Raw genomic sequence first — 72,089 nt, forward strand, 5'->3', positions numbered from 1 at the left:
GTAGAGGTGGAGCAGTCAGTTGTACAGCCTAATTTGCTATAGAAAAGAAAAATTTAGAGTTATATATAATTAATTATATATATTATATAATTATATATATTTAGAATGCTATAATTCTATATAGATAATACATCAATATATAGAACTATAGCATTGTTGATGTTGTAAAAGACCTCTCAGACCATCAAGTCCAACCATTCCTCCAGCACTGACAAGCCCAGCACTAACCCACATCCCCAGGTGCCACTTCCACATGGATTTTAAATGCCTCCAGGGATGGGGACTCCACCACAGCCACGGGCAGCGTTTGCCAGGGCTTGACCACCCTTTTCAGTGAAGAAATGTTGTCTCATATCCAGTCTAAGCTTTTTGTCAGGAATTAGCTGGTGCCCCACACTGAACCAGGGGTAAGGAGAGGCAGGACCTCTGCAGCAGTGCCCCTGAAGTTATGGAAGACTTCTGCTGATGTCTGGGAGCCACACAAAACGTGGCATTTGGGTGTGGAGGGAAAAAAGGGGAAAAAAACAGGAAAAAATCAATATATAGAAATTAATGTGCCTTTTTGAAGACTCAAAACAGATGGGGAAAAGGTCAAGGATTCTTTGTTGCTAAGTGCGTTTCTATGACAACTGCAATGTGTATGTTATGAGTGAGCAGTCATTTGTTCCAGCTGCTGGATCATTAAAGGGGCTGCATTTCCCTCAGAACTGGGAACGTTAGTCATGGATTATTTACTTTTTGCCTGCCCCTCTGCAGACAAAGTTTCTGTGAGTGAAAGCTTCAGCCAATTGCAGCTGCACAGCTGCACCACAGGCCTGGGTGGGTCTGGGTGGCAAAGTGCCTGCCTTGCAGGATGCTGGGGGAGCTTTGTAAGAAATCCTGGAAGATTAATTAAGATCCAATCCCGAAATTAAGATCCAATCCCGAAATTCAGACTGTACCCTCATGATGAGACTCCATGATGCTGTGTGGTGTTGGATGTGTTTCCGTAGGATTTAAGGCATGACTTGAGAGACACATATGACTTGTGCCACAGCATGTACTAAGGCTTACAAAGTGTTTGGTAATTGCTTTAGAAAACGTTAATTAGTTAAGAATGATGATAGAAAATGACTTATTTCTTCATACATTAAAATAAAGTAAAAAGCTGTAATCATGGCTCTGCCCATTGCTTCAACAGCATGGCAGTGTGGTCCAAAAGCACAGATTTTATTGTTCATAGTGTGTTCATATTGTTCACAGACGGCTGGGTCATCAAAGCCACCCTCTCACTCCCCTTTGCATGTGGACAGGGGAGTGAAAGTGTAACAAAAGGTTCATGAATTGAGATAAGGACCAGGAGAGATGACAAACCAATTATTGTCACAATCAAAACAGACTCAGCTTGGCGATATTGGCTGTTCTTTATCAATGAAAATCAGAAGAGGAAAATGCAAAGGAAAAAAAGCCATAAGAACATCTTCTCCCATCTTTCCCTCCTTCCTGGGCTCCAGGTGTTCCCCCTCAGCAGTGCAGGGTGGTGGGAATGAGGGTTATGGTTGGCTCATCGCACGTTCCTGCTGCTGCTCAGAGAGGGGAATCCTTTCCCTGCTCCACTGTGGGGTCCCTGCCACAGCGGGCAGGTCTCCATGAACTTCATGGGCAGCAGTTATCCCACAAGCTGCTCCAGCTTGGGTCACTTTTCCATGGGGCCTGATCCTTCATGCACAGCTTCCACCAGCAGGGATGTTATGACCTTATTTTTAGAGAGATGGCTCTGCCTGCACTGAGGTGCAAACAACACCTTATCCCAAAAACAACAGTATAGAATTTATTTAACAGTAAATATGACTTAGAGAGAGAGAAAGAAAGAGAAAGGAAGAGAGAAAGAGAGAAAGAGAGAAAGAGAGAGAGAGAAAGAGAGAAAGAGAGAGAGAAGAGAGAGAGAGAGAGAGAGAAGAGAGAGAGAGAGAGAGAGAAAGGAAAGAAAGAAAGAAAGAAAGAAAGAAAGAAAGAAAGAAAGAAAGAAAGAAAGAAAGAAAGAAAGAAAGAAAGAAAGAAAGAAAGAAAGAAAGAAAGAAAGAAAGAAAGAAAGAAAGAAAGAAAGAAAGAAAGAAAGAAAGAAAGAAAGAAAGAAAGAAAGAAAAGAAAGAGGAAAGGAAAGGAAAGGAAAGGGGAAAGGAAAGGAAAGGAAAGGAAAGGAAAGGAAAGGAAAGGAAAGGAAAGGAAAGGAAAGGAAAGGAAAGGAAAGGAAAGGAAAGGAAAGGAAAGGAAAGGAAAGGAAAGGAAAGGAAAGGAAAGGAAAGGAAAGGAAAGGAAAGGAAAGGAAAGGAAAGGAAAGAAAAGAAGGGCGGGTCAGGATGGGAGAGGAAGGTGGGGTAGGAGAGTGAGAGAGAGACAGATTAAATAGAAATAAGAGATATCACCACCCATGGATCCAGCAGTGTACTATTGGTCCTTCTTCACCCTAGGCTTCTTAGTGGTGGAGGTCCAAAGCTTGTTCAAAGCTTTTCACTATTTATACATTTTAGCAAACAAAGGAATGAATACTTATTGGCTTAACTTTCAGTCTAGGTTCCAGGAATCCATACTGCAGGCACATTGGGGGTGAGAGGCTGTGCTTCAGTGTTTGCTGGTGATTGCAGATGACATCTGTCCTATAGCTCAGGGTAAGACAACAACACTGCCTGGCCAATTTTATGTGTACAACACATTGCCTCTCCACACAGTTTGCCACCATGGGGACCCTTCTCTGGGTATATTACCCAGGATGTGGCAGCCAGGCCTCACCAGGCCTGCAGGCATCACCATTCCACTGCTCCTACCCATGCTTTTCTTGTGGAAAAATCCTTCTGTGGTCTTAATAGTGTTTGAAACAGGAAACAATGGTTTTTAAGCTTCTACAGTGGTTCCCTCACAGAGTCACAGCTCCTGCCAGGATCCTGCTCCAGCACAGCTTCCCACGGGGTCAGAGCCTCCTTTGGGCATCCCCTGCTCCAGCCTGGGCTCCTCTCTCATGGAGTCACAGCTCCTGCCAGGATCCTGCTCCAGCACAGCTTCCCAGGGGTCCCAGCCTCCTTTGGGCATCCCCTGCTCCAGGCTGGGCTCCCCCAGGGCTGAGTTGGATCTCTGCTCCCCCGTGCCCTCCCTGGGCTGCAGGGGCACAGCTGCCTCAGCCTGGGCTGCTCCAGGGGCTGCAGGGCAATCTGAGCTCCCGAGCCTGGAGCAGCTCCTGCCCCTCCTGCTGCGCTGCCCTGCCGGCCTGCAGGGATGCTCCGCTCGCACATGGTCTCACTCCACTCTTCTCTGTCTGCAATTAAATCTGTGCAATGACTTTTTTCTCTGCTCAAATACATTGTCTCAGAGGCTTTACTACAATTGGATTTTCTTGGCTTCAGAAATAGTGGAAGGTTTGGCCAGCTTCTAAAAGAAGCCACCCTTGTAGTGCCAGCCCCCCCCCCCCCCGCCCCCCAAATCAAGTCACACAGATAGAAATTAAGTATTTGAAGCTTTTCCATTCACTTAATTTTATTAATTTTTACTCCTAATTTTTGCATAAAAAAAAAAAAAAGAAACAAAAATAGCCAATCAAATCCCAACCAAATAACACAGAAACACTGGAACAGGGGTGATACTGAGTCAATATCCATTGCCAGTTACATTGAAAAACCTAATGTAATATTTCTGCTCTGTGACTAGTGAATCTGGGAAAGGTGACAGCTTCAGTGTGTCTGGCACTGAAAACTGGGAAATAAACTCTCCAACCAATTTGCTGTGTTAGAAATCCGACAGTGCTGGATGCACGGGGAATTCTTCTCAAGGCATGGACAGCACTCTAACAGACCAGGTTATACCCATGAAACTAGAACCTGCTCATCGCATTTCTATTACTTTTTCATTACCTTTCCTAGATTCATACCTACATGCTAATTATTTCCATGGACTTATTTTGATATGAGTAAGGGTCTTTTGAGGATCTTTGTTGCTCGTTTGGGAACATCCTATTCCTCAAAATTCCCTTTTATAGCCCTGGATCCTCTGATGAATCTTTTTTTCCTTGAGAGTACTTCTATTATGTGATTATGATGCACTTCTCTTACCACTCTTTACTCCAACACTTTATGTCTGTTCTCTAAGATATCAGTGATTCATGTTAATAACTGATATGAGTAAACAAGGAAAAATTAGCTGGCACAAGACTTATTAGTCACAATGTAGGGAGTTAACACAAGGCCACATTAATCTCTGGCATTTGCACTGAGAACCGCGTGGTACAAAACTAAGCATTACCCACAAATATAGGGATAATACACTAAGTGCTAAAGAATTTTACATCATCTTCCCTAACTGCTGCACAGACTTCTTCCTGAAGAGATACAACCTGCTTGGTAACATCTCTGAGCCTGTCTGACTCTGCCATCTCTGGACTGAATTGCAGTGCTCCGGCTGGCAGCCAGAAAGTGCTGCTCTCTAACTTTCAATACAGCCTCTTTGTTGGCTGCTAGCTGCTTGTACAGTTCTTTATTCTTTTTTTTTTCTTTTTTTTTTCTTTTTTTTTTTTTTTTTTTTTTTGGGTATTTTTTTGCATATATCAATGCAATAAAAAACATCGACTTCTACTCATTGATTAAAAGACAAGGGAAAAGCAAGCAGTCATAACAGTCCCCCATGGGACTGACTCTGCTTCTCTAGACTGAGAGAGAAGACTTTTCTAGACTTCTTTTTGACCTTGTCTAGAAATGGAAATGCTTTTGATAATATATGGCTTTATAAGATATCCTTTGGAAAACTGGCTGTGCAAACCTATTGCCCCTAAGAAATTCAATTAAGGGGGATGGATGTGGGGGAAATAGCTTTATGCAAGAAACATTAAGAATTTCTGAACCTGCATGATGGTAGATAGGACACTTCCGTCAACATTTAAAGGACTCATTACCACATGAGAAAGAGAAATTGTTCCATTGTCATGACTTGCTTCGACTAGGCAGTAGAGTTAGTGTTATTTTGTTGGGAAATTCAGTTTTGGGCCCCTCACTGCAGGAGAGACACCGAGGGGCTGGAGCGTGTCCAGGGCAGGGAACGGAGCTGGGAAGGGGCTGGAGCCCCAGGAGAGGCTGAGGGAGCTGGGAAGGGGCTGAGCCTGGAGCAAAGGAGGCTCAGGGGGGCCCTTGTGGCTCTGCACAGCTCCTGACAGGAGGGGACAGCCGGGGGGGTCGGGCTGCGCTCCAGGGAACAGGGACAGGAGCAGAGGGAATGGCCCCAATTTACACCAGAGAAAGTTTAGTTTGGATATTGGGAACATTTTGTCACTGAGGGAGTGGTTAACTGTTGGAACAGATTGTTCAGGGTGATGGTGGAGACCATCCCTGGAAGAATTTAAACGCCATGTAGATGGGACATTGGGGATGAGATTTAGTGATGGGCTCGGCAGTGCTGAGGGAATGGTTGCACTTGATGCTTTTAGTGGATTTTTTCAGTGTTAATGATTTTATGACCTATGCATTGGAAGCTGTACTAAAACCAGGCCTTCAATATTAGAAAGTCAGGTCATAGTACAGGCTTGACTAACAACTTCTCTTTGTCTTCTGTCAATGATTTTTTCTCTTCTGCACAGATTTTTTCTTCCTCATGCTTTCCTTGTTGCAGCTGGTGGAAGAAGAACAAAGGAAATCATCTGCTCTGTGTTTTGGATTATTTCCATCCTGTCTTGCTTTACCATATGGAGTGACAATGGACTCTGCTATTCAGATCTTGTTTTGTTCTTTGAGAAATATGGGAGGCATTTATTAAATTCAGTCGAGAGTGTCAGGAGCAAGACTAAGCATCCCTCAGTGATTTAGCATCTCTGTGGTTGACAATCTTTCTGGAAGATTGGGCTCAGCTGCACTCTGCAGATCTTTATTCCTCAGTTTAAGCTCCTCACAGCCTGCCATAATGCACATTTCTCCACGTCACTTCATGTAATTTTGCTGATGCAAAAAGAGTTTCATCCCCACTTTGCAGCCACAGCCTGGTGAAATAATTAATACAAGAGTGACCTCAGCTTGGTGCTTGTGCTTGTAGATGCAAAGATCTGAACTCATATCTGCTCCAAAATGAATACAGACAGAGGAACTTAACAGCACAACACTGGACTGAAACATCCCCAGGGTTATTCCTCTATTGGGTCACTTTTCCTTTAGAGAATTGGAATAGGACACAGGGGAGAAGATGAGAGACATCTCTGCTGATAGTGCTTTTAAGAGGAAACTGGGGCTAACTGTATAAAGATACAGAGATGGGATGAAAATTAATATATTTGTATCTCAGTGCATTTCAGATCAGCTTGTCTTAGGTCAGCTACCCAAGAGGAATGGCACAGAATGGATGCCTGGGTGGAATGAAAGTGAAACATCAGATTTGGAAATAAGAAATAAAATGTGGAGCATCCTCCAGATGATGCTGATTTCCAGAGTCTTCAGGGTGAAGTCAGGTTCTGAAGTCTTGTCATCTGTCAGGAAATCTCCTTTCCATGTGAAGATGTCCAAAAATATGAGAACACAGTTTATCTCTTCTTCCAGTTTTCCTCTAGCTAAAGTGCCTCAGGTAACACAGTCCTGAATTTGATGGCTGGGTCCTTTTACAAAGCACTAATCACGGGAAAACCTCGATTAGAGAATATAAGTCTTTTACCCTTGCTATGAAATCAGGCACCTCACAAGTACTCCTTCACCAATTTGTGCTTTATGGTGGAGAAGAGACAGGCAAAAAAAATCATATTTATGTTGATTTCAGTGTGGCTTAGGGACATTTCAGATAGCTGAATATGAGTTGCTTTGAGCCGCATGGAATCTGTGAGTCTCCTGTCACACAGTTCCCCAGGTGCTAAGGCCTAAGCTGCACACACATGTGAGACAGGACAGCAGGGATAACTTTATTTGAAACCGTATTTATTTGCAGTAAAAAGTTAAAGCTTAAGATAATTTCCACTCTGCTACTGACTCTCCAACTACAACCAGTTCTGAAATGAAGAGAGCAGAAAAATAAAACACAAGTTAAAGCAATAATCAGTGTGTCTCAGGATGGAGCTAAGTACTGAATGCATAAATGTGAATATTACCAAGCATTTGCGAGGAAACTCCAATTATTTCACAAGGCATATGCTGTAAAATGAAATTCTTTTCAGTTAAAAGAAACATGTAAAAAAAGAAAGCAAGCCTTCCAGATACAATAATCAAAACATTGCATAATTCTAAATTATTTTTTGATTTATTTATTTTGCTTTTTTTTTTACCCACTGCAAAACGCAGGAGCTCAGGTAGATGGAAAGATCTGATAACATCCAAAGCCAAAAGAGACAAACCGGACCATAAAGGAGCCACAGTCTCCTCTCCCCTCCAAGTCACCCCGTTGGCTCCAGTCAGTTCCAAAACAAAAACCTGCAAAAATTAATTAGCCCCTAGGAGTTACAAGAGCAAGCTGTAGTAGCACTAATTAATCCTCAAATCAGGGCGAAGCAGATCACAATTCTTAGGGCATTTGAGAGCAGCACTGCCATGAGGTGGAGGCTGAAGGCCCCAGATCTGCCCCAGGCATCCCCCGCTCCATCAGGGGTGGCAGCTGCATCCAACAGCACCGGGGACAGCCCTGCCCCTGGAAAAGTGCCCAGCAGTGAGGCCAGAGGCTCTGGGCACGGTGTCAAGCTGCCGCAGTGTTTGGCAGCTCCTTTGGAAACCCCCAGAACAGCCTCCTTGAGGGCTGTGCCAACAGGTTGGGAAGTTGCAAGCTGCCAGCTTGACAGGAAGGTAACCTCAGGCAGCATGCTTTCAATGTCATAAACACCCCTTGCATTATTTGCCCGTAACCAGTCTTGCTTCATTTTTTTTTTCTAAAGGAGAAATTTCAGGACTGAAAAGATTTACAGTATTTATTTTGTTAATTGCTTATTTTTTTTTTATTGATACTCGGCTCCAGGGTCTACCTTTCCTGATTTACTGCATAAAATAAATTGAGAAATATTTCTCTTTTATTAAATAACTTCAAAATACCTCTCTAATGACAGGATGTTTTCATTGCAATCAGTAATAAAATCCTCCTTAATTCAGAGGAATTGCTAAGCAAACACTCTGTGTGTTTCCACCACTTTCCTTCATGAATTTCCTAATTCCAATTCCAAACTTTTCACTTAAAAAAAAAAGGCATCTAAAAAAGCTGTAGGAAGCCCAAGTAAAGTCTCTCTCACTGAAGACTTCTAGCAGAGGATTCAAATAGACCTAAGCACAAAATAGCAGGAAGGAAAGAATCTTTGTGAAATGAGGGATGATATTTCACTCTTCAAAATTAAAACCAGAAGTTGTTTACTTTCATGTAGCTAATAATATTTTCATTAATCCAAACACATATTTTTTCAAGATATTATGAAGTAAATTATGCGCTTCTGAGCTGTAATGTGCTAGAGAAATGCAGACCGTCATTGCAGCTTGTTAACCATTTAGGCAGGATTTTTCAATTATCTGGAGAGGGTAATTACTTATGAAAGCATTGCAATCATAATCCTCACCCACCTCTGCTGACATCAGTATGAATTTCAGCTCTCCAGGAGAGTTTTTATTCTGTGTGTTATTTCCTTTGTCTCATGATTATCAGTTTCTTTTACCTTAAGTTCAATGCATCTGGAAATCACTAGAAAATAGTCATTTTTGCTGTGATGTATCTCACGGATGTTCCTCACAACAGTCAAACTTTCTGAGACAAAAATAAAATAAGCGACTGCCAAGGTGGGTCTCTCATTTGTTTTGTAGGCTGAAGCTCTCAGGGCTGTAAATATGAAAAGAAAAAAAAATTAGCTGCTAGTACTGCTGATTTCAATAATGTGCTTTCAGGAGTGTGTGTATTTGCAGAGCAGAAGTGAATACATTTGCTGCCATTTCAGGGACAAAAGAAAAAGGGAAAATGACCCATAAGAACAAAGTGTCGTTCATACTGAAGCAGTTTAGAGCTAAGTACTCTACTGTAAGAATGTGTCTGTGAAGGTCTGAGGGAAGTAAATAATGAATAGTGAAACACTGTGATTGAATTAGGATACAGCTGACATGGAAGAAAGGCAGGCAAGTCCTAAAACCTCCTGGTGTTCAGTGCTCAAGGCCAGGCTTTGCCAAGTGTTCAAGGCCAGGCTGCTCTGAGCACTAAAAGGCACCAAAGTCAGGGGGGCTGGGGCAAGATGATCTCCAAGGGCCTTTCCAACCCCAGACATTCTGTGGCTTGATGATTAAGAAATGAACCTTACAAAGCTCAACTTCTCCTTCTGTTTCCAGAAATTTTCATGATAGACCTTATCACTTCCATGGTGTGTGTTTTACAGTATTTATTTTAGAGTAGTGAAAAAAATGGCAAAAATATCCTTTCATGTAATTAAAATATTGGATAATCCAGATGCTGATTTAAAAAATTAAGATGAAGAATGTAAAGACTGATCTTAAAAAGTCTCATGAGTAAAACAGATTTTTTTCAAGATAATAAGATGTATTTGATAGCTGTTATTTTTCTGCAGGCAGTATCAGAAGATTGCAATAGATTGGACAATTTCAAAGGTTCAGTTTTGCTGTTAAGAGTCAGTATGTAAACTGGTAGTAATGGCAGTAATGATTTTCTATACTCATTAAGTCAATATAATATAGTTATTCCACTGACAATGTAAAACACATTTTGGAGAGACCATAGTGATATTAAGCCGCATCAGCTCACTATCTGACTATCAGGCTCTCCATTAACTACCTTAAACTAAGGTTTAAATATCTTCAGCATGTTTAAACAGAGAGCTGATTAACCATCCAGCACCCTCTGACTTCCTGTGTAGAACAGGAGCTAATGATTTCTCAAGTGTCAGTGGCTGAAATCTCACAAGTTTAATGGGATGCTATTGCTATTGCTATGCAGTCTTTTTGCAGCCTTGATAAATTCAGGGGAAGTGGCTTTTGGCAGAGGTTTGTGGCTACAGTCCCTGGGGGGAAGCAGGTGGTTGCCAGAAGGCAGGAGAGGGTGTTCTTCCACCCCTAGCAGGACCAGGAATTTTGACAAGACAAAGTTGGAGTTAAATTAAAGAGTGAAGGAATTTCACTGAAAAAGTTCCTTGGAATAAGAGCAGGAGTTGAAGACATACAAATGAAGATGAAACTCTAGGAGAGTGTGGGACAGGATGTTGAGGGCTTTCAGCAGATTAAGGAGCAAAAAGGTCTTTAGGAGTTTTGTACAAAAGGTATTCTTGACTTGGTGTCCCTTCAGTCCCTTGGAAAGTCCAAATCACACCTCATTGCATCTCTGTGTGTTTTCAGGCACATCTTCCACATGCTACACTCTGGCCGTGAGCTTTAGCAACCTTGTCATCTCCTGGGGCATTCTCAGCCTGCAACTGCAGCTAAATGCAGCTTTCAAATAAAGCAAGGATCCTAAGTGAGATCTCAGTACATGAAGGAGAGCAGAAATTACCTGTGAGGGTTTTCCCTGTCTCACAAATCATGATATGTTTTCCATCTCTTTTCTCTCATTCTCTCACAGTGCTCCAGGGTGAAATCCTGCCCTTTCTGGAGCCAGTTGAAGGTTTCCTTTTGAGTCCACCCAGCCATAATTTAACCTTTTTACATTGCCTTTAGTTGTCTTGGTTTCATTTCTCCTACTCCTATCACAGCAAAATAAACCCAGTTAACTTAATTGCAAAAAAAAAAAAAAAAAAAAAAAATCACCCAAAAATACAACCAAACAATCAAAACCCCGAAACATAAAAACACCAGGATAGTTTAGGATAGTTTCACATTTTTGTTTTGATGCCAGAAAGTCCCAGCTGAGGTTTGTTCTCCTTACTGCAGTATAAAATGAAAAGGTAAATGAGGTGAGCACGAGTTTGGTGGTTGAATGTCCAGAAACAGACTCTCATTCTATGCAGGTGTGTCTGCAAGGCAGCAGCTTCAGCCTGAAGCAACATGGATATTTCTCAGCACAGTTTACATCCCCATTTGGTGCAAAGTTACTTTTCATTGTAGTGGATCTATATATGCTTTAAAATATCTTGGAATTTGTTTCTATTTTACATCAACATTGGACAATGTTATGTGGAAGCCCAAGAATTTGTTGGACTTCTGTTCATTTCTCCATTAACTTCTTCCATTTCAATTGCAGCTAAAGAAAAAAAAAAAGTAGAGTAAATATTTCTGTTCTTACTCTCCAAATGAAAGACTTTTCACTTGTGGCCTGGTAACCCTTATACAAGATGACCCACTATATTGACATTGGTAAGGACACCTGCATGAGTAAAATCCCTTCTATACTAGACTGAAGCTCTGAACTGTGATATAGGTAAATAACTTTTTGCCAGCATTCACAGTTTTATCTTGGATATCAGTTCTGTGTTATTTTTAAATCCCCAAGTTTGTGGATAATGACGTGAATTGAAAATTCTATTTTATTTTGAGAATCGAGTGCAAAAAAATCAGAGAGTCAAAATGCAAAAGCAAGAGCCTGACCCTTACATAGGACCTCACAGGACACAAGCTGCAGCTGCAGATTTTACTCAAACCACTGCATGGGTGATTTAAGAAGGATTGGTGTGCCTCAGCAGATTAAAGGTGCCTGTAAGGGTTGTTTTCTGAAGGCTCAGAGTTTTACAATAGAACCAATTTCCCATGTACTTGGTGTCGTAGTAAAGTCCCATTGTACCACAAATACAAAGGACTAAGCTTGTTTTTTATGCCTTAGGCTTTTTCCACTCCTGTGGCCCGTCATGTTGTTCTTTTTGTTATGATCTTGCACTCCTTATTCTGTTCCTTGGGTTTTGATTTTTATTCCCCTGAGGTTTTAGTGGGGAATATCAAAGAGGATATCAGGCAAAAATGCCAGGAGCCCTGTGTGGATGAACAAGGAGTTCATGGGCAAACTCAGACACAAAAAAGGAAGCCTGCAGAGGGTGAAAGCAGGGACAGGTAGCCTGGGAGGAATACAGAGAGACTGTCTGAGGAGACGGGGTCCAGGCTAGGAAGGATAAAGTCCTAGAAGAATTATATCTTGTATGGGGCATCAAGGGCGACTTGAAAAGATTCTGTAAGTGTGATGGTGATTAGAGGGAGATAAGGGAAAGTGTGATTCCTCTCCAGAGGAAGCAGGAGGTCTCATTTCCAGGCCACACTGCACAAGCTGCAGAAGGCAAAGGCAAGAACTGAGAGAAGGAAGAACTTCCCACTGTCAAAGATCAGACTGAGACCATCTGATGAAACTGAAGGCCTGTAGGGTCTGATGAGACACAACGGCAGATCCTGGGGAAAGTGGTGAAATTAATGGCTAAGCCACTGTCCATCTATCTGAGAACTCTTGGCCATGTCCTGCAGTGGGTCAGGGCCATCCCAATCACAAGTAAAGGCTGGGCAGAGAATGGCTTGAGTGCAAACCTGGGGAGAGGGACTTGGGAGTGTTGGTTGTTGAGAAGCTCCACAGAACCCAGCTGTTATGAGTAGAAAAGCATTTTTTTAAAAGGTTGCAGAGTTCACAGGTTCGGCCAGTTGCTGCCAGGGTGGAGTTCTAACTGTTATTGTAATCACCTCTCATTTTTGTTAACTACCTGTTCTTTATGGTTAAGAATTTCCCCTTTTATCAGCGACACCCTGCTGCTTCCTGGAGGATGGCACTTGGACGGTGAAGAGGAGAAGACCTCGAGTTAGCATGCAAATGACTTCAGAACCAGCACGCAATGGGAGGGACCCCTCACCAAACCTAGGCAAAAACCCCTAAAAACAATGAGCCAACACAAAATTGACAAATCAAAGTGATGTCTAGATGTGAGGAACAGAATCAAGTATCTGCTAAGGCCCTTTTTACCCCTCACCCTAACCACACAGATGTCGGCTAGACAGACAAGCTCGAATGTTGAAACAAAAAGCTGGGATTCTCCTAATGTTCTGGGGAGGACAGATAGCCCCTGGGTTCAGGTGGAGAGAGCTGGGAGTGTTCGGCCTGGGGAGGAGTCCAGAGAGATCTTAGAGCCCCTTCCAATGCCTAAATGGGCCTAATAAGAAGGATGGAGAGAAACTTTTTAGCAGGGCCTGTAGCGATAGAAAAATAAGTAATGTGTTTAAAAGAGGGCAATTTAGGTTAGATATAAGAAATAAATCCTTTCTGTGTGTATGGTGAGACCTTGACACTGGTTTCCTACAGAAGCTGCAGCTGCCCCATCCCTAGAGATGTTCCAGGACAGGGCTTGGAGCAGCCTGGGATAGTGGAAGGTGTCCATGTCCATGGCAGGGAGTGGGAACTCAAAGAGCTTTAATGTCCCTTCCAACCCAAACAATTCTGTGTTAACACTTCAATACTTTTAACATTAATCTGGATGAAAAAGAGAATGGGAGCACAGCTTTGGCATTTATTTTTCCCCCCAATACTGGATACCATTACTATATATCAAGAAGCGTGCAGGCAAATTGATGTGTCCAGTTATTTCATTTATGTTGTGTACATAAGCTACTAAGAGCAGAAATGCTGTTCTGGCTCCTTTTGTTTAGGGAGGAAAGACAGTCAGCTTCCATTAGCCTATTAAATTGCTGATAGCTCTTTCTGATGTCTGCAGAACTGTTCAAAGAAGAACTTCCAGTTCATTGATGTGCTAATACTAGCTAATAGATAACACCTTCTGTGATTTTAGATACAGCTGGAAGGCACGATTAACCAGCTGTGTCCTCTTTAAGTGTCTGGTGCCCCAACACTGACTGGGAGATACATTTTAGGACCTGATAATGCACTCAATAGAATCCAGTAACTGAGGCATTTCCAGCTATCTGACATCCAGACAATACTATGCCATCATACTACTCCTTCCTAATTTTAAGAAATATGGTTTAGAACTCTTGTTGTATAACAAGACCAAAATTTAAATAACTTTTCACTTCTCTTCCCATGTCTGTATTCTGTTACTTATTTGTTGCATTACAGCAATGCAGAGGTCAGCTGCTCTTTCTCTAGACACACATGAAAATACAAAGCATTTTGATATATGCTTGTACTTCATTCTGTTGCATGTGGTAGAGACACAGACCTTTGAATAAACTGGCACACAAAGACATCTGCCCTTTGAAATGAAATGTTACAGTCAGCTCCAGGTGGTCAGCTGGCAAAAGTGAATTAGAAGATGCAGTGAGGAAAAAGATGTGTTTGAAGGGAAAGTGATATGGAAATAAGGGAGTTCCAGTTGTTTGGACACATCTGCTGCGTCTGGCTGTTTGCCCCTTGGCCTGAGAAGAGGCAGCAGTCACCATGGAAGAATCAGCTAAGACCTAAACCAGGGGGGAAAATATGGGATTTGATGATACTGCTCAAAGCACAAAGACCAGCTCACTATGGAGACAGGAGAATTTATGTGCTTGACTCATCTGTGGAATGGGGAGGAAGGTTTACAAAAGTGCTTGGGGCTCTTCTCACTTAATGTTACACAGAAACATAATGCATAACTGACACAGACTCAGAGGGATTATTGTTGAAAGTAAAAACCTCAGAATCTCTTCTTTGTGGATGAGGAACTGAAAAACAGAGGCGACACCAAACTCCTCTGTTTTCCTGGCTTGGTCCTGATTTCACCAGATAGTCTGAGCTACCTAAACTTTATTCATGCCCTGCACTTAGAGAGGGCAAGTAGAAAGGCAGAAGAAAAAAGGTGACAGTCAACTCCTGCTCTTGCTCTGCCTCTGCACACAATATAAGTGCAAGAAACTTGAACCAGCCAACTGAGATATTTGATCCAATCTCCCTGTACTTCAGCTGCGCACTCTTGCAAGAATACAGCCATAGAAACCTAAATCACTGGGAATTTTATATCTCAGAAGACATCCTCTTCTCTTGGAAACTAAAGACACTTTTACCTGTGATATCAACTATTGTCTTAACTCATAGAATCAAGAATCATAGAATGATTTGGTTTGGAAGGGACCTTTAAGTCCATTTAATTCCAATTCCCCTGCCAGGGAAAATGACACTTTGACTAGACCAGGCTGCTCAAAGCTCTATCCAACCTGGCCTGGAGATGGGGCAGACACAGTTTCTCTGGGCAGCCTGTTGCAGTGCTTCCCCACCTTCTCATCTATTCCAGATGTCTAATCTAACCCTTCCCTCTTACATTCTTACAGGCTTGAGCCAAACAGCATGAGAGTCAGCCCTAGATTAAAACAGCCAGTGCACATGGGGGTGTCCAGATGCACGTCCTGCCGTGAGCAGGGTGGTTTGGAGCTCAGCTGTTCACACACAGATACCCAGAACTATCTGAGGCATCCTCAGGTGTTGTCCAAGTGACTTTCAGAAATGGTCCCATGCAGCAGATGCCACCCTCCACAAAGGTTTTGTGTCCCCTGAGACGTGCACAGAGATAACAAAACCTGACACCATCACTAGTTTGGTGAATGGCTCAATCTGCACTGAATATACAAAGCAGATCGCCATTTATCTGTGAACATCTTCATATAGGGGGTCTTAATCTTGAAAAAAATCTCAAGCAGATTAGACTCGGTTTTAAAAAACAATAGGTAGACTGTGAACTCATTGTCTTCTGAGTGTTGAATCCAAAAGATTTTGAAATACAAAACATGTTTTTTACTGTTTCATAAAACAAGCTGTACTTAATTACTCACTTGGAGCTCAGCCTCTAAGAATCATTTCTATAGTTATTCTGACAGTAATTCTCCTCCATAGGGAACTGCTTTTGTTGTCTTAATAATTTTATAGAATAAGATTACACCCACACAGTTTCAAAAGCAGCCCTAAGGCCTAATTTGCCAGCTGTCCTCAAGGTCTACTGTCACATGGGGCCAGTAGTTAAGTTTCAGATGACCACCTGGTGCAAGAAGAGGGAAAACCTTTAATTTGCCAGCTAAGTTGAACTGCTCTCTGGTGCCACATAAATGGGCTTCAGAAACTAAGATATAGGTTGTCAAAACCTGCTACTTCTCTAAATGCCCACAGCTGAGGATTTATTCCCACACCAGCTGACTAGCTGATGGAGGGAAAGGACATAATTCCTGATCTCAGGCTGCTTCTTATTCCTTTTTAACCCTGAACAGATCTGTAAGTGAACTGTGAGGTGAAGAGCTGACCTTACTATGCACATTTTCTTTTTGTAGGCTGTTCACCATCACTGCTAGACACAAATGAGTGGTTTGTGCTTACAGGAGACGACACAAAAGTGTAAAGAATTCTCTGTTTAACAATAATTCTGATCAAAATGTCAAAAGCTTATTCACTGCTCCGTGTCAAACCTTGGAAATAATTGGCTTTTGTGAAGAGAAGGCCATGATGCATTGGTGGTTGCCTGGGCAATTTCAGTGTCAAGTATGAACACCTCTGTGCAGTTTAAATGCCTTTTCTTTAAAGGCAGGTGAATATTTGCCATTTTAGTCCACTGCTCCAATAAGCTCCATCTTTGTTCAGGCTGATTTGTTGCCAAGGCACTCCCCGATGAGCAGACACTCCTGCTTTGCAGTGCTGCAGGGCTGGCACGGTGACAGCTGTGTCCTCAGGGAGCTGTCACAGGCATCACAAAGAGAGGAGGAATGTGCAGTGCATCCCAAACTCCTGAATGCTTAGGGAGAAGAGAGAACAGTAAGGTTAACCCTAACCCTGGCCCCATCCCCATATTCTTGCAGGAATTACTTCCAGTCATGCAGTCTCCAATCTAATTGGAAAGGTGTGAGCCTGAGGTCCTCATCTCTTCTCAGGGGGCAGCTGCTGCACAGGCCAAGCTGTTAGAACACTGAGTGAAGATATAATTTCAGTTTGGAACCACGGGAAAAGAGGAAGAAAAGAAAAAAATTCCATGGTGTTTTGCTTTTTCAGGGTAATCAACTGTCTTGGCAATATTTGTTAGCGGTTTGAAAAAAGTCGAAGTTTTGGGTATCTTCAAAGAATTGTAGAATCTTCAAGGTCAGAAAGGCCTTCGAGGATCATCAAGTCTAATTATTAGCCCAGTGCAGTCTCGTCCCGCGGCCACTGGAGCTGACGGGCCGGCTAGCTGCTCCCAGAGTGACCCCTGGAGACCACGAATCCCACCACTCCCAGGTTCTCTATGAGAACTCCTGAGCAGTGGCTCCGTCTGCGGCATGGTGACACAGGTGAGAGCAGGACTGCAAAGCACTGAGACGAAGGAATGAAGGCGTGGACACACGTGTGGATGCCAAGGTGCTTTATTGGCCCAGGCAGGGCCAGTAATGATGTCAGGGAAAAGCTGTTAGGGAGCCACTGATAAAGGTGAAAGGTGTAACGGAATGAGACACGAGGGACCAATGAACAAAGCCCAGGGGAGGAGCGAGGGACACAATCGAACCAATAGGAATGGCCTAGGGGAGGGAAAAGGCTCAGGGGACAAATCATATGTTAGGTAAGGGAAGATTGACATAGAAATTTCTAGAAAGGAAAGGAGGTTGGTTACAATGATGGACGGGTAACTGGTGGAAAGAACGAACCATTATGAGGGGGAACATGGCGGGGAACTGAGGGTCAAACCAAATTCTTAACTTTTAAAAAATAACCAACTTTACAGCAAAACCTATATAAAACACACAATGCTACAGCCCAGCACTGCCATATTCACCACTAAGCTGGGTCCCCAAGTGCCACAGACGCACACATTGCACCACTTCCCTGGACAGCCTGTTCCAGTGCCTGACCACCCCTTCAGTGAAGAAATTTTGCTAATGTCCAACCTGGCCCTCCCCTGCCACAACCTGAGGCCATTTCCTCTTGTTGTGCCCGTTATTACCCAGAAGAGATGGACAAAAAGGTGTCTGCAACCTCCTCTGGTGACTCCTCATCAACAATTAATTTACAAATACTTCCACTCTTTCTGGTTCTGAGCTTGATGCAGATGGTATGGAAATATGAAGAATACTAAAATGATGGTAAGAGTTTGGGTTAACAGGAACATGGAAAGATAAAATTCAGAGTTTTGTTGGACCATCAGGAGAGAGAAAAGGATGAGAAAAAACTTTGTACAGATTGATTAAAAGAAAAACTACTATACAACTCCAAAGAGAAAGAAAGAAAAAACAAACAACCTGAAAACCAAACAACAACCCTGAATGAATAACAAGCTGCAGAGCTGCAAAAAAAGGGGTGGAAGAGGGAGAAGTGTTACTAATATTTCTTCATGCAGTGGTCATTAAAACAGCAGTATAGAAAGATTTAGTGCAGAAGAAAAAGCAGCAGCAATAGGATCCAAAGATCTCCTTGATGCAGAGAACATCAGTGTTCATAGATAGTGGTTTTTATCAGCTTAAAGGGGATAAAAGCAGGTAGATAGCTAGAAAAGGATAATGATTCATTAGTTTTCCCATGAGACTTCAAAGAATTACTAAATATACCTGTATTTTCTATGAAAAAATCTATGATGGGTTTGCCCTGACTAGATGCCAGGTTCTTATAAAACTGCTCCAACACTCCTCTCCTCAGCCGGACAGAGAGGAAGAAAATAGGATGAAAAAAAACTTCATGGTTTTAGGAATTTTAATAAAGCAAAAGCAAAAACATCACACTGAAGTGCGGGAAAGCAGAAGATTTGTCTTTACTTCCATCAGCAAGATGACATCCAGAGACAGAATCAGAGAAGCCCTGAAAAGTTTGGGTTGTGAGGGACATTTAAAGGTGGTCTTGTCCCATCCCCTGCATTGACCAGGGACCTTTTTAGCTCGATCAGCTTGCTCAGAGCCCTGTCCAACCTGTCCTGCTTGGGAAGTCAGGCTTCAATACAGACAAGGGTTGCTTCAGAAGACAAATGCTGTAATAATGTAATAATGAAAGACCTCCTCATCCTCCTTTCCTCTTGGCTTTTTGTTTTGTTTTGTTTTGGTTTTTTGGAGTATTTGGGGGGGGGTTTTTTAAGTATTTGGGGGGTTTTGTGGGTTTTTGGGATTTTTTGTTGTTGGTTTTCTTGTGAGTTTTTTGTTTTGTTTTGTTTGTGATTTTTTTGTACTTGTTTTGTTTTGTTTGTGGTTTTTTGTTTTTGTTTTTGTTTTTTGTGGGTTTTTTATTTTGTTTTGTTTTGTTTTTTTTTCCCTGAACAGATGAACAGATACCATACGGTATGGAATATCCCTTGGGACAGTTTGGGTCAGCATTCCTGGCTGTGTCCCCCCCCAATATCTTGCTCATGTCCAGGAGAGTCATTCAGGGGGATGTTGGGATGTTGGAGAGATGCCACAGGGGCTGTGCCAGCACTGCCCAAAGCACTGGTGTGCCACCAATACCTTTCTGTGCACAGCACAGCACTGGGAGTGCTGCTGTGGGGAAAATTAATTTCATCCCACCCTGACAAAAATCAACAGGTGAAACAGAAAATTGCAGAGAAAGGTTGCCCCTTAAATTCATAAAACTACAGGAACTGAGCTTGATGAAGCCAGAGAAAAGCAAGAAGCAGTGGTGATAGTAAAAAAGTAGGAATGGAAGGACTTGTGTGCTTGAAATCACAGGTACAAAGCACCTTCCTTTCCTCTTTTTTATGGTCACCATCACAGGTAAATACCTGTAATCACAGGTACATAGACAAAAAGCCTCCTAAGTGCACTTGTTAGTACCAAAAAAAACCAAAAAAACAACCCTATAGAATGTGTCAGGTTAAATTTTAGCAAAAAAAAAAAACCAAAACAAAACTAAAAGCTAACATTTCAGAACTCAAGAGATGTAAAAACTTGGGCAGACTATCCCTGAAACAATTTCTTTCACTGGATGTCTTTAAGAACAGGTTACATGAGGTGAGAATTCAGTTGTGCTCTTTCAAAGGGACCTGTGCTGTGCCCAGAGGACTGTGCATGAGCTCTCTCATGATCATCCTGAGCCTCAGGCTGCAATGGGGATGTGCCCACCTCAGTGACCGGCCAGCTTTGGCTGGCATGACTGCTGCTGCTTACATAGCATGTGCAGTGCCCAGAGCTCATTGCAAGGTCTTGAGAAAAAAAGAAAGCCTTCAAGATGACAGACATGATGCTTGGGTTTTAAATTATGTGTTGGGTGAAGATGGGAATTAATTTTTAGGAATATTTAGGAGTGCCTTATTGCAGCGCTGCGTGACATGAGCAATCACAAAGCCTTTTCTTCACAAAGAAAATTACTGCAGAAGGGATCAGCCCTAATGGAGTAATTGACACATTTGCTAAAATTGAAGAAAAACAAGCCATTGATCCTCATCCTGCTTACATCCACAAAGCAGCAAAAAAGTCAAGCTGCAGATTGCTGTATTAGCTGGAGAAGAGCTTGATTTGCCTTTGTATCCATTTTGGAATAACTGTTCTTATTGGAATTCTGTCTGACTGTGCAAGGTGAGATGGTTCAATTATTTAATCATGCCATCACTCTCAATTTGAAAGGCCAGTGCTAGAGCAAATGTGCTTTCTGTTTAATTTATGCCAATACTTAACCTGCTTGGTCTTTTCCCTGTTTGCGTGTCTTCAGTAATGTATCAGAATATAATGGTTATTTCCTCCATTTTTATATCTGTCAAATTTTATGAGTCTCATATTCCATGGGTGACTCTGAATATGAAAGCTTTGTTCACCTCTCTGTGCTTTTCTGCAGACACAAAGATTCTGGAGGAGTGATGGGAAACACATTGCTTTAAGTCTGTCCCCTTTCATATTGAGAGGCAAAGATTTACACTTTCATTATACATCTGGAAGTAATTTATAAATGCTTATAACTGGCTGATTATTTCCATAGTAATTTGTTTCATTTTGCAAGCGTGCTACCTTTCTGTCAGTATTCTAGTGACCGAAAGCCTTTCAAATAAATGATTTCTCAGCCTGTGTTAGACAGCCTAACAAGACTTTCAGTTTCTGATATAGACCTTCTGAGAATTCTTTTCCATGGTGACTTAAAGTTTGAATCTTCTTATAGAAAGAAAAATGTTACCAGCAGAAATCAGTTAGAGTAGTTAGTTAGTTAGTTAGTTAGTTAGTTAGTTAGTTAGTTAGTTAGTTAGTTAGTTAGTTAGTTAGTTAGTTAGTTTTGATAGAGAATATCCTTTACACAAAGTCTACTTAATCAAATGTTGCATACATAAAAACTGAAAAAGGTAAAATTGAGATGTGTTTGGAGAAATCTCGCAAGTGAGATTAAGAAAGAATTTGTAGGGCTCCTCTATGTAGCTATGAGGATCCAAGAATTATTTACAGACCCACAGAATGGATCCCCACAGAAGGGAACAGAGTGGACTCACCTGGTGCCACATCCCTGCTCCAGCAGGGCCATCCCAGAGCACAGGGCTCAGGGATTGTGTCCAGAGAGGTCTGGAATATCCCCAGTGAGGGATTCTCCATCCCCTCTCTGCACAATCTGTTGAGGGCTTGGTCACTGCCCAGGGCAGAAATTCTTCTTCATGTTCGGAGAGAACTTCCTGAGATCAATCCTGCCCAAGGAAAAAAAACAAGACACGTCAATGAAATTAAAAATAAATTTAATAGGTCATAAAATATATGCGTTTACCTTATTTGGTGGTTTTATACTCTCTTGGTGTTTCACAGAATTAGCTTTGCACAGGAGCTGGAATATCTTTTATCAATCATCCTCCAAAGATTATTCATTTGACTGGAATAGTAAAACTTCAAGAAAAATTGTTCCTAGAAAATCATGAACAAAAAAATTCAGTCCCACTGTAATCAAAATATTTATTTACATTAGTACAACAGTCTTTCAGAGAAACTTCAAGGAAGGAAAAGTTGGGTGAAGGGATGAAGCTTTGACAATATTTTGGCATCCTCTTTGAACACTTTGGAGTAAAATGCTTTGTACATGTTTTTTAGGAAACTGTTCAAAAGCATGATTCTTCCCCTATATGATAATTTTTAAACAAAGGCTGAAATCCAAACATTTTAAAACATTAAAAAATTGATTTTGAGGAGATAATCCTAATGCTTCAGACTTGTTATAATTTTAAGAAAACAGACTGAAATCCTGAGAGCAGTGTGGTGCTGCTTCTCCATAGTGTCACTTCCCAGCTGATTTGTGGCTGTGATTGATCTCCAAACCCCAAAATGCTCAAACAACCACTCCCCAAATAGCAGCAATCTTTCTTCCCATCCTCTTCTTTATGGAAATGGAAATGGATGGATTTATATCTCTTCAGTTTCATTAATTTACCTACAACTGCACCTTTTCTGACTCCATGCCCATTGTGTTCCATGTCTGTTTTCTATGGCTTCATCAAGCAAAATTGAGGAAAAAAATCAGGGAATAGATTAGAGATTGTTAACTAAGGGAGGGCGAGTGAAGTGGTGATCAAAATGTCTATATAAATATATAATTTATTTCTGAAATAAATACAATTTAAAAAAAAAAAACAAAACAAAAAGCAACAACAACAACAACAACAAAAAACTGATTAAAGCTGTGATTGGAAGAAGAATTATCAACTACAGTATTCTCCAGTGGGGTGACAGCTGTCTAATTTTAGTGGTTGCTGTCTTTCAGGTTGAAATAAAACATAAACTTTAATTTCTAGCTGTTAGGAGAAGAATATTGAGGCAGCACGTTTTCCCATCTGGTGACAGCAGTCTAGCTGTCTTGCATGGTGGGCCACCAGTGCTGTGGAGAAGATGGGAGGAGAACCACTGTGTCACTCTTTGACATGGCAAGGAAGACACAGGGGAGGGCTTATTTCAGTAAAATCAGTGTGTTGACCTGTGTTTGGACCACCTGTGTGATCCCAGACCAGGGTCAAAAATGGAAAACCTTTTGAGAGTGCAGCAGTCACACTTGCACAATGAGAGTTCAAAGGAAGTTTGAAATAATATTTGCTAAGGGATGGGGAGCAGAAGCTGCAGCTGTTTGCCCAATAAAACAAATTCAATATCCGAATGAAATTGGAACATATAATCAATATTGGCCTAGCGAGAAAAGAAACAATAATCTTATAGCTCTTTGGAAAAGGCATGGCTTTGTTCACCTTCTGGTCACGCCACAAAGCCATCTGTTTTTCTTCTGTTATATTTTGTTAAAGATTTTGAGGAGGGCATAGATTGAGCTTGCTATGCTGCAGTGACAACCTATTATTGTTTGTCTCTGCACTGATGCTATTATTTCAAAGTAATGAAATTATTTCATAGGAATAAGTATGCAGGAAGGACTGCAGAGGAACAAGGAGTACAGAGCACTGGTTCTGCAGAAATAAATGAGCTGGTATAAAAGGACCATATCGTTAAAAATGCAGGCCAGTGGAAATTACAGCCTCAAGATCAAATGTTCCTGAGAGCTGCTCACAGACTTGCCATGGATTTTATGTATATGGAAACATTCATACAAAAAAAGCAGACCTAGATTCAGTATGATTTTAACTTCTTATCTTTTTATGAAATCTGACATAATTAATGATATTTATGAACTTTTATTTTTGTTTTCAGTCCTTTTGTCTACCCTTAAATGAATTTAATTTTCCTTAGATATTTTAAGACCTAAGAACCTAGTTTAACAGTACATTTCATCCTTAAATTCTGAGTCAAACAGGAATTAAAAGCTATTGTTGGAAGTTTTTCAACCCCTGGGAGCTCTTACTTTGAAGAATACAAGAGCTCTAGAAGGGCATGAATTACACAATGCAGGTAGACCAGAAAATGGAAATCTAAGAAGAAGAATGTTGTTGTCTTCTTCAACAATGATAAGTAAAACTGCTCATGGGGGGCTTGACAGGAAAGGAGGGACAGAAAGAATGGAAAAATGGAGAGCTCAGGACACAAAAGACCACTGAGAGGATGTGGGGGAAAAAAAAGGAAAAAATATCAGTCTGGAGTAGAGAAGATGAAGCAAAGGACGAATGCCAGAGAAGGGCTTAACACTCTGTTCAAGAAAGAGAATAAAATGAGGATAGATTGCAGTTTTAATTGAATATCTTGTCAGTCTCAAGCACGAGTTCCACTAAATGAACTAAGAAAGTAGAGACTTTTTTAGATATAGGAGTAAAACTTGATATCCACTGCTCTTGGAACAAAATGACAAAATGTCACATATGTAACCTTATCTCTGCAGAGCCTAGATTGCAAGCTTTTATTTGGGCATATGAGGCATTTCTCATGTTCTCTGAGTGACAAGGATATTGCCTATCTATTTATGTCTTTCTGTACAGTATCTGTCACTTACTCTACTTTTAACCACCATGGCTTTCAAAAAATGGCAAAGTCTAAATGGCAAGGTACAAAGTTTTGAGCTTTTTTCCTGGTGCATTTTGCATGCTAGTAGTGGAACATAGTAGGCATAATGCATTCCAATTCTGAATAAAGGCTGCAAAAGAGGTCAAAAGCGCAAAAAAATGCAAAATAATCAGACTGAAGTAATATTTTCTGAATTATGACTGCAAAAGGACAGGTATAAGAGCAGAAAATATTCAGTGACAAAAAATCTTTCCGGCGCCAAATGAACACAGCAAGTACAGACATTATATTCTGATTATTTTCTTGTAAATAGTTGTTTGGTTTTTTTTTTATTTTTAAACCAGGCCCATTAATTTACTTGTATACATGGAAAATAACTGTTTTTAAAAGATGATCTTAACCAGAAGGCTTGCAAATAATTTCAGATATTCTTTCCATTCTCAGCACAGATCTAGGATGCAGTAGATGCAGTAGGGAATGATGAAGCCATCGATAATCGCAGATATCCCCTCCGTGTTTTCTGCCCTGCCCGGATTCCAAGCAGTTAAAAACTCTCTGAAAGTGCACCATGCTTCCAAATGAGAGCCTCACAGAAATCCAAATGTGCCATTTAGCATAATTCCTCGCTCGCTGCTGAGCCATCGGCGGCGGGCGCGGTAACGGCCTCCCCGCCACAGAATGCTAATGCAACGTGCAGCGCTGCCATTTGGAAATTTAACTGGGACTCAACTCCCAATAAGTCATTTCTCCTTTCTGATAGGAAGGTTTTCTTTCAAAATGGACCTATTTGTGCAAATTGCAGGCAGGCCTGGCTATTTTGCACAGTTGAGGGAAAGCAGGGTTGTGCTTTTTATGGAGTGAGCTATTGGGTAGATTCACATTTGACACAGAGTGCGCTGAGTTATCAACTTTCTCCAAGGGCAATCATATATCTTGTGCATCCAGAGCCAAATTAAATCTGACATTTCATTTAAAGCCTGAGACATCCTGATGCTAAAGCAGAGCATGAGTGGTAAAGAGTAGGAGGGCATTCGGTTTTTCTGGATGGATGTTTCTGTTCCTGCCCTGCTTGTCTGAGTTGTAGATAAGGTCTAATTGCCCACCATCATCCTATATTTTAGCCAGATGGAAATCTCAGATTTAATTCTTTTCCAATGACATTCCTGCCTGTAGTAGTTGTTGCCAGGCGCTGTTAAAGAGGACTACTCTGAGCTGGCTTCAGATGGCATCGTAACCATCATTATTTATGTAGCATTTTGTGAAGATTTCTTTGGTTATCCCCACAGCCCTCACATCAAGCCTGATAGTTTGCGGACAAAAATGCAGTCCCTGAATTTCCCAATCTCATTCAGTGCAAAACCTTTATATCTCATTCTAGGTGTTCATTGCAGACAATCTTTTCCTGCTCTCAACCTCAAATTAAAAAACAGACTCTTTTGTTGAGGTGGTGGATGGGTAAAGGTCACCAGGAGGGGTAAGGCAAAGGTAGTATAAAAAGCTTTTGTCCTTCATTACAGCCATGGAAATATTCAGTTTCTGGACTGGTTTCTGATATTTATTGAAATGGACTCATAAATTCTCAAAATTTACACACTATCACCCAGGAGTCCTAGGATAGTATCTATATCTATGGAACCAGGCTGAAATTCTGTGTTCATTCCACTTTTATTATGTTATTTTCCAGTGAAAACTGGATCAACAGTGATGACCCAGTCCCAATAGAAACATCCAGCAGGATGTAATTTCCTAGGTATTTCATAGCAGAATTACTTCTGTATTTTTATACCTCCTCAGCCATGCCATCCTGGGTCTGTTGTGAATATCACTGTATGCAGCATGATTGTTATGAAGGAGCATTTCTTCTGATTAAGAATATTGTTCATGGCAGCAAATGCTATTGCTAAGGGTGAGAAGGCCCTTTTTACATGCTTCTATTGTTTCCTTCATTATGCTTTATTTCACATGTCACAGGCATGCACACCTCATACATCTTAATTATTTGATTATCGTCCAAGATAGAGATATCTTTCCTGCCTCTAGGGCGGGAGAAGATGCAAGGAGTGGGAATATAAACAGAAGTAAAGGAATTCACACCTTATAAATATTTTTTTTTTCATATTTCCTTCCCTATTGATTTTTCAAAAGATAATTTTTGTGGGTGTAGTGTGAGCTGCTCTAATTAGGAGCCCATTGATTGTGAACCATTATTATTTCTTCAAATCTTGGAAATGGGAGGGAAAATATAGATGGGAAAAAAGAGGGTCAATATCATTGCTTTAATGTTTGTTAATTGCACACTTTGGACACTCCTTTTGACATTCTTTTTCTGATAAAAACCCTGATATTTTTTTCCCCCACAATGGCCTCTTTGCTTTTATTAAGGTCAAAGAGGGAATGTTTATTCCTTCATGAAGAGCAACCTTGGATTGATTGAAAGGAATAATAGGCCATTCAGCCCTTTTATTGAAAAGTGGCTGGTGCTTCAATTGCATCATCATTAAGCCTTGTTGGAAAAAGCAGAAGCATTATTGTTCATTTTGCAACATCACCCACCTCTGTATATGCTGTTGGAGAGTGCCCATTAGTTGTATAGTTATCACTTTACATGATTTCCTGGAAGGATTTCCAGGAAAGGGGAAACCTACAAAATGCTGCCAAAATTACAAGTTCTTGCTTTTCCTATGCTGACAAAATTCTCCTGAAACTTATTTTTCTAAGGAATTCGGCATTGACTCACACAAAAGCCTTTTGGCCTATGCTGAAGGATTCCTCAGTTTTCACACCCTTGTCTGCCTTGCTGTCACTGCAAAGAACTTGTAGTTGTTAACATACTATTACTACAAACTCTGGAGGTTAAAAAAAAGAAAAAAAGATTCCCAAATCCCATGTGGAAACCAAGAGAAAACCCTGGACAAAGCCCACAAGGACCCCTAGACCTTGTGTGCCCAGCTCCATGGCAGAGTTCCCTGTTCCTGTGGAGGTGGTGGGAAGGGTTAGGTACCAACAGCTGGGTTTCCAGGCAGTCAGAGCAAATGCTAAGACAAAATAACACCTCAACCATCACAGAAATATATTTGTGATCTTCTCCCACTGCTGGGTTTGGGTGACAAAGCCTGGACAGCTGAATAACGTCAAGAGAGGCTTTCCTAACTCCATATTCCACACTGTATCCCAGCTCCAATTCCATCCCTGACTGAGAGCTCATGTTTCTTGGTTTTGTGGGTTTTTTAACAATGCATCCCTACACATATCTATTTCTTTGCTCACTGACACCTGAAATCTTGGCTCCTTTGTTTCATAGTTGTGCAGGAAGAACAGAGGCACACACATCACTTTTTTTCTTAGAATCAGAATCACAGAATGGCTTAGTTTGTAAGGGATCCTAAGGATCCATCCCCCTGCCATGGACAGGGACATCTCCCACTATCCCAGGTTGCTCCAAGCCCTGCCCAGCCTGGCCCTGAGCACTCCCAAGGATAGGGCATCCATTCTTCCTCAGCTTACCAAAGGCCAGGCATTCCCTAGGAAACAGGAGTCGGGGGTTTGGAGCTCTTTCACAAAGAGAGGTGTGGAAGGTGATTTCTGCTCTGAGCTGCAGAGCACAGAGCTGGCTGGGAGCAGGATGTGGTGCTCCCATCGGCCTCATTACTGATGGAAATTGCCGTGGTTGCTCAGCTCGGTGCCTGTTGCATGCTGGAGGTGTGTTCTGAGTACATCTGCAGGGCAAGTTTTCTCAGAAGATTTGAGCATGAAAAGATGAAGGAGTTCTATTTTGAGTCTCCTGCTGACATTTTTCCTACTTTGATTTGTCACAACAGGGAGAAATTAAATGACCTCAGTCCTTGTGTACTCAGGCAATTAAATTCTATGCAAAGCTGAACCCCAGACACCTCTGTGCTTCTGTGCATCAGGTGCTGATAAATACCTTTTCCAAGGCCATAAGCACTGTCTGCAACGGATCAAGAGATTTCATCCAGAATTACTCACTCAGCCCTTGTCCTTTGCCCGACAAAAGCCGCCACTGCCTCTCCACAGCTGCCAGTCCCACTTGCTCCTTGAAGGATGGCCTGGCTTTTAAGGGCATGTCTACATTGTCAGCTGCAGACAGACACACGCTGTGCTCTGAACTGGAGCTGCCTCACCCTGGGAGCGGTGCAGAGATGTAAATGCCAAACTGCTGCCACGCTAATGAGTCCAGCTGAGTGACATCGTGCCCTGCTGGGTTTCAGGCACATGCATTCCTTCCAGGGAGAGCACGGATGTCGTGATCAACATCCGTCTCAAAACAACATCATTTTGTTTGGTGTCAGGGAGAAAAAGTATTAGAGAGACAAATAAGATTTTAAAATAACAAACAGTGGGGATATATATTTAGTCTTATGTTTTCCAATTTGACATGTCACTCTGAGCAAGCTGGATAGGCTTTGCTCCCCCAAAAGGGACTTTTTAATGTTCTAACAATGCACCAGTTTTCTTACAGAATGGAGCTTATGTTAGTGTTATGGTTCCCTTTATTTTTTGCTGATGTGCACAAGCCAACAGTGCAATCTTTAGCTTAATACCAACAGCATAAAACCTGATCTTGTTTCAAAACCAGACTGAGCAATGCTAAATAAATATTCAGAGTGCAGGTCCTGTAAACATGATTCACCATGCTACTATAGGTACAATTTTAGTGCTTAATTTGAGAATTATATGCTTTAAATCAAGCCTGGGACACCCACAGGCCCTGCACTCAGTACCATGTGAATCTGTAGGGATTTGATGGCCTGGAGGAGAGTGGAATAAAGCTGCTGTGCCTCCTTACTTGGAGTGCTACCCCTTCAGTGACTAATAGAAAAAACAGTTTTCAATTTTCACAAGGTAATTCATCTGACTGTTGCCTAAACTGCTCCCTAGAGAGAAACAGTTTGGGTGGAAAAACTGTTTGCGAAATACACATCAATATACTGACAGCCACAAAAAAAAAAAAAAAAAAAAGGACTCAATGCATGTGACACTTGTCACATTAATGAGCACAATTCATATTAAGAGTTTGACACTTCCTAGCTAAAGTATTTGATTGGTCTTTTCTTGTTATTTTCCCCAAACAAAGCTTAGCATACCAAGTGTGCCTGTAGTGATGGGGCATCTGTTTATAAATGTCCCAGTGTGCTTCTGGGATGAGTCAGGTACAAAGCAAAGTGAAGCTCAGCTTGGCAGCAGGATTAAGCCGTTAAACAGCCTGTGAGCATAAAGTTCCCTGTACCTGCTCTCTCCTCTGCACTCCTGCTCAACCAAATACAGCAAATGTGCGCTGTAATTGCCACATCGTGTGCCTACACGCTCCTGCCCTGGGTTAGCATAATAAACACCCTAAATCACATTATGCTGTGTATCAGGGGCTCAGCATGCAAGATCTGTTCCTTGCTAACTGAAAATTATGACTTATCCCTGCCTTTGATTTTCTCTATTGACTGCTGGCTGTTTTCTGTAGGGTTACTGTGGAAACAGGAAGAGGATCCAAGGATAGCAGTTTGTCTGTGGCATGTCTGTGCATCCATATGTCACATCTATATGGCCTAGAGGTGTTGACGTGTAAGAACAAACACTACAAGAGGAGGAAGGGCTTGTGAGTTAGGAGGGTGCAGCAATCACTGCTCTGTCTGCAACAAATACAAGGGCTCTGGGTTGGCAGGAGTCTTAAATGCTAGTTTTCCTGATGGATGTTCCACAACGCCTTATTCTGGACGAGGAGACAATGTTCACATATGCAAAATTCTGCAAAATAAAGCAGACTTTTCTGATTTTTTTTTTTTTTTTTTCACAGCTGAAGGGTTAGAAATCTTGATTCCTCTCTCAGAATAATATCAGCAAATCTCAGTCTGTGTAACCCTATCCCCACCTTAAAAATCAAGCAGAAGAGGCTCTGAATGCAGTGCCCAGGTCTCCCTTGGCTACACTCAGATCCTTGCTCTGACCCCAGTGGGAAACCCTGTCCCACACACAGTCCTGGATGGATCCAGCCTTCAGCATCCATTCCTCCATTTCCCACGAGTCAGGGGAAATAAGGACACTGCCTTAGCCATCAGACTTCTTCAGACTACAATTCTCATAATTTGATTATTATGAGTTGTTTGTTTTTATTTGTTGAAATATCAGATGCTGAGGATGGGCTATTAAAAATTACTCTGAGGAATGAGGTATATGGTAGGCAGCTATTAGTTTGAGATGACTTAGCCCAATTAGTATTCCATATCCTGTGATGAGATGAATTTCCTTCTTAAGATGGATAGCTAAAATTTATCTTGTTCTCTGACGAAGCTTTCCTATGTCTATGCTCTGGGGGCAGATCTTTAGTACTCTGAGCTCCTTTCAACTGCTGATATTTCCTGTATGACTTTTCTGGGAAGGTGACTGTAAATCCTGAAGTCAGGAGCTGGAATTGAATGCACAACATTCCTGTAAGTCTGAAAACACTGGTGTCATTTCCCTGCTGATGTTGTGAAACAAACAGATTTTTCCTGCTAATGCTGTCAGAGGGAACATCTTCCTGCACAGGACAGAGACTATAAAAATACCTTAGGATAATAGAATATCCTGTGTTGGAAGAGACCAACAAGGTTAATCAGCCCAGCTTCAGGCCCTGCACACAACAGTCCCAAGAATCACCCCATGTGGCTGACACTGCTGTTCAAACATTTCTTGAGCTTAGTGCTGTTACCACTTCCCTGGGCAGCCTGTTCCGATGCCAGCCACCTTCTGGGTGAAGAATATTTCACTAACATCCATCCTGAGCCTCCCCTGACAAAACTGCATGCCATTAGCACACAGCTCCATGACAGCACGCCTTGAATTTGTCATGGTTAGAAGGAGATTAGGGCTGTCTTGGCTGCAGCTCTCTGTGGCTTGGCTCCTGCTGGTCTTCTCTGCCATTAGCTGGAGAAGAAGTTGGGTCAGGACTCCTGGCCTGCTCTGCTGCCTCTCTGCCTGCCCTGGTCAGCAAACTTGTGCAGGGACACACAGCACAGCTGACAGGGCAACTGGGAATTTGGAATGGATTTAATTTTCCTGCGCACTATGTGAAAAAACATTTTGTTTTACTTTGCCTGGAAGTGGCCATCTTGGCCACCTTGTTGCTCAATTACCTCATTATTTCAATAGCATCATGGCCCACGAGAGGAGCTGCAGGACACAGAGCTGGCTTATCTAGCAGATAAGTGTTTAGAGAGGCCAGCATGGACTGGCATTTCTTCCTGTAAAGCACTGCTGCAGAGATCCATGCTGCAGGCAGCCTAAATAATTTGTTGGAGCACACAAAGAGTTGGTGGCAGAGCCCACAAAGCAATCTCAGCTCTAAACTATCAGTTATTGTCATTATAGGACACGAAAAAAAACACACACACCACTGTTCTTAAAGTGAAGGGGAAAAAGGGAAGTTTATTTTCTGACTCCAACATTTATAGTTTTCCAAAAGTGACAGCGGACTGGAGGATGACAGTGACACCTCTCCAATGACACTGGTCAAACCAACAGTCTATCAACTCTCTCTTCCTCTATAAAGGAATGCAAAACAATAAGTTTTTTACGGAAAGTGTGTGAGAAATTTCACTACAAGAATGTCATCATCAGAAGGCTTAGAAAATCTTAAAAAACCAAGGTGACAGTTAGAAGCTGAAATCTGTCTTCTGAAAAGATGTATTCCAGTTTCTTACATGGGAAAGCAGAGTCACAGGGCTTTAGTAGCACAGACATCATCCTGCAGTGAAATCAGTGGCAGCTAGAAATCTTGTGGTTCTTGTTTCCTTTTCCACAACCACCCTATTTTTGCATTAGATTTTGGAGTGGGTGCAACTGAAACCACCTCCCATTTTCTGTGGCAGCATTTGCTGAGCAATGTGATTCAGGCTACAGAAGTAATCACCTGAGTGTTAGTGAGATCCAACCTGTGCCACAGCCTCACAGTAAAGAATTTCTTCCCAATGTTCAATCTAAACCCACCCTTTTTCATTATGAAGATGTTGTCCCTTGTTCCCTCACTGCAGGCCCTTGTTGAAAGTTCCTCCCCAGCTCTCTTGTAGCCCCTTTCCATAGTGGAAGGTGCTCTGAGGTCCTCCTGAAGAGCTTTCTATTCTCCAGGCTGAACTCTCCCAGCCCCTAGCAAAGACATTCATTCCCACATGTGCACTGAGCTGGGAAGTCTCAGACCCATTCTCACAAACTCAGGATAAAAGTTAGAGAGAAAAACCAATAAATTAATTTAAAGAATTAAATGTCTCCCTTTGGAAACTCCTTAGGTTAGTGGTAAAGCCCATTAAAAATTTTATAAAAGTCAACCCAGTTGTCATTTTCATGTACTGCTTCAGGCACTATGGTACTATAGATGATTTATAATGACAAATTCTATTAAAAAGTAATAAACCAACTCTCTTTAGAGGCAGGATTTAGAGATGAAATTTTGAATCAACCAGACTATTATAACCAGAATTTTGGTCAGTTAAAAAAACCAAAAAAACCAAAACCAAAACCAACCAACCAACCAACCAAACAAAAAAACCACCAAAACCAAAAACAAAACAAAAAAACAAACCAAACCAAACCCCCAAAAAACAAAAAAAACCCCAAAAACAAAACAAAAAAACCCCAAACATAACAAAACAACACCCAAAAACAACCCCAAAAACAAACAAAAAAACAAACTAAACCAACCAAAAAAGAAAAAAACAAAACCCAAAACTCCACTAAATTGCTTTAATTAAAAATGAATTTTGAAAAAGTTTTAAATATTCTCAGCTGGGTGAGAATACATCTATATTTTGACAAACCAGGATCCATATGTTTTCTGGGGAGTTGTCAAATATTCACTGTCTGTAGGAACTACTCCCTTTATATATTTATAACTATCGATTGCTTTCTTAGTTTCTTGACAGAAGGATGCTCTGTTTCCAAAATCTCACAATGGAAGCTCTGCCTGCATCTTTTCAAATAGCAGTGTCAGGGCTTTGCTGAAGAGTTGTATCCCAGGAAGCTGGGAATTAACTCAATGCCATATTGCTAAATAGGCAAGCACAGTATATAGTGGTGTCCTGGACAAAATATGCTGCTTTCCCAAAATTTCTGCCTCTGTCTAGAGAGGCTCTGCACATCCCTTCTGCCACCACCAGTGAGGGAGGCTGAGTGTGTGAGGCTCACTGCCTTCCTCTCAGCAGTTTCACAGTGGCACTAGAAACTGGAAACTCACATTTTACAGAGGCTGTGAGGCTGTATCACATCTCCTCTGCTGCACCAGAGTGCTGCCAGTCTGTCTGTGTGTTGTTATATGCACCCCAAATTTCCTCCCCAAGCACCCTGAGCAAAGGGGTTCTCCAAGCCTGACTGTGCTGGTCTGAATTCGTGGCACTGAGAGAAGCTTTTTGGGGCAAAACAAAAAGAAAACCCCAGCAAAACAGACCAGTGAGCCTTTCATCCAGCCTGAAATACCAGCTGATGTGAAAGGTGCACGTGGATTTAAAGTGATTGCCCTGAGTTTGACTTTGTAGGGCAAGCAGGCGGCCTGGGAAATAGAGAAGTGGCCCACTCAGAGTAGAGAAAGGTGTCTGTAAGCAGAGAGGTGGTGAGGTTGGTGACACATTGTTTGAAGAACATGTAGGGATAACTTTATGTAATTTAGAAATTTCAAAGTCTTCTCAGTTGAATGTCCAAAAAAATTTAAAAAAATCTAACAGCATCAAGAATCATTCATATTTCTTTCTTTTCTCCTTTTTTCTCTTTCTCTCTTTTCCCCCCCTTTCTTTTCCTAGCAAATTCTTGCTATAAATTCAACACTTGCTTGTCATAAGATGAGTTATTGGTCCAAAGGAAGTTCAGATCTGGGGAGCAACTGTAATGAAAATGCACAGCAGAGCCATACTAATACAACATCAGTGAAGGGAAATTTTATGCCTTACTAAAACTGATGCAGTGAATTACCCAGTTATGTAAAATCAGACAGAATGAGTGCAGAACAATGAATTGTATAACACTAACTGCAGCTCTGGGCCAGGATGCAGTGTCTGTGCACAGTAAATGCACAACACAGAAGAATGACCTCAGTCTCAATATGTTTTCACTGCATTTATAAATACTTTGGTCAAATTTTGAGTAAAAAGAAGGGCATGAATCAGAGTGGATATGCATATGAAATACAGGTATGGTGGACTTGATGGTGATTGCTGGTATGGAAAAGGGATTTCGGGAGGAAAAGAGAGAGACAGGAAGGCTGGGGGACAAGCATTTTATCATGTGAAAATCATCACACACTGTGCAATCCAAACTTGCCAGTGCCCTGCTCTCCCTGTGGTAAAGTGCAAACAGTGACACTGAGCTCTTCTGCCAAGGGTTTTGCTTTGAAGATAGTGTCCTTACTCATAAATTTCCTTGTAATGGGTGTGAGTGCATGGGTTTGGGAAAATACGGTTTAGCCTTTTTTGAACAGATGCAATTACTTTTTGGTTTGGGAGAGGAACATTTAATTGGCTCAAAAGACTTCTAAGGCTGGACTTGGGAGTCATGAACTTTCAGGCTCTGCCTTGGACAAGCAGCAAAACAGTTTCACAGTCTTAGGTGATCCTGAGAGACACAGCTTTTGTTTCCTGTCCCCAGCAGAAAGTCTTTTGTCTGAGCAGCTCCCAGGATCCCTGTGGGATCATCATCCCAGCAGGGAGATGCTCCAGGCCCTTCCTCTGTGAGAGACTGAAATGTTGATAGTTAATGGCTCAAGTAATTAGAGATTTGGAAAAGCAGCATGGGCTTTGCTGACTGTGTCAAGGTAACAGCTCAGGGCTGAGTTTGTCAGCAACAGAGGACAACCACACAAACCAAGCTCTGCTTTGGAGGAAGCTGAGTTTAGAGCCTGATGAGGGAGGAGGCCAAGAAGAAGTAGATCCTGTGAGGTGGGATAGTGATTTTTATCCTGGTAATGTCCTCCCTTAAACAGCTGGCTCAGTCTAGAGCTCCCACCCAGGGGAGGAATCAGGACATTGCCATGTAAGCCTGAAGGTCTCCATGATTCTCATGAGGCATACCTGGCCCAACTGTGCTGGTGTGAGAAAGAGAGACAGGTCATGTCTCAGAAGAGCTCACAAACAATCAAAGTGCTCCCAGACTCATCTCTGGGGCCTCCAGGACTGTGCATGATCCACGGTGATGCAGCAATCAGTGCTGCCTCTCCAAGGGATGTACCTGGGCATTCCCACATAAATCTGAGCTTATATCAATCCACTGGACTTTGTGTTCCGTGGGCTTTCCCCCACCCCTGACCCATCAAGGCAGTGACCATCACTGCAACCAAAGGGCCCTGGAACTGCAGCAATCAAATCTTGTAGCTGCATCCACTGGTGGGAAGATCATCTTACTCTTATAGTTTCACTATTTTTCTTTTTCCTTTTTCATTTTCTGTGTTGTTTTTATGCTTTTATATCATTCCATCTCTATAGATAATAATAACCAAAATGGCTACATACCTGCTTTCCATGGCAACCAAATTGTTCTGAAATAAACCCTATGTGTATATGTTTACAAACCCTTTCATTCAGTGCATTTTCACCCTAACCCACACCAAGGGATCTACTAACAAGAATCTGAGTTAGCCTTGAATTCAGGGATGGGTCATAACAATCCCAAGAGAATTTAAAGCTTTGCCTTTGTTAAATTCAGGTTATATATTTATTGTTAATTCCCCTCATATACATAGGCAGGGCACTATTAAAACTGCAGTGCAAGGTACTATTAAAACTGTAAACACTGTGTTTCCAGTTTTTTTGTGTAGTATTAACATAAATTGCACTTTATGTAATGTCTTTCCAAATCACTTTGGGGTACCAAATCTGGCAGCCTGGCTTTCTTCCAACTTTTTCTTGTGCCAGTGTGAATTCTTGCTCTCCCTCAAGTCTTTTTTTAATAAATTTGTGGGGGTGTTTTCTCCCACTTCTCTCTACTTAACTGTTCTATGATTGTTTTTTCACTCCAGAGACATTTTCTTATCTTTGAATATTAAATGATGATTTTGTAAAAGAGCCAACCTTGCAGATCCTTATTGCATCTAAGTTCACCTGTGCAGCTGTACTGAACAATAGCCTTGAATTAGCCTGAATTGGTGTTTCTGCATCTGCTTTTCCATTCTCATTAGTAGGAACAAATGCCATATAAGATACCTCTTACAAAATCCCAGGATGGGTTAAGACTGGAAGGGATCACAGTGCATGATCTGGTGCCCCCTCCCTGCTCCAGCAGGGCCATCCCAGAGCACAGGGCACAGGATTGTGTCCTGAGGGGTCTGGAATATCCCCAGTGAGGGATTCTCCATCCCCTCTCTGCACAAACTGTCCCAGTGCTCGGTCACTGCCCAGGACAGAAGTTCTCTCTCATGTCCAGGGGGAATTTCCTGGGCTCAGGCCCTGCCCGTGGCTCTGGAGCCATTGCTGGGCCCCAGAGCAGAGCCTGGGCCCTGCTCTGCCCCTCCCTGCTCACAGGGACACCCAGGGATGGGGTTCCCTCTCAGCTGGGGCTCCTCTCCAGCTCCCTCAGCCTTTCCCCAGCAGGGAGATGCTCCAGGCCCTTCCTCACCTCTGTAGCCCTCTGGGCCCACTGCAGGAGCTCCACCTCTCTCTTGTCCTCACGAGACAGGCCTGGACACAGCGCTCCAGATGTGCCTCACAGGGCAGAGCAGAGGGGCAGGATCCCTCCCTGCCCTGCTGGGAATGCTCTTTCCAATGTACCCCAGGACTCCATGGTCCTTCTTGGCCCCCAGGGCCCTGCTGGCTCATGGACCCCCTATTCTCCACCAGGACTCCCAGGGCCTTCCCCTCAGAGCTGCTCCAGCAGGGCACCCCAGCCTGTGCTGGAGCTGGGGTTGTTCCTCCCCAGGGGCAGGACCTGCCTTTGCTCAGTTGGATTCCAGCAGGCTCCTCTCTGCCCATCTTCAGGCCCTTTGGAAGGGCTGCACAGCCCTCTGAGGTATCAACCACTTGTCGCAGACATCTTTTCATTAAAAATCCTTTCTTAGGATTTTTCTTCCTGAGAAGCTGAGAGGTTTCAGGAACAAAACGTAAACAATGGTTATTCTGCTGCTGTGGAATGCATCAGGTGGATTTTTGATTGGCCCTTCTTGGATGTTTATAATTAATGGTCAATCAAGGCCGAGCTGTCTCGGACAGAGGACAGAGTCTGAGACAGCTGCCTATTGTTATCATTCTTTCTATTCTATTCTTAGCTTAGCTAGCCTTCTGAGATGAAACTTTTCCTTCTATTCTTTTTAGTGTAGTTTTAATGTAATATATATCATAAAATAATAAATCAAGTCTTCTGAACATGGAGTCAACATTCTCATCTCTTCCTTCACCTGAAGGCCCCTCTGAACACTATCACAGCCACTCCTCCCAGCTTTGTGTCATCAGTGAACTTGCTGATGAGAACTTGCTTTGTGTACTGTAACTTTACCTGCTACTTTTTCAAAAGCCCTTTCATTAGTCCCTGGGTCGTACAAGCTGTCTTTCAGTGAGGAAAATACCTGGAAGCGTTCACAGCATTTCTTGTGGAGCCCTGCCTGACATTGCCTGCACTGTGCAATGAGGTCTGCATTTTGGATCAAGGATAATGGGCTGTTTAAAGTCAGGACTGATCATCAACCGTCCCCTCTGGCTGTCTTTTGATAAACAAAAACTCCTTATCATCAATTTTTAAAACAATCTCACAAATAGCAGTCAGCCTTAATAGATAGATGAGATCTCATTTATTTCACACTCCTTACATATGCTCTATAATATTTCTTATATTTCTGTGTCAAGTAGGTCTGTTTGGGAGTTTTGTAGTAAAACATTATCACCAGAGAATTCTAGGAAGTTTAAATTGATAACATTTGTCTGGTTTGACTGATGTTATTGTTTGTTTTTTTTAATAATTGAAATACCATATTTCATATTTCTGGAAAAATTAAAGGAATAAAATGCATACATTTTAGCCTTTGTTGTCCTGACTCTACATTACAAAATCAAAGCAAAATAAACCTTCTAAAAGTCTGGGAAAAAAGGTGGTTTCAAATTAAGATGAGCAAAGTCAGTCTATGGTTTTAAGATTTTTTTACTTTCATCTTGTGACCCTGGGTAGCAAATCACTGTGAAAAATCAAAGTCAGAATTCTTCCCAGTAATTTTATCAAAAAAATTTCACTTATCCTGCATTTGAATTGTATTTTAAGTAAAACATGAAAAAGGAACAACTGCTTCACTTAACAACCTTGTTAAAAAGTTACAGCAACTAGTTAAAGCTAATGATGTATATTCCATTTATTGACAGTGCATGGAGACAGCATCCTCCGGAGGGGAACTATTTACACCTGTTTCAGAACTAAGCTAGGACAGAATTAATAATCCACAGTTCTTGTTATCTGTATCTGTTGTTGTTAATCAGGGCAAACCAGAGTGGCTGCCTAAATAAGATGCTGCACTGCTGGGTGGTCAAACCCAGGTGACACCTACCCCAGGTGTAGTGCAGTGAGGTAAATATGAGACAAAAGCCTTTTTCACAGATTTGCAGAACCATTTAGGTTGTAAAAGACCTCTAAGATCTTTGACTACAATCATTAACACAACACTGCCAAACCCACTGATAGACACATGCTCACAGTTTTTAAATTCTTCCAGGAGTGGGGACTCCACCACTGCCCTGGGCAGCTTGCACCAGGGCTGGACAACCCTTTTGCTGAAGAATTTGAGAGATTCCTTAGATTTGTTTTGACATTAGCTCTTTTTACGTCCTGTCTGAGCACTGAACATGGATAATTTAGCCAGCTGAATGACACAGTACATATGAAACTTTACAAAATCTCTTCAGATAGTGATGAATTTTGGTCTTGCAGCAACTTTTCGCTTGTGAGTTCCCAAGGGCTTCAACAGAGGGGGATTTGTACCTGAAGAGTCAGCCTCACTTGCTGTTTGCAAGGGAGCAATGTCAGCTTCACCAAAAACAGTTTGAGAAGATGGCTGACCCCAGCAATGCTTTAAAACTTGCTGTATGGGGAGCAGAAAGCGAGTGTAAATACATTTGGGACGGATTTTGTATTTGCTTTTAAATTCTGGACTCCATTTAAATAAAAATGATCTGTGGAAAGGCAAATATTCCTTCAGCCTTCTGCAGCAGATATTTCAAAAGTTTTCTGTGTGTAACCTGCCTATTTCTGACTTGCAATGAAAGTCGATACTTTCTGTTTCTACCACTGCACATAATATTGAGTAACCAGCTGTGAAGTCCAGGTGCTTTCATTTTCCCCCTGCAGAAAGGAAGACAAAAAAAATAAAAAAAAAATCTTTCCAATTCAATCCTTATAGAAACCTGAAATATTAAATCTAGTGAAGTTATCGTATTCTTTTATTAAGGAGGTCATTAGTTTCCTGAGGCTTTTTCATTCATCCTCAAAGTTGAATTTTGGCATTTACTAAGTCAAGAGCTGGTTACAAATTAGGAAAGAAAGAAGCAAAATGAGATGCAGCCTGGAGCCTCTGCTTGAGGTTTGAAAGTTTAAATACCATTTTGGGTACAAAGCCATGCTGAACTCCACATGTCATTGCCTTTGCACAGTAGCTGTGGATCCACTTTGTGAGTTTGTGTGGGTCACTGCTAACAAACCAGCACATGGCCCCTTCAGCTGGAGCCTGCCTTGGTAATGAAAATCTCCCACACCTGCTCATGTTTCACATCAGTAAATGGGCGTCCTCCAATGGGGGGGAAGCACAAAAGCTCAGAGGGGGTGGAATTAAAAAATAAAACAAAAAAAAAAAAAAGGTGGATGAGATGTGTGATGAGATCAGTGGCTTGGAAGTGGTTGAGGAGGGTGATCTCCAGTGGCTACAGCTGCAGTCCCTCAATGATGTGCCCAGAGGAATGGGATCCAGTCCTCAGGCCACCTCAGGCCACATATTGGATCATTGCTGTGCTTTTCAGGTCTGACAGCCCTTGAGTAAAACTGGCCACATCCTCAGTTTCTGTAAGATGCAGATACTGGCACAAGCATTACCACTTTTGCACCAGGGTGCCTTATGGACTGAAACACTTTCCTCACAACATAATTGAGCAGACCAAGTTTTAAAGGAGCCATGGAGAGCTGCACAGTAGAGAGAAAGAAAGAACCACAGCTGAGTTTCACCCTCAGCAGGTCCAACAGACTTTGGACCAGACCATGGAACCCAAGCTGTCATTTAGCTGGAAAACCTAAAATAATAATGCTCTTTTTGCTGATCTGGCATGCAGGATGGGATATGGGCTCTATTATTCTGCACAGAGCAAGGCTCACAGGAGGCCATAAACTTAACCCTCTTTTATCAAGGAACAGAGGCTGCACAAGACCAAAAGAAGCTTAAAGAAGTTAAAATTGCAACTGGCTTTGGGAATCTGACCCCAACCTAACCTGTCAAGCATTTTTTGAATAATATGTAACACGCCCCAAACTGTTAAAGCTATTTCTATTTCAAGAATGACAGAAGGGTTGCACTTGCCTTTAGTATATAAACATCCAGTTGGAGCAGAGCTTTCCAGGGATATGTGAAACAAGGGTTCTCCTAGGCAAGGGTTCTCCTGGAGGGAAGTAGCCCGCAGTTCCCTGTGGAATCTGGGCTCCTACCACAAGGAACATCCTTCACCTCAGCTCAGGGAAAATTTTTAACCTTACTGGGTTTGTCAAAGCTCTTACTTATTATTTCTCTCCACTGCTCTTAATTCTTCTTTCTCCTCCCCTCACAGGCAGAAGTTCCAAAAACCAATTTGAAAGTCACACACTGGCCTGTCCCTAGTTACAATTGCAGGGATGAGCAGAGGCACCAGTCTGTGATGGCTCCTGGAGAATTAAGGCCATTTCAGATACCCTTTTTCTTTGTAAACTCCTGTTTTCCAGCTGTTGATCCAGCTTCCCTTTGTAGAGCCATACAGCCATTCCACTGGTTGGTCAGACAAAGAAACTCTCTGTGTATTTTAGACAGAGAACAAATGTACCTGCACCTGTCTAAATAATAAATCCTTTCCAAATCCTTTGCTGTAATGTCTATGGTGCATGAAAATGCACTTTTCAACAAACAGAAATAAATGTAATGGGAGTTCGGTCAGGAGTTCCTGGACTCTGCCACTGCGAGAAGTTTTGCATTGAAGTCTTTGGACTAATCAAAAAGCACTAAAGAAACAAAGTGAAAAAAAAAAAAGACTTCCTAAAATATTTAACTTATGTTCTTTTGGCAAGCAAATGTATTCTTGCCTCAAGAGTGTAGTGCTAGATAAGATATTTTGCTACCCCTATAGAAAAAGCAGATAACTACCTGCTTTACAACCTCCATGTTCCCAGTGTTTGCCATTTGTGTGCAATAAAGGAAAATGCCATATTGACTGCAATTAGCCTTTCTTTTTTCTTTTTTTTTTTCCTGTTTCTGCCTTTGTCTACACACTGAAAAATAAAGAATGTTTGTTTTAGTAAGAGTCTGCAATTTTGCTGAAGATCAATGTCCTTTGTCACAGGAGTGGCAAAGGTTTTTCTCTGCACTCTCAATAACAGAAGATCCAGAGATGCCTGATAGTTATTATATAGTCTTTTACCTAAATCATAGAGGAATATTTCTATAGACATACATAGAAGTGTAGCAGTTTGAGAAGGGTTTACTGTAATATTATCATCAATCTTTTTGATACTCTACTTTTTTATTTTTGTCAAATAACAGGGAAGGGAATCTTGGGAAACTGTGGAGTAACATTTACAGTCAATTTTCAGTCAAAGCTACAAAACATGAAAAAAACCATACAGGTTGTGTATGTATTTCTGTATTTGTCTACCTAAAAATCCATCTCAAAACACTGCAGAACAGGTACATGTGGCAGATATTGCAGATACAACTGTTGTGAGACAGCTCATTGCATCAGTCTCATTTTGAGCTATTCAGTCAGCTTTACTAAGAGTATAGATGATTAAAACAGCAAAAATAGGCAGTGACCTCCATGAGAATATGAATGGCTGTCATAAATCTTGTTGAAATGCTCTAATGAAACAGCATCTAACCAGCAACTACCACTAAGCTGAGCTCTAAGAAATCTGTTAAAAACCTAGATCCTACAGGCACTAGCCCAAAACAACTTGCAGCCATGCTAGTGAATAATTTAGGTTGGAAGAGACCTCCATGATCATTTAACTCAACAATTTACCCAGCACTGCCAGTAATCACAGGTCTCCGGGTGCCAATTCTACACGTGATTTAAATCCCTCCAGGATAATGACTCCATCACCTCCCTGGGCAGCCTCTGCCAGTGCTTGACAACCCTTCAGGTGAAGAAACTTTTCCAAATATCCTATCTAAACCTTCTAAACCTCCACTTTCACACTTGAGACTGCTTACCTTTTGTTGGAACCCAGGACATTCCTCTGGCTGCCCTGGAGGACTCAAGACCCTGGCAGGGGACTCAGAGACCTTGGTATGGAGTCAAAACCACCTGTGCCTTCCATTTTAGCCCATGGAAACAATTACCAACTTTGTGCGAGGAGTTACAAGTCACAAGGGTTTGAATAGAATGATAGCTAATTTGTCACAGGGTGAAAAAGTAGAATTTTGGGGATTTAGAATGGGGCTTCAGGAGGCAAGATGGAGGGATTTGGGTGTGTCCTGTCCTTTTTCTTCTTGTCCGCCATCTTCTGCTGTGATGGTGACACTTTTGGATTGGTTTAGGGTAGAGACAGACTGTCTAACATAGGTGATAGTTATTGGAAAATTATTGTAAATAAAGTACATGTAGTTCTTAGTACAAAAAGCTAACACCGCCCCGAGGGTGGTCAGGATTCCTCAACCCGACCTGCTGGACAGACCTCCACAGGTCAGAGAAAGAATTTATTAGAAAGGAGAAAATAAACAGCCTTGAAAACCAGAGCTGAGGAATCTTGACTACTACTTAGGTCACGGGGCTGGGAAAAAAGACTCTTTAATACCTCGGGAGCCATTTCAGCAACACAACAAGCTTGAGACCCTTTATCCTGTCCCTGTTCCCTGGGAGCACAGCCCGACCCCCCCGGCTGTCCCCTCCTGTCAGGAGCTGTGCAGAGCCACAAGGGCCCCCCTGAGCCTCCTTTGCTCCAGGCTCAGCCCCTTCCCAGCTCCCTCAGCCTCTCCTGGGGCTCCAGCCCCTTCCCAGCTCCGTTCCCTGCCCTGGACACGCTCCAGCCCCTCGGTGTCTCTCTTGCTGCTCAAGATGAGGCAGCCACATCCTGACTCACTTGCCAGGAACCATCTCTAGCCACCAGGCCTCCTCCAACCATGGCCACATACTGTCATTTTAAAAGTTAAACTGGACTGTGCACATCAGGAGGAGTGAGCATGAACACAAGGATGGTGCCGGATTCTCTCTCACAGCTGCACACTCACTGGTACCCAGTAAAAAACCACCCCATCACCTCCTAGGTTGTGTTGCTTGGAGCAGGCTGACAACACAGGAGGGACCTTTAAATTTTTTGTGATTGCTCCTGGCTGATTTTCAAAGCAAGTTCCATCCCCCTGCCCATCTCTTCTTACCACCTGTGTCTCCCTTTAATCCTTGTGGTTGTATTATTGCTTTAATCCTTGTGGTTGTATTAATGCTTTCAAACTTGAGGAAAGTTTCACATCTGATCACCAAAAAAAAAAAAAAAAAAAAATGACAGCCTCCCTGACATGAAGGGCAAATGAAACATTGATCACCACGACTCTGGTGACAAGTGCTGAGTGCCAGAGGCAACTGTCACTGTGCTGTGTCCTGGGTTCATGGAGCACCTAGTGAAGCCCTGCTAAATGCCACTGCCAAAATATCAGCAGGAAAAAACCACAAAATATTCCTTCCCTCAACAGGTTCCTTTAACCTGTTGGTGGCTGTCAGACCTGCATTTTGCTATGCAGAAAGTTCATGGAAACCCGTGGGGAAAGTGCAAATATATCTAAGAAAAAGATTTTTTTTTTCATCCTGAGGCAGTCAGCAAAATGAAACTGTTCCCAGCTCAAGGATTCTGCACAAGCATTTTTTTTTTTTTGCATTTTCCATCACAGAGCTGGCACTGGTACTTGCCTGCTGTGAAACAATGGGGATGTTCCATGACCAGAACTTCCCGAAGTCCCCCTAAAAGTCATAATTTGAGGGAGGCTGGAAATTTAGGGAGGCAGATACTCATTAGTGAAGAATGAGTACTGCCTGTACTGCCTCAGTGTAAAACAGAACAAACACTAAGGGAATGAAAAGCAAGGGAATTCTGCTGATTATTGAGAAAAATTTTGATGTCAGGACTTCTCAAATGAGAGAAAGTACTTTGTAAAGAGCACCATTCTTCTCTCCTCTTCCAAAGAAGCCCATAGACATTTCCATATTTATGGTTTACAGAAAAAAACCAAATCCAGTAGAAATTCAATTGAATACTATGACTTGTAAGTATTAGCCTAGATTTTATTTTGCTTTCTTGTAATAAGTTCTGCAAAAAGCCTCTTCTATTGTAGGGCTGGAGATGAAAAAACTGCACAGCTCCAATGTTGAAGAGGACGTTTGGTGTTGCCTTTGCCTGACTGTGATAGCTAAATTCTACAAAAAGTGAGCTCTAAGTGAGTAGCCTGAGTTGTTATCTGTTTATATTATGCTGTCATCCACTTCATTTTCCCAGTTATAATTAGAGTGGTATCTCTACTACTGCTCCAGCTACTTATGGAAAGAAAACATTTGCATATGTCACATTACCCATTATGTGCAGAAATGCTGCATTCCACAGATAATTGTGGTGTCTGAATGTCAGATAAATTAGATAGGCTGAGACCTCAAACAAAAAGTAAACTGCACAAAACTGAATTTGTATGGAGGAATTCAGTAAAGTCTAGACTCAGAACAGAGTTGAAGATTCAAAACTTTGTTGTCTTATAAATCTGAATTTTAATTTAGGGTAGGAGTTTAGGCAAGAGTAGGGGTGAAACCTGTGAAGTGTGGTGAACTGAGGTTTTTAGAAGCATTGAAACAATGACAAGCCTCATCCTGAAGGGTTACAAAACCCCTTTTTACTAGATGAATGGCTCTATCTGCCTGGATAAATATGTCTCAACTGGAAGTGCAATTTTAACTCTAATATGCTTCTACTTTGTTTTTCCTCTGTCACAGTATTACAGCTATGAGGGATAAGTAACAAACCACACCCATGAGCAACTATCTGCTTAAAAATGGTTAAATTAACACTTTGTTTGGGATTTTATTTCATAAAATTTTCTTCAGGTCTGTCTAACAAGACACTGTCACTCCAAGACTCCTCTCCTCTCCTCTCCTCTCCTCTCCTCTCCTCTCCTCTCCTCTCCTCTCCTCTCCTCTCCTCTCCTCTCCTCTCCTCTCCTCTCCTCTCCTCTCCTCTCCTCTCCTCTCCTCTCCTCTCCTCTCCTCTCCTCTCCTCTCCTCTCCTCTCCTCTCCTCTCCTCTCCTCTCCTCTCCTCTCCTCTCCTCTCCTCTCCTCTCCTCTCCTCTCCTCTCCTCTCCTCTCCTCTCCTCTCCTCTCCTCTCCTCTCCTCTCCTCTCCTCTCCTCTCCTCTCCTCTCCTCTCCTCTCCTCTCCTCTCCTCTCCTCTCCTCTCCTCTCCTCTCCTCTCCTCTCTCTTTCTTCTCTATTTATTTGTCTTCCAGCAGCACATAAGGTTTATATATAATTCCATCAATACCTCGAGGCAAACTATTTGATGATTATAATAAAAAAAAAAAATCTCATTTTGCTGTAGTTTGTGGAGGGAATTTCATTATTGCGTGTCACTTGGTTACAAGATTTTATGGGACTGTAACTCCTAAAGGACATTTTAAACATACACTTTTTATGGCAACTAAACTCCACGATAAACGAAAGCATTAAAATAAGATATTGGAGTTGTTTCCTTTTGTCTTTGATGGATATGGATTGTAGACATAAAAAGTCTTGTTTTGCCCTTAAACCCCTGCAGCCTTCCCTTCCCTTTTGAGCAGGTTGTGAGTAGACAGATAAATGTGGTTTTTGTGAGTTTGGGCTGAGCAGCAGCACAGCAGTGACAAAGCCAAAATTTGGTGCTCAGCCCTAAAACAGGAGTTACTAAACCACAGGTTTTGCTTTCCTTTCCAACCCTTTTTTAAGCTTTCAAGGCAGGTGTTCATTTTCACCAAAATGAGCTATTTTTTGTTCTTTTGTAAAGAATACCTGTGCTCCAGCTATCCAGTTCATGTTACAAATTTACCTCTTCGTCTCATTCACTCAAATGCAGAAGCAACAGGAAAATTCCAGGGGTAGTTTTGAAAAAAAATATTTATACTGGTGGCATCTGAACTAGCGAAGACTTCTAGAGGGTTCCCTGTGGGCTCATCTGAATGACATTTGAAAGTGTGTTAAAAATTTAGAGTAATTAACTGAGATGCAGAAACGCACAAGCAATCAAGTAAAAAACTTTCCTTTTTATTTAGGAAATTTAAGACATGAAATTCCTTCCTCAGCTGTAAACAGTGCTTATGGTAATCTTCAATTTTTTTTCCCTTCTTAAAGGACAGAACTAAACAAAACATAGAAACTGAAAAGGCTTTTTTTTTTTTTTTTTTTCAATGAAGGTGAGTATTGTATTTGTGGGGTGCCCCGACGAAGGAAGGAATTATGAATCTGACTCCATGTTCTCATAAGGCTAATTTATTATTTTATACTATATTATATTACACTATATTATATTAAAGAATACTAACCTAGACTATATTAAAGAATGAAGAAAGGATGCTTACAGAAGACTAAAAAGATAATAATGAAAACTCGTGACTCTATCCAGAGTCCACAGCTTGGCTCTAATTGGCCAATGAATCAAAACAACTCACACCAGAATGCAATGAAACAACCACTTGTTGGTAAACAATCTCCAAACATATTCCAAAGGAGCAAAACACAGGAGAAGCAAATCAGATAATTATTGTTTTCTTTTTCTCTGAGGTTTCTCAGTTTCCCAGGAGAAAAATCCTGGGCAAAGGGATTTTTCCAGATAATGTGAATGCCACAAGTGAGTATGTGGAAGATCTCCGGATCAAAGTGCAAAGAAAATGAGAAAAAGAATAGACTAGACTGGAATGTAATCAGTTTTTCTTTTTTTTTTTTTGTTTTTTAGAAAAAAGTATAACAGCAGGTTCTAGCTCCTCATTATGCAGGACCAGAGGCTTTAGGGAATGCAGACACACTGGGGCTCTCCCATTTCAGAGGGCAAGGGTAGTTACAACATCTTGTACCTCTTTCAAGGTCCAAGATTATGCATGACTACACCTTAACTTAAAATATCTATTTTATTCCATTTCTTATTCCCTTCTTAAGGCTGCGATGATTTGAACTGTTAAATCTGCTTGTGTTTCCGTAAGAAAAATTTAACATTTGCTCCCCTTTGTATTTTGCAAGTACTTAATGAGTAATGTTCAGCTGCCTACCAAGGTTAAAACATAACAATGAGGATTAATGTTTAAATCTGAACCAGAATAATGACTCTTTTTGATTTGAAGTCCCCTGAAATCAACAGGTCTGATGCCATTACTGAGCCTCTGATCAGTGATCAAGGCTACCTTGTTGTAATAGCAGACATGAAAGAATATTTTAGTTGAGCTCACAGGAGCTTGTGGACCAGGTTGAAGCAGAAAATAAAACTGGAGTTTGATAAGTGAGTGGATTAGTCCAGAGAAAGCAAAGAGCCTTGGTAAAACAGAGGGGAGAAACAGAATCCCAGAATGGTTTGGTTTGGGGTGGACCTTCAAGACCATCTCATTCCACCCCCCACTACCATGGACACCTTCCACTATCCCAGGTTGTTCCAAGCTGGCCTGCAGCACTTCCAGGGATGAGAAGATGCTCTGGGCATCCTGTGCCAGGGTCTCACCACCCTCACAAGAAATTTTTTTTCCATTTACCTAAACCAATTTCCCCCTATTTCAGCTTGAAAGAGCCTGCAGCAGCAGACAGAGCTCTTTGTAGCTGACTCTGAGCCATAGCACCATCAAGGGAAGCTCCCTCAGTTTTGCAATAAACTTACAGAGTCTTAGATTTGGAGATTTTTTTTCTCCCTTCTTTATAAATTTTATTTCTCTCCTCATTATTCTTTGCACAACAAAATATGTTCAGTACTTAAACACAAAAGAAACACAGGCCATGGGAAAGCAAAAGCTTCAGGGGAAAGAAAACACATTTGTAATCTTTCCCACACAGAGTCAAACAATACAAAAGGAAAGAAAAAACATCAAGGAGACAAACAAGAACACGTATCAGATGAGAAGACAGAGATCTCAGGAAGAAAGTCATTCTGGCTGCTGCTGTGCTGGGATTGTTTCCATGTTGCATAGTGTTTAATCATAATAAATTAAGTTTTATTTTGCATCTTGCAGCATGCTAACTTGGCTCAGCAGGTAATGGGAGGAGTCCTGGGTTGCCAAATGGCGTTTAATGGAGAATAACAACAATTTCCCCCCTGCAGGCTGGCATAAATAATGAACTCAAAACGTGCCCCTTTTGAGCAGATCATTCCAGCTGCTCGTTGTTCTTAAAGCTCGTTGGCAGGTTTAAAACCAGAAAGTCAGCCCTGCTGAAGCCACAATTACCATACTGAAGTAGGGAATTAAGCTTGATCAAAACAGCTCCGTGTTGTCAGAGATGGAGAACCACAGAAGTTCCTACAAAGTTCAGTGAAGGTCCAGCCAAAGTGACCCACATCCTATTGGAAAATCTGCTTTGGGATCGACTCAGTTTGTCCAGCCTGGGTCTGAAATACCGCCACATCTGAGAGGTGCCACACCTTCCCACCTTTTTCTGCCAGCCTAAATACCAGCAGAGACTTCAGAGACTGAGATCCTGGGCAGGGACATGCCAGGCATATAAAACCACAGAGGAGATTTATGTCAGACAGCAGCAACGAACAAATAAAAAATCCAATTTTTCTAAGGGTATATATATGTAAACATGGTGAGAGATTGCCTGGGCAAACAGAGGAGCCTCCAGGGCTGCAGTGGGGTGTAAGGACAAGCTGGATAAGCAGCAGTCAGGGTTTGGGAATAGTTTGCATGCTTGTGAGTGGAAGGGTTGACCAGTCAGCCAGACTTTTGAGGTCCCTTGCAGCCCTGTGTTCAGTGATTGATGGAAATTGTGATATGCTTGGCGGCAGCTTGCTCCCAGGTTCAAGAGGGCTCCATGCAGTGCCTCTCCTTGTTCTCTGGAGTTGTTTTGCCATTGTCTGTGCTAGGAGCAGGGTCAGATCCTTAATTAAAGCTGTGATTGGCTGCAGATATATTTTCCTGTGACTAATGAAGGGTCTGCCACTTGTTAGTAGCAATTTCCCTGCGGGTATCTTCACATTAGAAAAAAAGAATGAGACAAAATGACTGCACAGAAGGCGCTGGTGGGTTATTAAGTAATGGAAATAAATATCTATGAGTATTTACAGTTGTCTAGGATTTTGCCTGATTTCTGGAGATGGAAAAAGGGATGTGTGTGTATGTGTGTGTGTGTGGTGGGAGTTTCCTTTTGTCCCTATGAACTGCAGCAAATTATCCCTGTCAAAACCAAGCCTTAAGAGAATAGAGAACTTAAATAAACATTGCAATCTCTCTTTGTCAGCGGAGTGACAGACAGCCTTAAGTGCAGTCTCATGCCTGTGCCATAGACCTGGGATTAGTGGTGTTGAAGCCCAGTCCAGAGCCTGAAGCAAAAGGCTGTTGCAAGCTACAGATGTTTGTTTCCTACCCTAAAAGAAGTCTCTCCATCTCACAGATGGAGATTAGCTGTGCCAGGATGGCCAGCCTTTCTTGTCACAGGGTAAAGTGCCTCTCTGTGTCAAAATGCTTGGCCAAACTCGATCGTGGCAGACTTTGTTCTTATTGGAGAACTTACTTCTGGGGTAAATATGCCTACTTTCCGTTCTCCATTGCTCTGTGTACTGCATTTATCTCCTATTATTGGCTTGACCCTCATTGCTGTGATGTCTTTGTACTCATGAGCTTGATTTTCATTCATGCTGCCTCCTGAAAGGCGGAAAATTGATGCAATCCTCAAAGAGAGAGATGAATTTCCACTCCGTAGTGGAGCTGGCACCTGGTTACTCCAGCATAAATCTTAATTGCTGTGGGTGGGTGAAACACAATCTCCTTGTCCACTAAGGGTTTGGCACTTCATTCTGAGCAGTCTGAATAAAGAGTGAGGGGTCCTGGGAGAGGGTTTGTTTTCTGCTGAGGTTTGGTGTGGCTGGGCTCAGTTTGTGGGTGGTGATTATCTGGGGGGCAAAAGCTGAACCCCAGTGCCTGATACTCTTTCTCAGTAAGATGTGCCTGTGGGGGTTCTCTGATGTCTGCTCCCTGGAAAAATTATGCTGAGACTTTTATCGTCATGGGCCCAAGAGTGGGGTTTCTCTAGGCAGATGTCTGTCTTCTTGAATCTTTTTTTGAACATGTCTATGGTTTTTTTTGCCTTTTTAATGAAACTTTCCTGTGAGTTTGGCCCTATAAATATGAATGAGCTCCCTCAGGAAACATGTTCACTGCTCTCTTTGGGAAACAAGAGTGATAACCAGCACTGATAGGAAGTGAGTGAATTTTAACTTGCAAAAACGGTGACAGGTAAGAAATAATATTCTTCTCCTTCCAGATGCCACATCGGGTTAATCTTCATTAGTGCCCAAGCAGAAAACACAAATTTCTTCTATTTAACTATGTATTTTTCATTGCCATGAGTTACTGTATTTTCTTTTTATGCTCTCTTTGCTTTAAATGTCCTGTGTGTATTAACAGCAAAAATTAAGTTAAGGCTGTTTTGGAGAGAGGATAAAAAATAGAAAAAGCATGTGAATTCATTTTATAATCTACGTAAAGATAAATGAGGCTTTGCCAGTACCATGTTTAATCCAGTTTCAACAATACCAACGTGTCTGTAGTAATTCACAGGGTATAATGTGAGGTTTTATTGAGGCACTTGGCACTACAAGCCATATATTATTTGGGGGAGGAAAAATATTTCAGTTTTACAATGGTTTAGCATAAAAATTACACCCAGTTTTCCAGGCCACACTGAATGATATGTCTCAAATTCTTTGACGTTATTTATTTTAATGGGATCTGTTTAAATTAGGCTTTGCTTGTCCTGTTTAGTAACTGTGTTCCCATGAGGTTTCCATAACAGTGTCTGGCTTTTTTATGGCAGGGAATCCAGGCCCATAGAAACATCAGCCAAGCCCCAGGTGGGAAAGAATAAAGCCAGGGATTGGTAAAACTGAGGAAGAGATGATGGAGGCTGCAGAAAGAGGGAGGTGAGTGTCTGTAAAGCTCCTTGGAATGGCCTTACAAGGCAAGGTCTCCTCCAGTTTCTTTCCCCAGCTTCAGGGGGATGCCTGTGGTTGTGTCCTGGAGAGGATGTGGACTTGTCAGTGAGACCTTCCTGACTTAAGAAAACAGTCTGGCTGCCTTACACAGACCCAAAATCTGCATAATAACCAATAAACCATGAGCTTATATCCATAAAAATTTGATTTCTATGGGTCACCATTCCCCAAGAATCCTTGAATGGTGGATTCCCTTCAGGACTGCTCTTCCCCTGGGATGTGCAGAGGTTCAGCCCATGCAAGCTGAAGACCCCTGGGGCTTGATGGGAGTTGACCCTTGTGCATGGTGGATGCTTCATCTCCACTGGGAAAGCCACTTGGCAGCTGCCTCTGGACTCCTCTCCTCTCCTCTCCTCTCCTCTCCTCTCCTCTCCTCTCCTCTCCTCTCCTCTCCTCTCCTCTCCTCTCCTCTCCTCTCCTCTCCTCTCCTCTCCTCTCCTCTCCTCTCCTCTCCTCTCCTCTCCTCTCCTCTCCTCTCCTCTCCTCTCCTCTCCTCTCCTCTCCTCTCCTCTCCTCTCCTCTCCTCTCCTCTCCTCTCCTCTCCTCTCCTCTCCTCTCCTCTCCTCTCCTCTCCTCTCCTCTCCTCTCCTCTCCTCTCCTCTCCTCTCCTCTCCTCTCCTCTCCTCTCCTCTCCTCTCCTCTCCTCTCCTCTCCTCTCCTCTCCTCTCCTCTCCTCTCCTCTCCTCTCCTCTCCTCTCCTCTCCTCTCCTCTCCTCTCCTCTCCTCTCCTCTCCTCTCCTCTCCTCTCCTCTCCTCTCCTCTCCTCTCCTCTCCTCTCCTCTCCTCTCCTCTCCTCTCCTCTCCTCCTCTCCTCTCCTCTCCTCTCCTCTCATTTTTCTCATTAGGTTTTCAGATTCTTAGAAACACATTAATCAGTTCAACCCTTCCTAATGGCAGCAGGTGGTGTACGTGGACACCTAAAATTCCGAGGTTACTGTAGAAATTTCAAAAGGTTACTTTAGAAATTTCCTCCGCAGCATATAGAGCAAACATATTGAAAAGCCTTTAGAAATGTCACTAATCTTGAGTGCATAAAAGTTCTCATTTGAAATTCTATCAAATTAGCGAATGGCATTGCATGCATGAAGATAGGGTGATTTAGGAAATATGTTTTGGAAACAGGGAAAGCAATCCTTGAAATGGGGCTACTTGGACTTATTTTAATAGGGTATGAGTGAGGCCTTCTTGCAGGAGAAAATCAGCCATGCTCTGGAAGAAAGGAGGAAATGACAGGAGAATTTTAATGGAGGTGTACAGTTAAAAAAAAAAAAAAAACCAACCAAACCCAAATGGCATTGACTGGAATTTTCTTGATTTAGGATTGTTGGAATTTAATATTGCTAGAAAAAAAAAAATCTAAAGAAAAGCCACAGTGCAAGTGAGCACAGAGCAATGAAGACATGGTTGTAATGTTGATGTGCTAATACAGGAAATTCACGCCAAGGGTTTCTGCTCCTGCCTGGTGACTCAGCTGGACACAACCAGGGAGACTAAAGGGAAAGATTATTAGGCGTCGATGTGGAGGGACCATGAAAAATGCCAGTATGGTCTGTCAGTGCAAATAGAGATAGAGAAATATTAACGATGCTGTACAAGGCACTGAGACATCTCAATGGGAGTTATGTGGAGATTGGCCATCTGTAATGGAGAAAGATGAAATAAGCCTGTAACAAATGATGGGAGAGAAAACCAGAATGTACCTGGGAACTGCAAGGGGATGAACAATCAGAGTTTCTGCTGAGAACACAGGGACCTGTGTCAGGAAAAATTCTGTCTTGGCTGGTTTAGACTACCGCAGAATGATTGTGGACCACAGATACAATAATGCAATCAAAGGGTGAATCATATTTCAGGATGCGTGACACAAAGTGTTTTTGTCAGAGGTGGAGAAGGGGCAATATAGTTACATGAAGTAAAGGCTAGACTACGTGCTTAAAACAGAAATGGGGTAAGAAATCCAACACAAGAACAACAAAAAACCCACTTATACTCTTTAACCCTGTTATACAATTGTTATTAATTGTACCCTGTGCAGCTGAACATCAAGAAAGGAAGAGTTATAATCAGACTGGAGGAATTTTTGTTTTGTCCAAGGGTAAATGGATATGAATGAGATGAATAAATGTATGTGTAACATCTGAGTACTGGAACAAGAGGATTACAGAAAGTTGCTCTGTGGGGTGGAAGAAAAGGAGAAAAATCTTGGACATAAGAACGAGTTTAGAAATTTTATGGGTTGAAATTAAAGCTGAAGAAGCTTGCCCTGCTACTGAGCTGATGGAAGTCAGGGACTGATGCTGGAGAGTTATGGAGCTCTCCCCTGGGGGAGAAACTGCAATTCCAAATAATCTTGACAATAGCCATCCAATTTTTCCATATACTAAGTGTTATGCTGTGATTTCCAATTAGTTTAGAGCTTCCTTTAACCTACTGTGGCCGTATTTTCAATCCACATCAAATAGAAGTGATATCAGCAATGTCAGAATTGGATCTATTACTAGATTTTAAATTTGTATTAAGCTATGCTATCATTTGTGTGTTTTGTTTGTTTGTTTGCTTGTTTATCTTCTTTTGCTCTGAAATGGGTTTTGGGAAAAAATACAAATTTAATTAAATACTTTCTAATTTAACTTCAGTGTAAAGGCATTTCAAGGACAGTGACAAGAGAATGAAAAAGAAAGAGAAAAAAAGGAAAAAAAAATCATTTTCCATCATCTCAAACTGTATTTTAGATCACTGTCTTCACAAAATGTTCTTGGAAGTCTGGGAAAATAAGTCATTTACCATATACCATAATGAATATTATCAGCTTATTACCTAATTAACACTAATATTTTTGTAAAGGTCTGGAAAATGGAATTTTATTATGCAATAATCACAGAACCACAGGATTGATAACTTTCTCTCTGAAGCATCACTTTATTGCATTAGTAGGGTAGCTTTAGAAGGAATAAAACAAAATCATCTCTCCTCTGACTTGATTTAAAAGATCTTTGTTGCATTTTCTATTCTAAAAAAACAGAAACAATAAATAATTGGGAATAATATACAGCATTATGTGAAAAATAGAAGGTTATTTTAGTGGAGGAAACAAAATAATACCCTTAATCTGTCACTTTAGGATTGCACAGTGAATACCATGACTTCTTGTGATTATTATGATTATCTGAAAAATTCTCCTTGTCTCTGCTTTGTTGCAGGCTTTCTCAAAGAAAAGCCACTTATCTCTCAGTGCCACCATTTCCCCTGTGTTTAAAGGAAATAATATCACTCCTTGCCTTGCCAGGGTTGCTAAAAGGGCAAGTGTTTTAAAGATTGAAGCTCTTTAGCTGAGGTGTAGGAATTGGGACATATAAATAAATAAGATGTGGTGCAGCAGACTCAGGTTCGTGGCTGTGTAAAATCAAAGCTTTCATCTGTCAAGAAAACACATGTCTGGAGGGAATGAAGTGCAGTAAGATGATGTGATGGTAGAATTAGGGTGATAGATATCCATAGCCAAGCATGCTATCTCCATCTCTGGCAAAAAGAAAAAAAAAAGTTTTAAACCCAGCCACCCGTCTAAATATAATGATGATATCATTATAGAGTCTGCACCCACTGACAAATGCAAGGCACTGTAAAAGCATGAACCACTTCAAGTAAATAGTAACACAATTTTGTCAGAGGTTGAAAAGTTAATTCAGTCCTGGCCCCGTTCATATTACTTTTTTTTTTTTTTATTATTTTATTGAAGTGGTTTATAAGGTAATAAATAATGCTCTTCAATTTATCCGGGGTGCATCAGTTGATAATGGGAACTTTGAATGATTACAGAGACTTGGAGTTTGGATTAATATAATATTATATTCATATAAAGTAAAAATTTTACCTGTAATATAGCCACCTTCAAAGCATGCAGTGGTTTCTGCTGGTTCTTGAGCCCTGGATTTGACTTTTAGGGAGTTGTCAGTGTGAAACTGCAAATGCAACTTAGAAGCCAACAGAAAATGAATTAACGGGTTTAATTATTGAAATTCTTTCATTTTTTTCCTAAATTAATAAGGTATGCATTACATATGCACGATTATATGCACAAAGAAATATTCTCCTAAATAATGTGTGTTTAGGGTCCTGTAAGTGATAAAAACACACACCCACAAATCCAACTAATCACTAAACAAATTAAAACCCAACCAAAGATACCTCAAACAAACAATAAACACATGGAAACCTTGACAAAAATATGACTTCTCTGGTGGAGTTTGCATGATTTTTTTTGTACATTCTGTGTCTCTTTAAGCTTTATACTTCTGAAAATAAAAAAATCACTGTCCCAGTGCCTTTCCATAGGTCCAACACATCTTGAGTGCTTCATGCATTTTTTGAGGGAACTTTTGGGCTGCAAATCTGGAAGGCCCAACACTGGTTGTGTTTGCATTTTGCTCTCCTTCCACATAATTTATTTTTAAGCTCATTCCGATTTTCACTGCATGGGTAGCCTCTAACAATTTTTTCAATTTCTTTTCAGATAGCAATATTCTCACCCAAAAACCAGAGGGATCCTCTGGTCCATCTCTAAAGCAAGAACCACACTGCTGAAGTATCACAGCATCTCCCTAATTTTGGGTGCCTTGTGTTGGCACATGCCCAGAAACAGGGATTGCTTAGGAATGATTGTTCTCCACAGCACAGGAGAACATGTGAAGAAGCTGTCAGATATTTTTCCCCCTTTTGATCATCTGTGGCATCTAGCAAAGACAAGATACTAGTGCTGGCAGATTATCCAGAAGCCCTGTGGTGGTGGCCTGTTTCTCTTCTCTCCATCCATTTGGAATTGTCTTATTTAATAAGTTTTAGGTCTGATAACAATCCTGCTGTCAGGTGGATGAGATCTCAGGAGTGCAATTGCCATTGTCATCTCAAGGAAAAAAAAAATGAACAAACCTGACATTCAGACTGAATTAAACAGCAATAAATGTTTCATGAGATTAGAATTAATAAATAATCTTTTATTTCATTCCATGTAGTAATTATTCCCCCTGGGTCTAATCCAAACACTAGTTTCTCCCTCCCAGGACTCCTAAGCAATGTAGGCAAATGTAGATTTTGGTGTCTTGGTGGTCAGGACAAAGGATTTCATCTGGAATGATGAGGAAAACCTGCAGAACCTTCCAGAAGCCAGAGGAGAAGAGGATGCTGAGTGGGTGAGCAGCAGCAATGACCACACACACACACATGTACAATTTCCCACTGCAGAAACAGCCAAGAGTCAGTGTCTGGCCAGGAAGGTGAAAACAATCCCTTGCCATAAACCTCCCCCTGTTAAAACAGCAGATCAGATCAGATTGGTGCTAACAAGCAGAGCTCTTTACAGTCCCACCATCTGAGCATCTCAGCTCATGCTTAAAATTGCCTCAGCTCCTCCCTTCTTAGTAACCAGATCTCAGTTCAAGGTTTGACCTTTCTCTTTATTTATTGATTTATTTTAATCTTCTCTCCCAGAGAGGTCAGTGATTGGTGACAGAAGAAAAGATTACTTATCAAGGAAAAAAAAATGAAGAAATGAAGTTCAGGAAAGAGAGCTGAATTGCCAAAGAAAGCTCCAAACCCCATAATTATGATGCATATTTTTGATGTCTTCTCTGTTATTTTGTTAGGAAAGGCCTAAAAAAATTGTTTATTTTGATTTAATAGATGAGGCATCTTAAGGAACAGGGTGTAATAACAACAATTCCAGGTAATATATGTCAATATTTATTCAAGAAAAGAGAAGTAACAGTAGCCCAGGATGGGCAATCCTATGTGGAAAGGGCACTCAGGGTGTTGGCATTTCCTACGTGACTTTCTGTGGATAGTTGGTTTTGTTTTGTTTTCTTAAAGAGAAGGAATAATTCATCTGTTGAAGACCTGGCTTTTGGCCTTTGCTCCCCTGCAGCAGAAAACAAACACCTCTTCCACCTGCTTTGGACACACAGTGAGGCACAGGTGTTTCCTTTTCTGCTTGGAGCTGGAGGGGAGGAAAAGGACCACTAAAATATACAGCCAAAACCTAAATAAACAGCAGGGAGCTGACCTAGGGGAGCAGGGCTGGAGTTTGCCATACTTTGTTTTAGCTATCTCAAATATGATTTAGTTTAAACAGGCCATGGTTGTTCATTCAGCAGTCAATGAGAGAAAAACAGAAATGTTCTGTGAGGCTGCCCCTAAAAAAGATGGACAGTTTGGTTTTGGAGTACCCTGAAGAAACTCAGGGGAAAAAAAACAAAAAAAAAACCATAGGACCTTCTGCCCTGATAAATCTCAAAGGAACTTTAAACCTTTTCAAAACCTTCATTTAAATTTCTCATTTTCTTCATTTTATTGAGAGGGAAACACAGTGACTTCTATTTTGTCTCATACTTTGCATAGCTGGTGCCAGCAGCTGTGGATTGCTGTGTTTGTGCACATGAACTGCACTTCTTGTTGTCACACTGACAGTCCTACTCCTGCTGTTGAAAGATCATGGTCTTTTCAGGGGATTCCTCTACCTCATTGCTAACTGTGTGTCGATGCATTATCCCAGGGAAAAAAAACAACAATCACTGGTATCACCATTTGTGACTTTTTTTCCTGCACATCCAAGCTCTCCACAAGCCAGTCCTTCAGAAAACAAAAGCCTCTTGGTGTTCTCTTGGTATTCTCTTTATTAGATTAGTCTTGACCTCTGACACCAAGAAGAGTATGAAACAATTTTTTAAAAAAACTTTTGGTGTATGATGCAATCTAGGTCACTGTAGCCTGCAGGATTGAAACATTGGAATCTCATTAACTCTATTTTATTTCCTTTCCTTCCTTAGTCACAGAAAATAGATTAATAGGGTAGCACTTTGCAGTAAGTGGACGTTAATTAATGCTAAATTACACCAGAATTCCACTGGAATCACATATTAACAGTCACACTAAGTCCAAAAGACCTTGCCATGATTAATGTTCTTGTAAGGGATAACAAAAAAAATTAATAACTATTTGTCACTTATAATAAAGTGTTACCAGTTAATTTTATCCCATTTTTCTCCTGATTTTGCTGTAAAAATGAGATGCTGGAAGTCTAAAACTGATGTTTGACAGAAATGTGAGATTCCACTTTCTGACCTGCTCAGGACTTTTCAGGACAGCTTGTCTTGTTGATGCTCTTGGTATCAAGAAATAGAGAAAATGTCTCTTAGTTTGGGATGCAGAACCTGGGAAAGAGGAAGAGTTATTTTAATTCCTGTGCCATAATTCACTCCTCAGTATTGGAAATTCAAATTCTCAGAGTATTCATTAACTTGACAAACACCGTAATGAGTGCAGAAAATGGCAGCACATAAATCCATTCCCTTGACAAAGAACATAATGAGAATGGGAAGTGACACAAACTAAATAGATCACTTTACAGTCTGGAGACTGTATATACTTGCTTCTTGTGTAAGCACAGCTCTCCCCCCTTGATTCCCTCTCTCCCTTTCCAGGACTCCTCTTTAGAGGCAAGCAATAGGGCACAAGGATATGGTTCCAACTTGCACCAGGACAGATTGAGATTGGGTATTAGGAAAAAAAAAAAAAAAAAAATCTTATAGATTTTTTTCTTAATGATCCTAAAGACATGCACATCTTTCAGGATGGGTGGTCCGTCCTCAAGTACACGTCATCCTGGGCTTCCCACCAAGGCTAAACTTAACAAAGACTTGTGATTAGTACTGTTGTTTAATGACACAGATGAAGTCTTAGTGTTTGCAAAATGCTTTGAGAATTTTACATAAAAAATAATAATTAAAAAAGCTAATTTTACTATTAATAAAATCAGGTCCATTGCCTTTTTACACTAAAAATTATCCCAGTAGTCAGTAAAGCAAGAATTGAATTCAAAAGCTATCTTGCTTTTCTTGGTATCAACAGCACAGATCATTTAATATATTATAAAGGCCTACTTGCTGCTGTAAAGTGAAATCTAAGCATTTATTTGAGCCTTTCTTTCTTTTTCCTTTTCATTTCTGAGGAAAGTGCTCTCAGGGAATAACACAGCTTCCTTAACTGCATAATGCTTTATGCAGTAGGTACTTCAATTTTCTGGCACTGAAAGCTGAAAAAGTGAAATGTGTGAAACAAAGTCTTTTTCTAAATATTCAGTATCAGAAGAAATTATCAAAGCCTAGGGAAACTAGGAAATAAATACACCAAGCACAAACAAGGGAACATTAAAGATGAATCCCTAATTTTGTCCCAGTGCTGTGCAAAACAGGCTTCCAACTCCTCTGCATTCAGTTCCAAGTCCTACATGACCTTGGGCTCTAAAGATGAGAGTCATATATTTAACTACAGTATTTTTTATTTACTATACAAGTTGAGATGTAAAATAGTTAATCTACATCGTAAAACGGAAAGTGGCTGAGTTTGCAGTGACCTTGAATGTTTCTACAGTAACAGCCCTTTGGCTGTGCTAGATTGGACTTCAGTTATTTTTCAAAAAAAATTTTTTTTTTTTTTTTGGTGGGGAATCACAGAATAGAATTCTAGGTGTTTTGCATGCATTTATTTTTGAGCACAGATATTCTCTGGTTAAAGAGCAGCAAGGAGGAAATAGCAGTGGGGGGTGTTCAAGGGAGTTGTTTGCTCAGTCCCTACTGACTTACTGCTGAAATTGGATACTGAGCTCACTTTTCTCAATATCAATGCACAGAAAACTGCAGCCAGAAGCATCAACACCTTCACCCACTGAACATGTTGAGGAAAGTGTTGATTAAAATCAATGATAAAACTCTTTTCACTCCTTTCCCTCTTGAACATAGAGGGGATGCAAGGAATCAGCAGTTTCCTTGGGTGAAAAACTGAATTTCTGCACAATTTGTCCCTAAGTTAAAGCAGTGGCTGATTTTTCTATCTTCTATTTCACAACATGCTGGCCCTTATATATCTTATAAAGCTCTGGCTCTGATTTATTCTATTTTTTTTTCCCTTTTTAATTTTTTTTTCCTTTTTTTGCTCCTTAAAATGAGCCAAATAAAAATCTTGCGCTACATTGCTATAATTATGTTTTTACTAGAATAATCACAGACTCCAGGCCAAAGGGGACAAATGTCAAAATCCCCCCATTTTAGGCAGGTATTATCTTTCCTGCCTAAAATCTGGGATTTTGACATTTGCCATTGACATACCCATTAGATATTCTAATATGATTATTCCCGCTCACCCTCCCTTTCTTCCTCTGTTTTAAGTTGGGGGTTTTTTTATGTGACACTGGCTCACCTCCCTTTAAAGTAGTGGAAAATATCCTAGTTCAGGTTGTCACCTCGCTCCACAAACAGAAGGCTGCTGCAGCCACCAGAAACAGAAACATAGCACAATGTGTGTGTGTTTTTTGGGGGTTGAGTTCCTTTTTTCAGAGTAGCTGTGTTTTGGATTTGTGCTGGGGAGAGTGTTGATGATACAGAGATGTTTTGGTAATTCCTGAGCAGGGCCTGCACAGAGCCAAGGCCTTTATGGATCCTCACAACAGGGCTGGGAGGAGACACAGCTGGGACACGTGACCCCAACTGGCCAAAGGGACATTCCAGACCATGTGAGATCTTAATTAGTACACAAGGCTGGGGAAAGGAGGAGGAAGCAGCAGGGGGAGCATTTGGGATGATGATATTTGTGCTGGAGAGAGTGCTGATGATGATACAGAGATGTTTTGGTAGTTCCTGGGCAGGGCTTGCACAGAACCAAGGCCTTTATGGATCCTCACCCCATCCCGCTCACAACAGGGCTGGGAGAAGACGCAGTTGGGACAGGTGACCCCAGGTGGCCAAAGGGACATTCCAACCGTGTGAGATCTTAATTAGTACACAAGGCTGGGGAAAGGAGGAGGAAGCAGCAGGGGAAGCATTTGGGATGATGATATTTGCATTCCCAAGTCGCCATTGTGCGTGGCAGGCCCTGCTTTCCTGGAGATACCCAAGTTCCGGCCTGTCCTGGAAAGGGGTGGATGAATTCCTTGTTTGGCTTTGCTTCCACATTCTGCTTCAGCCTTTTTCTGTGAAACTGTCCTTATCTCAGCCTGTGAGTTTTCCCATTTTCTCTGTTCTGGCTCTCTCCCCAGCCCATGGAGGGCGTGTGGGGTGTGTGGGGCTGAGCTGCCAGCTGGTGTTGAGCCACCCCAGAGGGACACTGGGATTCCTTCCCAGACCTCCTGGTGTCCGACACCAGTGGCAGAGCAGCTTTTGCAGACTCTGGAAGGTTTGGTCCACCATGCCATTTAGTACAGGCTGTTTGCTCAAAACATTGCATAACATTAACATTTAACATTTAAAAAATGTCTAGGTGAGAGAGAGAGCAATGGAATAGCTTTCCCATGCTCCCAAACCAGGGGATAACAGATGTGGCAAAAAGGGACATTAATATATTTAAGGCAATGATTAGAGGCTACTGATTCCAATGTGAGAAACTGAAATAGATTTATAAGGTTACTACCATTTTCAGAGACTATAGACCATTTTATAGGATGTGCTATATAACTTTTGTTCCTTCACCCAAATATATGATCTTTACCAGAGATTTAAAACAGAATACTGTAGCAATTTGGATTCTAAAGGTCAATAAAGGAAGAAGAAAAATGAAAGCAAAAACCAGTAGTGGGCAAAAGAGAAAAACAAGCTATGGTAGGGTATTTCATTCTATTTCTGGTGCTGTTGTTTTCACAATTAAACTGCTGTAAAGATAATAAAAAGAACACATCTCTGGAAAATGAAAGTTTGCCTTCATGAGGAAAGATATTGTGACTTCTAAAAGCCTTTAAAATTATATTTCCTAATAAATAAATCAACAAATGTCACAAAGTCACATAAAACACACTGCACATCTCATTAACCTTTGGGATATTTTAGGGTTTTTTTTTTAGGCGAACTAAATCTTTGCTGCAGACAGTTTGTGCGCATAATTTGCAAGCCATGCTGTGGCAGTGTGCCCTGCCTGGAGCCATAACCAGCTGTGGGAGATGCACCCAGTTAACTGTGGATTTTGGGCAATGGTGACCCAGGTGTTTTTCTGGTATGAAAACGTGACTGTAATCCATAAGGATTCACGGCAGGACATCCCACTGAGTGCGGACATCTCAGAAGGTTGCTCCTCCAGGGTCAGAGACTCCTTATTGCAGCTGAGTTTGAGGAGTGTTTGGACAACAGGCACGTGGTGTAATTGTTGGGGTTTTCATGTGGATTGGACTCGATGGTCCTTGTGGATCTCTTCCCAGTCTATTCTCTGATTCTGTGATTCCGTTCCATGAGATCCTCAGTAAGTGATAAATATCATGGCAAACTTTGAAATCATAGCTAAGACTGATTATGAACATATAAACTTTAAAGTATAAATCATTGTCCAAGCCTGGAACTAGGAGTGGATCCAGCTGCACCCAGACTCCTGCCTGGGAAGGTATTTAGAAAAGCAGGGGATCCTTTCTGAGCCTCCTGGTTCAATCAAATTGTCCCTCTGATGGTTTTGTCAGCCCTTGTTCTCCATGCAGCAAATAACCAAGTTTACCTTGCCACTGAATCCTGTTAAACCACTTCTGCATTTGCTCTCAAACTGTGCTAATTTGCTGGTTTACATCAATAAACATATTGCTACTTGTCTTGTAACAAGTGAAGTGCTCCACTCCATCCGTGACACATGCCGAGGAAAGGAAATTTGCCTTAGGGCTGGGATTCTGTCTCCTTATGCCAGAATGATGACAAGCATGGAAAAAACCAAATCAAAATAAAACTCCTCCAACCTCATAAAGAAGAGTGATTAGAAAGATTGAATTTACTTACTTAAAAGTAAGAAGAATAAAAAGAAGAGAGGTATAAAAATGCAAGCTAGAGAGAATCCCTATAAGAAGGCATAAGCACCTTTTTTTCCTCCTTCTGTGTTTATTTAGTCATCTTGTAAGATATTGTAGTCAAATGTTCTGCAATCCTGTAGCCAGAGAGGTATCACAGATTTCTTTCTGCTCCTGTGATCTGGGGGATAAAGATTTGGGGTATATGACAACTTTCCCATTTATCATAACTGTTAGTTCAGCAAAACATATTATCTTTCTTCTCTTCTTTTTAAAAGAAAGAGTCAAGAACAATCTTTACTTTTTTGATGGCAGAATCTTAGAGAATAAGAAGGTATAGGAACAAGTGCAATGGGTATTGGTGTGCTGGGCTGTGAATGTGTGTTTGAGAGACAGAAAGGGATACTCTTTTTGGTAAACAAAAGTGGTTTCCTCTGGACTTTTCTAACAGTGTTGATATCTTTGAAAGTGAGTCAGAGAAAGGGTTAAAATATTACCAAGTATTGAGAGTTTTCATAATAAAGAATGTTCTAGAGAAGTTAAAGAACTGTCTGCTGTGACATCCTAAGACTGGCGAAGTTATCACTTTGTGCAGTAGAGAGAGACCCCATATGAAAATAGAACTAAGAAAATTTATCAAATTAGGACTGCCTAATATGATGATAAAATGAGGAAATGGGCCTCTGCAGGAAACCCTTACAGTACTCAAATGGCAGGAGAACTTACTGGGAGAGAAGAACCTTGTGCTGGTCCAGTGTAACCACCACAGACCAGAACAGGCTGAAAGGCCCTGAGTGATGATGGGAGAAAAAAAATAAGCTGACTTTTTTGCAGTTAAACAACCAGTTTCTAGAGATTTCCCAAACATTAGAAATGCTGTTTCCACCAGACAACAACCAAGTGGGAATTGGGATCAAATGTAACTTTGGAAAAAAGTGATAATTCAATGGTGGGAACTGCTAGGGTGAGGCCTTTTCTCACCCTTATCTTTAACCAGAGAGGTAAAAGATTGCATTCTCAAGAAGCATTTTGAAATACAATATGTTCTTCACTGGAATGTGAACCTTTGAGATATATCTGGAAGGGGACAATAGGAGAGATTGAAGCTCTCTAGGATTAGTGACAGTCACTGCTGGGACAGTCCTTGCAAGAACCAGGAAGCCTTTCTGAGGAATCTGAGTTGGGGAGATAAATGCACCTACCTCCTCCCTGCACACAAATACCCACACCCCACAGATACACTGATTTTAATAAAACTGTTACAGCTGATGAAAAACACCCTAGCCAAAAAAAACCAAAATCTGGCCAGTTCTTGTCTCCAAGACATTTGGGAATGACATTCAGTGCAGCACAGGAAATATTTGTAAGTCCTGTGTGAAATAAAATCCCACTTCAGACCTCAGTGCACTGGTAAAGCACTCCCTACATTTCTAGCAATGTCCACACAGGTAATGCAAACCCAGAGAGAGTGTGCACGCTATTTATGTCTTTCCCAGGAAGAAATTAGCAGGCGTGACAACCTCCCCAAAGGTGGGATGTAAACAACATGAGAGACCTCAGCCAGAACAAGAAATGGAGTATCTGCCATCTTGTAATTGGAATTCAAGTTTAATTGAGATGGAGAGAGAAATACTCATCAACCTTTCAGTGAAATGCAGGAGCCCTTGGTGCTGCTATCTGAACAGGAGAAAACAGCCTTCCTACAATTATTTTTAAGCAAACAAGTCTCTGTGTAAGAAAAATAGCCTGTAATCCTAATTTTCAAGTTTAAAACACAAGGTAATATTGAAATTGATCATCTTAGTATTAAGTCCCTAATTTTACAAAATTGATCTCAGCTGGTCAGAGGCTGGCAGAAGTTGCCCAGAGAAGTTGTGGATGTCCATCCAGGGGAAAAAAAATGTTCAAGGCAAGGTTGGATGGATCTCTGGGATAGTGGAAGGTGTCCTTGCCCATGGCAAGGGTGGATGGAGATGGGCATAACTCCCTCCAACCCAAACCATTCTATGGTTCTGTTCCATGGTGTGGGCATGTTTTGTGACCTGATCAGATCAGACACAGGCAAGTATAACCCCTAGTGTTTGCTGAGCCTCTGGCTCCCACTCCCACTGCCATCCAACAGCAGGAGGTGAGAGGATAACTCTGCCTGCATAAACCACTATATTATGCTACACTACTATGTTTCTCAGCTGTCCCTTAAGTATGAGAAGTGACCAAATTTCAGGATAGATAAATATTCTGGCAACTGGTTTCTTGTCAAAATACCTCCCAAGGGATCTGTAATCTTTCCCTGTTGATCTCATGGATTGTTGCTCAGGTATGTGAGCTGTTTCTGGGTATATGATTTCCAAACATGCCTGCTCTGGTCTCACACCTGAAACTGCATCTGCTGCAGAACCTGAGCAGGGTATCTGACTGCAGTTGCTGGTGCTTACCACAGCACAGTTACAGTGCACCTAAAACTAAAGCACACCACTGTGAGGGCATTGTGTGGCTTCCCACATAGCTCACACAAAAGCAATTTCACCTTGTTATTACTTTCTGAGGTATATAACATCTGGTTAAGCTGCTAGATATCTATTTATAAAAGTATTCAGTCTTGATTTAAGACTTCAAGCAAAAGTGAATCCATCATGCTCAGTGACAAAATGTTCCAGTGGTTTATGACTTTCAGTGTTAAAGTAGTGAAGCAATTTGTAGTTTGAATTTATCTTCTACCATGAGCCTTTGAAACTCATTATGTTTCCCCTTTCTTAAAGAGCTGACCATCAGTTATCATCTCCTTTGCAGATACTTTCAGATTGATCAAACCAAACATTGTCTTGGTCAAGACTAAGGGGATTCTCCTCAGCCTCACCAAAGGCTTTTCCCCCAGCCTCCAACTTCATGACCACCTTGCACTTCTCCCTGTGTTTCCACCCTTTTTTTTGAAAAGTTCTGTGCCTGTTATGTACATGTAGGGCTGGACACAGGATCCCAGTGTTGCACTAATGATGTTTGGAAAGGTTCCAAGGTGATGGCATTGTGTTTATGGGAATGGCACTGCCTTCATGTCCTAAATTTAATGAGACCATTTGCTTCCCTTGATTTACATCCCAGCATGACCTGTAGCGTGTCAGATACAGAATCATGCTCAGAGCTGGTGTTCCAGACTTTTATATGTCCTCAAACTCATTGCAGAGTCCCTTTTATCCTATACACCACCCTAAGGCTGTTAACAGTGACCTAATGTTTGCTTTGCTTCTGCTTGTTTGACTGGAATTTAACTATAATATTTGTTAAAGTTAATACAACAGCTCATTAAAGAGGAATAAAAATCCCTATTGGGTTGCAAAGCATTGTGGTTAAAGACCTGAATTTGGCTTCAGGAAATCTGGGTGTTATTTTAGGCTTTTACTGTAAACTGCCTATGTAAATCTTAAAAATCAGGGGGACCTAATTTTCTCCTGCTCTGGTTCTGTTATATAAAATGGAGTAACAATTTTTTGACGCGAATTTTATTGTCTAGGCAACCAGCAAGCTAAAAAAAAATTTGTGAGAGTGAATAACAGGAACAAAGTAAAAGGCTAGAGAGGAAATTCAATGAAGAAAGCGCAAAACCAGAGTAAGAAACTTCACAGTGGCACAGACTGGTAAAAAGATCCTCCTGGAATATTTGTTTCAGATTCTTATATTACATACAGTATGACAGAAATTTTTAGTCAGCAAATCCATTTTACAAATAATTAGGTTTTACCACATTTAAAATCCCTCTTCTGACAATATGACCCACTGATCCAGACCTCAATGTGCTGTTTGCCCTTTTGCCATCAATGCCCTTTAGCCTGTAATGCTCTTTTGGATCTGTGGTTCTTACACCCTCTATTTGCAAATATAAATATATACTTTCATAATGCCAAATTCTTTGTCCTTGAAACACAATCCTTCAATCAAATAGAATTACATGCATATCATAAATACATATATATATATGCACATGATGTCACTGGATCTACTCAAGTGAGTGCTTGGATGGATAATAATCAGATTGGAAAGCAATATAGTAATGGTTAATCTTGCCAAAGCTCTGTTTCCACACACATATTTAAATCTGAAGCCAAACCCAGGCTCAGGAGAGCCCAGGGCTATGGACCTGAACCAGAAACGAGTGGTCAGGGCTGGCCTGTAGGCATGTGGCTCTCAGGAGGGGCTGGTGACATCAGCTGAGTGCTGTTGTGGCAAATATGCATTTCAGTCACACAGCAAAGGCTGACATCTATATTTTAAAAATATTTATCCCAGCTAGGCACAGTGCATAGTGATCAGGATACAAATGAGATTAATTCCTCCTCTCTGGAGATAAATCCAGAATTATTTGCTCTTCCAACAGTGCTGCACTTTCCCCCAGCACCCTCAACAGGCTATTTTTTAGTTATTATTTTTTCCTCTTCCCTTGCAGCCATTCAAAAAACAATTACACTGTATCTATACATTATTGTAAATTCAGTTCTGGGGCACTAGATTGTCTTGGGAGAAGTGAAGAAGTGTGGTATTAAATTTAAACATAGTGCAAATGGTTTAAGAAAGTGTCTTTAGTGTGTGTGTGGGATATGTAACAATCACAAATTAAAAAAAAAAAAATTCTTTCAGGCTTTTCTTTGAAATATTTTGGAGTCCAGATAAGATTTACTATTGAGCTTTCTCTCCCACTCTGAAGAAATGTTGTCAGTTGATTTTTATTCATTTTAAAATAAATGATGGGAAAGAGCAAAACAAGTTAGTGTGAATGTAGGGGGTGCTCAGTTCTGCTCCCCTTTGTGCCATTCCTTCCTCTCACAAGCCAGGAACACAGGATGGGAGAGCACTTCCACAGCTCTGGCATCAGCAGCTGCAAAGAAATCCACCTGGTCCCTGCACCTCTCTCCTGCCTTCTGCTGCTCTCCTTATAGGGGGTTCCTACCAGCTCGGTTTTAGCTGCAAACATAAACATTTACTGCTCTGGCTCCCAGAGTAAAAAGCACCCAGGAGAATCTGATCTGCACTTTGTCCTCGTGGATGATGTCTGATAGCCCATTTTGGTGTTTGGCCATTGCTGTTAACAATGGGAGCCACGTGTGTTTGGCTGATCACACTCACTGCCCTCTGAGGGCTGCCTGCAGGAGCAGCCATCTGTGGTATTTCCATTGTTATTCCAAGGGAGGGATCATCATTATTTTTGTGAATCAATGGTTTTTCCATGGAGTTCAGTGAAAGAAACTGGCTAGATGTCATTGCCATGGGAAGGAGGTCCCTGCCCAGGCTGTCTCTCTTGAGGTAACTTTGCTGTTTGGAAATGCAACATCCCAGGGACACATCCCATGACCTGGCTGTCCCAGAGCTGCCCTTTCATCATCTGTCCCCTTCCCTTCAGAAAGCTTTGGGTCTGCCCTCCTACCAGTGTGAACAGCAGCTAGGTCAGCAACACCATCCTGGAGTACCAAACAGCTCCTGCCTCTCATCTCTGTGGGGATTTCCTTGTTTGACTTGCTTAGTCACACCATGCTTGCCCAGGTTCAGATTTCATAGTTAAAAATACAAGTAACAATCAAAATGTGAACTCTCCCGTGCTTAAAAAAAAAAATCAAGGCAAAGACAAAATTAATTAGCATGCTGTTCATAAACGTGACATTGATGAATTGCAGCATAGCTATTGATTAATCATATATCAGTTACAGTGATCTAATCACTGTGGCTACAAATCAGCTCAGACCTATCCATGGATTGATACTCAGTGCGAGAAATTAAATCAAAGGCTCCGAATGGTACAAAATTGCAGGCTAAGGTTTAACTCCCAGCTGATGCACAACTACCATGCTTGATTAACACTAATGGAAAGCTAACTAGGTGTGCCTGCAGAGCACTGATATGAGAGCAAACTTCAGCTGATTGAAGACTCCCTCTCTATTTATCCTGTTTTGGGCCCCGTCACAGCCACCTCATTAACGAGGAAGTATGACCTCAACCTGGGTGTAATGGAGATGCCACTGGGGTAAGAAATGCCATTTATTCAGCCATACTACTAAAGGAGCTAATTTGGTATGGTTTATTTCTACAGCTCTATAGGATACCTAGTTTTTATTAAGCACAAAAAAAAAAGTGGGGACTAATTTATGGAGAAATAATTCCTGTGGTTCATTGAAGCATTTAGCAGAATATATTTTGGAAGACCTGGCCATAATTCAGGATAGTAGAAAACAGTGTCTAGTAATGTAGGCACAGACATCATGGAGAGTAATTAATTTGAAAACAGCTGTTGACCACTTTTGATAGAAAATTTAAAGGTGGTTCTGTTTCTCTCCCATATCTATGTGTCAAGGCTCTTTTATCTCCTAACATACATTAAAAAATAAACAAACCTGAAGTAATTTAGGCACAGCCTTGCAGATTTTTAAAATGTATTTTAAAGTTTTCATTTTAAAATGGAAAAAATTACTTCTCCCAAGAAATCCCCTGTGGCAATTCTTTTCATTATAAAGGAGATCTGAGCAGTTTTGTTCAAAGACATGTTTCTAATTTGAGTGTCTCTGTTATACTGAGACACACAACTTATATGTAAACTGCTGGTAAAACAATTCACTTTCAAGAAACGGTTTGTCCTTCCAAGGAAGACAAAGCTTTCAACATCTTAAAAGAAAACTACATAATCTTTATTTCAGGAGTTTAAGGATATTTTTGTGCATGCTTTTAAAAATATCTTCCTCTCTTCGCTACTAGAAGATGAATATCTTTCTCTCTTCACTCTTTTCTGTTGCAGTGAATTCAGGGAATGGAGTCAATTGGTCTCTGAGTGCTGCTCCAAGGGCTCTCTGTGTCAGAGCTGTGAGTGTTGGATCTGATGTGGAAGGGTCATGTACACCAGAGTGTCTGTACAGAGCCCTGAAACCCTTTCTGTTCTGCTCATCCCTCAAGGATGGAATGAGAATTGGAGAACCCTGCTCTAGTGGAAGGCGTCCCTGCCCATGGCAGGGCTTGGAACAAGATGAGTTTTAAGGTCCTTTCAAAAAACCAAATCCAATCCATGATTCTGTGATCCTGTGGATGCCAACTTCAGCACAGCCATGCCTCTTAGCTGGATTGTTCCCCCTTGGTTTACATTATCTAAATGGTGGTGAGATACCAGGAGGCAGAAACTCTTTTTTCCCCCATTTGCAGGCAGTCAGGCCTGCTTGAGACCTCAAAATAGTATGTATGCTATGAAGCAAACAGCATCCATGCTCCATCCTCCCATTCCTGAAAGCAACAAAAGCCTAGTGGAACATATTGACTCACTGTTGTCAACATAATGATAGTGTTTGTAAAATAAACTCCTACCAAACACTCCAATAATTAGAATGTCTCTTTTCCCCCTCCCAACCTTATGTTCCTTTCAACACAATGACATCAATGTTCATTAATTCTATATTTGAATGTTCGTCTTCTGTGGCAGCTCTACCAAACAAACAAAGCAAAACAATATTTAACAATAAGAAGATGTAAAATGTTTACATAGGAAGGGAATAAAGCCAGTGATGGCAACAAAACTCTTAATCAAACTCAATTACAGAGACCAGGCACAATGTGCCAAAGCTGACAGTTTGCTGACTTTACTTATAGTGTTGTGTGAAGAGAAATTTAGAGCCCTACTGAAAAGTGTTTGTTTTGAAACCATGGGGGAAAATCACAGAAAGGGCAAACTTTTGTCAAAGTGATTTTGATTAAGAGTTTCGTAGAAGATTTGTCTCTGACACTGTAGAAGATATAGTTTGGGTCACTGGTTCTACGTGTGCATCTGGGAAAAAAAGTCAGTCTTTATCCCTGAGGTACATTTTACCAGCAGTGAGCAACAGCTTTCAGGAAATAGAAAAAACCTCTCCTGTTGAGGAAAACCCATCTATTGGCAACTGGACAGGATGAGAGGAAATGGCCTAAAGCCGTGATAGGTGAAGTTTAGATTGGGTATTACAGAACAATTCTTCATTGAAAGGGTTCTCTAGCCCTGGCACAGCTGCCCAGGGCAGTGGTGGAGTCCCAATCCCTCCAGGGAGGGATTTAAAAGATGTGTGGCCTTTGAGGACATGGTTTAAGTGGTGTCCTTACCACCAGTGTTTAGGTAATGGTTGGACTTGATCATTTTAGACGGATTTTCCAACCTAAGTGCTTCTATTAGTCTATGAATGTAACTGGGGTTTTCTGTTACTCAAAGCCATTTAACAGGAAATTTGAGTATATTAGCTAAATAGTGGGGTAGAAAACAATGAATGATAATATTCTCCAATCTTCTGTGTTGAAGAAATATGTCCTCTAGGAAGAAAAGCAAAAAGCATATAAGGAAGGTATTTTTTTCAAAGTGTCCTCCTAAAGCTGTGGCTCATGTTGGGCAGAGGATCAGCAAAACTCCTGGGATTCACTGGGGCTTAAAGGTGAATTGTGAGTTTGACCCTCCAAAGGGTAGACTAAGCTATAGGAAAAACAAAACAAAACAACAAAAAAAAGGTCTTTCTGATCTCAGAACCCACCTGACTTACACCTGGGAGATTTTATAAAGCCTGTGCATCCAGTACCAATTTTGGGTAGTGGAAGATATTTAAATGGAATCTTACAGCATCCTGCCTACATCCTACTCTCTAGAAAGTTTCTTTGTTTTTTTCCTTAGGGGAAAAACATTGATTGTTCCCATTTATAAGGAGACAATTTAGACAAATTATTTCCTTTGCACCATAGGTTCTGTATTGTTTTATAACAAAAAGTGTATTGTAACTAAACTGTAGATTACTGTTTCAAAGTAAACAGTAATCTGCAGTTGTGCTTAGTGTAATACACATAAATAAGAGGAA

Source organism: Melospiza georgiana, chromosome Z (assembly GCF_028018845.1).
Source record: "Melospiza georgiana isolate bMelGeo1 chromosome Z, bMelGeo1.pri, whole genome shotgun sequence".
In the NCBI taxonomy this organism is placed as follows: Eukaryota; Metazoa; Chordata; class Aves; order Passeriformes; family Passerellidae; genus Melospiza; species Melospiza georgiana.